The sequence below is a fragment of the Falco cherrug genome, chromosome 3 (assembly GCF_023634085.1).
Source record: "Falco cherrug isolate bFalChe1 chromosome 3, bFalChe1.pri, whole genome shotgun sequence".
Taxonomy (NCBI): domain Eukaryota; kingdom Metazoa; phylum Chordata; class Aves; order Falconiformes; family Falconidae; genus Falco; species Falco cherrug.
The window spans coordinates 66,348,093-66,420,181 of NC_073699.1; the positions used below are offsets into that span (position 1 = coordinate 66,348,093).

The 72,089-nt window shown below is 35.4% G+C and overlaps 1 protein-coding gene across 1 annotated transcript; it reads left to right on the forward strand.

Annotated features, from left to right (window-relative positions):
* Positions 1-6,380: 6,380 nt before the first annotated feature.
* On the forward strand, positions 6,381-42,425 carry CCDC102B (coiled-coil domain containing 102B). The gene is made up of 4 exons (XM_055705538.1): positions 6,381-6,989; positions 8,792-9,006; positions 14,366-14,474; positions 42,219-42,425. Exons 1-4 carry the CDS (start codon positions 6,384-6,386, stop codon positions 42,375-42,377), a joined length of 1,089 nt encoding a protein of 362 aa, XP_055561513.1. The 5' UTR covers positions 6,381-6,383; the 3' UTR covers positions 42,378-42,425.
* Positions 42,426-72,089: the final 29,664 nt, after the last annotated feature.

Here is a 72,089-nt window from a genome sequence, read left to right on the forward strand (position 1 = left end):
GTTATGACTGACCTGCAATACCTGAGTTGTTCCATGGGTGAATAAAAAAGCAGAATCTGTTAGAGATAAGTTTTGGGTATATGGTCTAGTTAACAGTGTTTCCATGGTGATGTGGTAAGGACACAGTTTCTGCAAGAAAGGACACTTCAGTCTTGGGTGTAATCCAAAGCTTAGTTATTGTTAACTTGTTCCCTTTATTGTCTACAGCATCCCATACTCCTTTTGTGTTGTAAAAGGAGAGTCAGGTAACCTCTGTGTTGGATGCTTAACTACAACCTAATTTTATGTATTTGGGGGTGGGGGGTGGGGTGTTACTTCTGGGTTTAACAGGAATTTGGGCAGCTACTGAGATGTATCCCTTATCTATGGTACTTCCCATGGGGATTTATCTCTTTTCTAGCCAACTCACAAGTTCTCACAGATAGGATCCCCACTTGGAGTATTTAATAGATTCACTCATGTAGCCGCTGGTTTAGTAGTCCATTCCATCTCTCTACTGTCCCATGACTCTGAGGTTGCTACAGTAGTTGGAAAATCCATTGCACAACATTTGAACCAGATCAGGCTTGTACTACTTTATTCTTAAAATGTTATCCATTATAAGATTGTATTTCTCTGGTGTCCTGAGTTTGGCTGGGATAGAGTTAATTTTCTTCCCAGTAGCTGATACAGTGCTGTGGTTTGGGTGTAGTATGAGAATAATGTTAATAACACACTGATGTTTCAGTTGTTGCTGAGTACTGCTTACTGTAAATCAAGGACTTTTCAAGTTTCCCATGTTCTGCCAGTGAGGAGGTGCACAAGAAGCTGTGAGGGAGAAGAGCCAGGACAGCTGACCCAAACTGGCCAAAGGGATATTCCATACCATAGAACATCATGCTTGTTATATAAACTGGGGGGAGCTGGCTGGGGCCTGTCGATCACTGCTCAGAGACTGGCTGGGCATCAGTCAGCAGATGATAAGCAATTGTAGTGTGCATCAATTCTTTTTCTTTTCCTTTTGGGTTTTAGTCCTCTCTCCTTCTCCTTTTCAATACAACTGTTATTATATTTTATATATTTCATATATATTTTATATATATTTTATTTCAATTTTTAAATTGTTCTTATCTCAACCCACAAGTTTCACCTTTTTCCTGATTCTCCTCCCCATCCTGCTGGGGGTAGGGTGGTGGGGGAGTGAGCGAGCAGCTACACAGTACTTATTTGCCATCTGGGGTTAAACCACGGCACTCTGGATACAGGGAAGTAGCAAACCACTCACTGGCTTAAAGCAGCAGTGGTTGCAATACCAGTGGTAGCTTAGTCAGGATGCACATTCCCTGTAAAGTTGTCTTGCCATCCCTCAGGTGTTTGTTCTAAGGGGTTATTATAATCTACATGTGAAGTTTCCTAAATTAGTTTACCTTCCCTGATCTTGGTAAAATGTTGATGGCATGAGCTATTCCATTGTTTGACAAAAATGGCACAAATCTAAAATTTGTTTTGCCAGAGCTTTTACCACTGCGCATTGTCTCCTCACAGCCTGTTTAAATAAATCATAAATCCCAGTGTGCCCAAGCTGTTATCTGTAACCAGGTACTCATTCTGCCTCAGTTTTGTGCTAAATTTATTCTAATGGAATGATCACACCCCTGACTCTGTGTTGCCTCAGGATTTTTTGGGTTTTGGTGACTAGATACATGTTCTATTGATAGATCTTAGATTGAGCTAGATCATAAATCACTTTCCAGTGTGGTAGAGTTTTTCACCCATACACTTCTATCATTTACTTGCCAACATTTTTTCACCCAGTGAATATTTTTTCACTCTAGCCAGTGGATGGAATCCCTAAGGGTAACAGCTTACTAGTTAAAATCAATTTTACAACAGGAATAGGCATACATAATTTGATCTCCTTTTCTTGAATTGAGAGCTTGGTAGTTAGCAGCCCTGTGTAAACAGCTAAGTTTTCAGATAGTGACAGTCAGTCACTCCCTGTATTTTTCCCATAACAAGCCCATCGCCCCTGCCCATCTTCTCTAAGCCTTCTTCCTTTGCAGGGGTTTGTTGGTTGAAGGGGCATCTGCAGCAGTATCATGGAATGTTCTGACTTACCAATAGCACTTACAAAAACACACATACAGTTTTAATGTTTCATTTTGTCCTACTGCATTTATAGATAAGAAAAAAAAAAATTAACTGGCTTAATCTGAAGCAGACATATTTTGTAAAGATGTAGAATCCCTTTTAAAAAAAGTTTGACTGATGTCTCCATAATTAAAAGGCATGTAACTAAGGATTAAGTCATGCAATTAGTAAAAGGGTGTTGAAATATTATCTTAAAGTTGCTGACCTAGCTACTGAAGTCACTGAAAAACCTGAGTTCAGTGAGCAGGTATTAACATGGGGGAAGTGTAAGAATTCTTTTCTTTCCTGGTGATTTTGTTAACTGTGCTGCCAAGGTTTATACATTTCTCTTTGCCTGTAACAATAATGGCCTGCAATCATGAATCAAGAGCTCTTCTTTTTTCTTACTGGTGTTTACGATCATTAGGTAAATAAGCAAAGGTTACAATATAATAAAATATGGTTTAGACGTATTCCTTGTACTGTTCACAAACCTCTGCACCTTCTTTTTTTTTCTCTTGAGAATGTATCAGCTCACTCCTTTATACTGTCCCCACGCCACTCACATGATTCCATGAATTCTGCTACCTATATTTTGTGCATGCCTGTTTTATTCTGTTAAGAAAAACTAAAAGGTAGTCTGTGTTCTTTTGTATCACTGAATTGTTAGGAGTGGAACTATCAGGGGGGTTTCACTGGACAGAAAATCCCCACTTTCATCCAGTGTTCTAGCTTTATCTTGTCTTTCCATCCAATTATCTCTTATTAAGTAATTGTGCTCACTGAGTTCCATATGCTGTGCTAGCTAGTCTGTTGGTGCAAACTCAGGCCAGCAACTTTTAAATTGTTTGCAGAGAGGTTTTTTGGGTTTGAGTTTTTTTTGGTCTATTTTCAGGGTTGTGAAATTTCTGATGTTTAGAGGTCTATGTCTAACAATATTACATGTAGCTTTTTTCCCCTTAGTTATCTTTAAGGTATGCTTTAGAAAATATTCTTGTCCCTCCCCTGGAAAAGATTGGTAATCTATAGATAAGAGTTTTCAAAGTTCAATGTAGATATGTGATGTTTTACAGTGAATTACTTTTCTATGAGGTGGTCATATATAAGTGAAGAGGACTTTATTTGAAAGTATCACTGTAACTACAAGGATTATTAAAAATTCAGTATCAACTGATTCAGTATTACAACAGTCTTCAATTAAATATTTTTCTTTTTTTGAATTATTATTATCTCATCAATGCAGTATTTTTGAGAACATGAAAGAACAGTTTGATGTGAAGTGTGAAAAAAACCTCCTAACCAAACCACAAAAAAAAAAAAAAAAAAACAACCAAAGAAACCCACCCTAAACACCCTCTGGAACTATGAGATTCTGACCATTTCAGGCACTTTTATAATAATCAACACATTTTAGTTATTTTTAAATCTTTGCTTCTTTTGAAGCCTAATATTTAGTCTAATTCTTTTAAAATAGATATAAGCACAAATCGTAATTGTTCACAGCTGAAATAGAATTCCTATTGCCATTTTTATCAGACTTGCTCTACAACTCTGTAGCTACAGAGTCGCTCTGTTTAACATGGTCATTTAGATATGTAGAGTATATTCATCCTTGATGCTACTAGTCTTGTGTTTTAATACTCACAGAAAGCTCTTAGGTTTTTGATAAAATGAAAATGTTCTTGAAAAATACCTGCAGAAAACTTAAACATTAAATTAAAATGTCTAATTCTAGGCATTCTAGGATTTTCATACAAAAATAACTTAAAAAAAAAATGTTTGAAAATGCCATTACAATGATGCATGGCAGTTGATTTTCTTTCATCACCCATGGTCTTAAAGGCTCACTAGCCTGACAAGAAAAGAAGTTTGTAGGCAAAACCTCACTTTAGACAAAAAGATGTTCCTGCACAAGCCTTTTCTCCATAGTAGGGTCAGTCTGCTCTCTAGTCGTCACTGAAATACGTTCTCCTCTTTCTGTTTCATACAGTATTCTCACAGAAGTCAAACACTGTGTTTTACATATAATCTTGTATCCGATATACTATTTGTTTTGTTTTGTTCACAGACTCTTGACTTGTTTCCTGCATATTGCTTATGTAATTCTAGAAATTATACAGATTGAATGCAGTTTGTGATACTGTGAAAAGGGACAGTCCTGCTTTCCATCTTGTATTTCCATATCATGTTTTGTGGAAGCATTAGATTTCATGCAGCCACTAGTCAAATAGATGAGGGCTCTAGTGAAACAAAAAACTGTCTAGCTGGGAATGTTGCATCTGTTCAATCTGATTATTTCACTAGTTTTACTAAGAGAAAAAGCTAACTAGTCAAGAATATGTAGATGGATGTGTGAGAGAGGCGGGGATGTCATTTTGGCAGCAGTGGATTTGTGCTGAGTTACACTGGTCATAGAAGTACAGCAACTGCACAAAGAAAATCCTACTTTCATTAATGCCAATGGGAAAATGCCCTTCTACTTCAGTTAAACCAGGGCTGTATGCAGGCAGCAGCTGATTATAAACAGAGTAATGAATGTCTGCAGGCATCTACTAGTCTGGGACAGAAACAAAAATGTAAGAAAAAGTTGTTGTGCTATTTAAAAAATCAAAAAGTTAAAATATTGTATTATGTATTAAAAGTTTACTGTGGTTTTGTTTTGGTTTTAGTTTAAGCTTTAGGAAACAAAAGCATTACCACAAACCAAAAGTTAAATTAACAGTTTACTGTGAAAGTTTAATATTTAGTTATTTTGACTCTACTGAGCCTCATACAAAATCATGGGTGGCAGTATCTTTGTGTTTTGAATAAGGCTTATTCAAAAGAAATTTCTGGAAGTAGGTCAGAAAATGAGAAAAAGACTCAACCTTGATCAAGCTTTGGCAGCAGCTGTGCTACATCTGTATAGTGGTATTGTGGGTGTTGATGGTGCCACACCAGACAGTGATGATGAGTCAGTTGGGAGTCCTCTTACCATCCTTTTCCTTCTCTCATATCCATACTTGACTATAACAGTTCTTCAGAAGCTTCTAAAAAATGGAAAATAAATGTCCTGGAAAGCACAGAAAAGTTGAAAACAGCAAGGAAACAGGAACCGAGACCTGAAAAAACTTCTGTTTAGCTGAAATGAAACACAAATTAATCATAATACCAAGACTATCTATTCTTCAGTATTTTGTTTGCTGCATTGGCCATCTACATTTTAAATACAGGTTTTAATGCTAATTGCTGTAACATATAAACATGATTGATTTTTACAGTTGGATGTTGGACTATAAGAGCATTTTTTTAAACTTTAAACAACAGTCCTACTAATAGCAAGATTTTTAGGTTTTGGTTTTGTTGGGGTTTGGGGTTTTTTTTGTTTGTTTTGTTGTTGTTGTTGTTTTTTTTTAAGATAAAAAAAAGGAAAAAATAAGGAGGTGTAAGTGACTAGTCCTAGTCTCTACAGACTGTCCAACACCAACATTTTCTCAGCACTGGGGTGAGAAAGCAATTTCTGAGACATTGATTTTCCTCTGGGCTGAATGAGCAATAGCAGATAAATAATGAAAAGGAATGCAACAAGGTTTGCTGGCAGAGTCATACCATCTTGAGGTAGACTATAGAGTACAGTATGATAGTGCTGACATTTCAAGAACAATGTAAAAATATACTTCCTGGACAGCTTCTGGAATGTAGACAGAAAATAAATCCCTCTATAAAAATTCTTTATTTTTCTCATGAAACAAAGAAAATCCAAAGGTCAGGGTTTTTTGTTTGGTTGTGTTTTGTTCGTTTTGGTTTTGGTTTTTTTACCCCTTAGGTATGCAAATTATAAGGCAAGTTTTGCCTAGTATGAAGTTCCAGAGTTCAGGAAAGAAAGCAAGTGAGTGTGATTGTAGTTCTAGACAAATACTTTCCTCTTACTAGACATTTAGAATGTATATTGATTCAATTTAATCTTGTTTTGAAGGAAGAAAGCTTTTGCCTGGTTTCTTTAGAGTCAAAAATATTTGAGAACATTATAATTATTTAATAACTTTTACTTTGCTAGCAATTCCTAGTAAAGTAATAGGTATATCTCTTTATGCTGTACTCAAAAAGTATTACATAAAATGTGTTTTAATAGCTATTTCTTGTAGATGAAGCATACTTCTAAAACATTGACAGCATTATTAAGATTTTCTCATTATTGTAGCAGGAAAATAAACTACTGTTTGAGGTTACTCACATAATTGAGGGAAGCTAAATTATTGTCTGTCTTTTTTTTTTTTTAGGAGTGAAATTAGATTATGAATCAAAACATGAATTTAAGCTCTGTTCAGAAACTGATGGAAGAGACAGAGGTTATTGGGACTGAACCAAGACAACCTTATAAATTAGCTGGAGGCTGCCAACCAGGTGGCCATCTCTCTAATTCAAATCTGCAACCTCAAAGTTTCTACCCATATTCATCTCATTATCCATATATGCATATGAATGACAGCATTGATTGGGAATTTTTTGAAGCAGTAAAAATTCAGGAACTGGAAGAAGTCAAAGCCAGAGCTGCTCAAATGGAGAAGACCATGCGCTGGTGGTCAGATTGTACCGCTAATTGGAGAGAGAAATGGAACAAAGTTAGAGGAGAAAGAAATAAAGCCCATGAGGAAGCAAGACAATTGAGAATAAAGTTAGACAATGTTGTAAAAGAACTGAGTATGCTTAAAAAAGTAAATCAAGATGGAGTAAGTGAGAAGGAAAACTTAGAAAATGCTACTGCTTGGAAAACTGAATTCAGTTGCACAGAAATACCTTATATTAAAAAAGACCTAAATCAGTTAATGTTTCTGGAACGAGAACCTGTGAAAGAACCAAGCAAAACCAACAAGATTCCTGGGGCAGAAGACAGAAAGAAGGTAAAGTATGGGGAAATTTTTTAGTCCATGAAGAAGAGGGAGGTTATGGATGTGTATGTAGAAATAGGATTTTTCAAGGATTTTGATGAAAATACTATCTGGGTCATTCAATAGCAAAACCACTTTTTTTTGCTCATCTAATATTCCTATTATGGGGGGAAAAAAATCATACCCTTCAACTATGGCTAAACATTTAAGTAATAGAGGCAGACATAATCAATAACTTCAAGTATTGTTCTGACTCCTGTGTTTTAAGGTAACAGATTACCTCTGATATCTGAATTCTGCATAGTTTGTGTGCTTTTTTTTCCTACCTCCAAAAAACAACGCAAGTTCTTGGCTTGTAAAATAAAATTATTTATTTCCTCCTTAACACAATCTCTAAAATGTTGGAAGAGGTGAGGCAAATTCTTCCGCAAAGTCACAAGATTGTTTTATAAAGAGAGCAATCGAGTTGTTACGCAAAATTAAACGATCATGTATGGGCAGAGTTTAATACAGCTCCTAGTTTTATACAGAAGAACCAGTTATATTAATCAAAATGGATCTATTTGGTCATGTTTTACAAGTTTTAATTCTGTGCCTTGACATGCATGATATAGTCTTCTTAGACAGCAGCATGTAAAAACTATACTTATTTGTCTGATAGATAGCAGTCATTGTAGATAAGGGAAATTTTTTTCCTACATAGTAGGAATTTTTTTTTTCTTACATAGTGGGACATAAGAAATTTTTTAATTCAGTTCACTGGAAATTGTCAGGATCTCAGGCCTGAATGTATTATGCTCAGAATTTTCATTCACTCTGAAATGCATATAAATTGCATTTATATTCCTGTGAATTCTGAAAAAAAAACCACCATAAGTGTTAGTATTGAGAATAAATTTGGCTAAAAGATGCATGCCTTTCACATTTTTGAGGAAACAAATGGGCCATAGGAAGGAAGTCACATAATATATATTTTAACTGTTTCTCTTTCTCCTTAGTATAAAATAATGGACTACTTGAAAACTGAAACTTTATAAAACAGTCTTATCTTTTCATCAGCTTCAAGTATTTTCTGATGTAGATTTGAGGCATTCTTCTAAAAACTCAAGAGTGGCATGAAATAGGACTGCTAATAATCTGCTAAAATGAATTTGGCTTTTAAACACAATTCATCAGAAGTGATAAAACTTAAATAAATTTTTAAGGGAAACTGTTGTTTATAAGAGATGTTAAATCTTCCTAAAAATAATATTTTTTATTTTTTTTAATTTTTACTAGTTTGTACGCAAAACATGTATCTTCAAAATAGACGTTATAGTGCTTTTAGTTTCTGAACGAGATCGGAATTGGTTTGTTATGCAGGTAACTTTGCTTCTTACATGAAACTTGTGTAAGTCCATCATGTACTTCAAGGTGATTTACATTACATGTTTAAGAGTTCTTAATGTAGAGTTTCTCAGTATATTATTTGTATGCATAAATTGCCTTCCTGGTTTTGTTACTTCCAGGATTCTGTCTTCTGTAGTTATAGCCAACTAATGATAACTGGAGTCTATTTCTTTAGTAAAAATGGATTAGAAATATTTTGGATATGAAGCTGGTCATAACAGAACGTGTGAGACATCATGAAACAGCAGTGATCTTTTTTTGCACATTTTATCCATATACATTGCAAGTGTAGAAGATGTTACTTATTCCCTTTTTTCTTCTACTTGAATTAAATGCCTAGAAGAGCCTTGGTAGGCCCTGCAGAAGTTGTTAGACTTTTGCCTTAATTTATGTTTTTCTTGGATGTCATTTTTTTGTTTTCTCAGGAAGTAGAGGTAATCAAAGACCAAAGCAATCACAATAAAAAAATCACTCCAAAGCCTCCCGATTCCTTTCCCAGTGGAGTTCCCAGCATCTGCTTGGAGAAACCTAAAAAAAGTTTGGACAGTACATCTAAGACAACAGAGAATGGTCTAATACATGTTTCAGTCTTGCATTTGCATTTGGCTGAGATGCAGAAAATCTTAAAAAAGGAAAAAGAGTAAGTGCAGTATATATCCTACCTCGGGAAATCACTATTAAAAGTAAAGATTTTTAAGGCACTTTCTAAAATATATATAATGATACTTGCATTTATAGTTCAGATGTTCTCATTTCTATATTTTATTAATTGCTATTTACAAGACTCTGATAAGAATACATAGAGAGAATTCAGCATAATGTATTTATTGTTTTCCTTGGCTTTTCTATCATTTAAAACTTAAGTGCTCCGTACAGAACTGTCAAGAATGTACATTTAATTAAAAATATATACTTCCTAGCAATTTGGTGTCGATGCAGTGGTTTCTAATATTATATTCAGTTATTGGAGTGCTTTGTGCATAGCAACAGATTTTCATATAGTCTACCAGCAGACACTGAAAGACTGCAACTGCAGGATGACTGTGGCTGGTTTTGAATTAAAAGTACATGAATACAGCTGCAAAATGCTGTCAATCTCACTTATAGTAAAGTATACGTCAAAAGCAACTAACAGAGAGAGAATAACACACTTACTGTATGCTTATTGTATCATATCAAATTTACCTCATATGTGCAAATGTGCATTTTGGTGGCCTAAAAGAAGTTATGTGTTGATTACACACTATATGATAGTATGTGATTCTCTGTGTTGGTAGGAATTCTTTGGTGTTTCGTATAGATGGTCAGTATTGAGCAAGGCTGAACTGCACCAAAAAGTCTTTCCAAGGAAACACGTATGTGTATGATGGATATAGTAGGAGACTTCAGGCACTACGTGGCTGTAACTTCAAAGTCAGCTGAAGTTAATTAGAAAATGAGAAGAAAATTCCCTCTCTATTGCAGACACATTCAAAAGTTTCAGTTCAGCAAGTCTGTAATGGTAAGCTATGATGAATAATCTCTTTCATGTCAGTTTTTTTTTTGCAATTGTCCTGTAGGTAGTACAAGTCTGAGAAAAAAAAAAAGTTTTTAAATCCTTTACACTCTTAACTAGGATTTACTGTCTTTTGTTATATGAGTTAGATGGCTGTAGAAAACATACAATATTTTTTTATTTGAATCATGCTTCAGCAGATGAATAGAAGAATGTTCTGTTTTATTAAAAAGGATTTATTTTTTGTGAAAGCAAAAATCCAAGAACGCCTACATTTTTGAGCTTAATATGATACTTGTATATGTGAGTTAAGAGGCTGATGCCTCACATACCCATTTTCCTCTGGCTGAAGTATTTAGAGTCCAAGGTACTTCATTTTTCAACAGCAATCACAGTATAGATACACGCATATGACAGCCAAACTTTCCTTTGAAAAAGGGGATAATTTTTCAACTCTTATTTTTTTAATCACTTTGACAAAATTTTAATAAACCCTGGTTCTGCCTCCTGGTTTTGGTTCACATTCCTTCCTAGCCAATTTGTAACTGTACTTCAGAGAAAGGTTTTGCAATTTACGCCTAGATATATACTGACTGTGGTATACATGGCACACGGAAACTGGGGCATGTCTACACCGTGCACCATATGGCAGTGCCAACTTCAGGCAGCAAATGGTGGCAGAGCAGTGATGGCCACAGAACGGTGGGCACTGGTATAACAGCTCCCTCTCCATGTCACTTAGAGCAACATTTCCCATGTGTGAAGATGTTCTGTAAGGAGAATACATGCGACCTAGAAGTCTGAAGCAATTATTTTTATCAAATTTTATCAAATAAATAGCTAGGAATAATGTTACTGGGATAAATATTAACATATTCACCAGCCTATTGAGACAGCCTACAAATCTTTGTTGGACAGACTGTTATCTGCCAGCTGAGAAAGGGTTGTCTCCACTGCTTAGTGGAATCAGCTGATTTTAATGAGCTTCCATCTTCAGATTCCCAGTTTTTCCTCTTAGGTTTTATACTTTTCATGTCAGTATTTTCACTTCTGAATCCTGGAGCTGCTAATAATGACTGTCTCAGCAATCTCACCCCTGTTTGCATTTTTGTTTTCTTATCTTGCATGGCTCTGGCTTAAGCACTATCTAGCAGCTTCTTTCTCACAACGGAGCACTTTTCTCAGTAACTTGAGCCAAGCACACACAGCTGTGCTGCGTCAAAAGCAAGCTTGGATCACAGACAGCTTGAACCCCAAGGCCAAAGTTTACCTTGGCAGTCAGTATGATCTTACTCATACAGCACAGGACTTCTCAGCAGTTTTCTGGTTTGCAAGTACTCCTGAACCACAGGTGCATTCTTTCCAGAGTCAAGTTAGCTCACGCATATCCAGTGTTTGGACTCGCCCCTAGTTACCTGACTAATCTCTCCATAAGTTGTTTTGCTGCTTCACCCTGAGAAGACCTATGCTTCTTGCATCCTGTTTAAAGCTATCTTCAGTAATGCCAATAAACCCTTAAAGCCACAGATTGGGTTTTGCAAAATATAAAAAGAAAGGAACTCGAAAAAAAACCCACAAAAAACCATCTCAAAGTTTATGTTGTGACTTTCAGAGAACTTCAGGGTTTCGTTTACAGTGTGAAATCACACACAAAATCCTCTCCCAGGCACTATGGCTCATGTCAAATACACATTTGAGGTCTTGTTGACATGAATGGGAAGTAAGACCTTATGAGCTGTTCAGCACTTTAAAGAATCATTTGCTTAAAACAGCTATCTTTAGTCATCTTTTGGATCAGTGTTCTCATCTAAATGTCCTCTAATTTCAAGATCTTAATTTGTTATATTCTGAACTTAAACGTGTTTCTTTGGTCTAAAACCAAAAGCCCACCAGCTACACTGGTGGTTGAAAATTTTGAAGAGGAATTGCTTACAGCTGGATCAGTAGACTTAAGCAATGGACACAGGAGGCTCTGTCTGAGCATCAAGATTTTTTTTTTTTTCCTGCAAGGGTGACTGAACACAGGCACAGGTTGCCCAGAGACATTGCTGAGTCTGCAGTCTTGGAGGCTTCAAAAGCCACCTGGACACAGTCCTGAGCAATCAGCTCTAGGTGACCTTGCTTGTGTAGTGGGGTGTGGACCAGATGACCTCCAGAGGTCCCTTCCAGTGTCAACCATTCTGTGTAATTCTCTGATGTGATTAGATAATGAGTTAAAATAGGTGGTTACTAGATCCATTAAAAATGTTCTGATCTTGATCTTTTGTTTTAGTAGTAGTAAGATGCTTCTCCAACCTCTTCTGTATTCTTTCTTCTACTCTTTGTTTTCCTTATTTTAATAACAAACTTTATGTGGACAGGATCATAGTAGCACCGGAGGGATCTGACCTCACTCAAGAGCTACTGTAGCACAAAATAAAAGTAGTATCTCCTAAGCAAGCACAACATAGTGGACACTCTTCTTTTACTTTTCAGATTAGATGATTTCTAAGGACTTTCAATGCATTCAGTACTGTCAATAGGCTATTATTCAAAGTATTAAAGAGTCATCTTTCATGCTTTTACCTCCTACTGTATTAAATGTCCCTCTTAATTCTCTTAGTTCCCCATGAAGTCATGGTATGATTCCAGTAAGAATATCCCCTTACCTCAGAAGAAAAAAAAACATTCAGCTGAAATGCATGTGTTAGGTACTTTTATATATGACAGAAGTCATCATGCTCCACTTTGCTTTCTGAGTGACGGTGTTTATTTTATTACTATAATGTTTTATGGGAGCTGTAGGTGTTTACTAAGATAAGCTGTGCTATGTGCTGTATCTATGCAGAAAAAGGAGATCCCTGGTTCAAGAGCATTAGGTTTAGTTGTAAAAAAAGAGAGAACAATAACATCACTCAAGTGGAATGCTACATTAATGTAGCTAACATTGCTTCCAGGACCGGAGCCAGACCAGTCAGTGTTAACTCTTGGTATCTCTGTGCAATCCTGCAGTATGCTGCATAGAAATGCCCCAGACAAATCTCATTAATAGACTTTGCTTTAATTCCTTAAAGTTAACAATGCTGTTGTGGAAGATAAATTTTAAACCAAATATTCTCAGAATGTAGTTATAGTCAGCTGATAATACTATCTTAAGTAAAAAAGTTGGCAAATTCCATTGACTTCAGAATAGAAAATAACTACTGCAACATACCACAGTTCCTTTAATTGCCAGTATTAGAATTCTCAACTATTTCAATATTTTTCTCTTTCCTGGTATAGCAGCCCTGCATCTCTCCATTTTCAAAAAAATTATATAATGTAAAGTTTTCATCTCCCAACATAATAGTACTTATGTGGTTTTACTGTTTCTTCAGATTTTAGATTTCTTCAGCGTCCTGACTTTATAGGCTTTATTCCTATATTGATACTTATAGATAATGAAATATTCCAGAATTTTAAACTGTGATTTGATTTCATAGAAATGCTAGAAATGAAAGCTTTTATTTGTAATTAAGAATTTTTTTCTTGCGATTTTAATTATGTTCCAAACTCTATTTTGTTGCAAAGTTGCAAAATGATGCATATGTATTGCACAAATGTAAAATGAAATTATGAAGGAAGGTCATAAAAATGAAATTATAAGAAGTTCATGCTTGTCTTTGGAACTTGTCCTGTGAACACAGGAATGAGTTTTTAATTGGTCTCAAAGACAAGAACATCTGTAGTGCCTCTGCTGCTTCATATTTCTTTCATTATTTCCTGAAAGACTGAAAGGTAGAGGAGGTGTAAAAGTAAATATCAAAGTTAATTGTTCCAGTAATACAGGACCTTTTTCCAAGGAACTGTTCTTCTTTCTTTGTGAAGTGTGCATCCTAAATAATTTTTCTGAATTTAGTAGTGGACTTTATGCTCAAATAACATTCCAGAGGAAGTGCTGAATGAGGGTGTAGTACCTCTGAGCTAAATAATAATTTTCCTAAAATTCTAGCGTTTTCTTTTAAGAAGTATTTTTAAAACATTAAATATACATATTTTAATATTTTTTAAGATCTAAAGTAGATCATCTTTTGTTTCAGTACTGTCTACATATAGTATATATTCCTCTGTGTATGTGTGTTTCAAATAATCTTCTGTCTGTAACCAAACAAAAATGATACAGTACCTTTTCTGAGGATCTTCACTAACTTGCTGTGTGTTAGGTGACCTGAATCACTAACAAGTCCATTTCCAAATTTTCTTCAGTTTATCACTAAATTTTATTTCATTTAAAATATTAATTCTATACTACTGGATTTCTATTTTATTTTAATTCTACTATTGGATTTCTTATTCTTAGCTATTAATTATGTTAAATCTCTTGGAATAATTATATGATAATAATATAGGTTTTTAATAAAAAAAAAGATATACAGTTGACAAAGACAGCAAAATACAACTCAAGCTATGAACAGGAAATTCAAAGTAATTTGTCTGTTGTCAACCACAAAGAGATGTAATGCTGACTTTTAAAATACTTTTTCAGAATGTACGTATTTATGGAAAAAGAAATGGAAAAGCTAGAGAGTGAATTATTTCTTTGGAAATGGAAATACGAAGAACTGAGACAAACGAAGCTGGAAAGCCTGAGACAGGTATGTTGGCAGCACATCGTTATCACATGCAGTAAGAAACAAAACTGAGACTTCCGATTTCCGGTGTTGTAACTAAGTAAAATTGTGTCTAGGGTTTATGAATGTGATAAATCAACCATTTATCAGCTATTTATCCCTATAGCCTGTTGGGGAGGGACCTGCCAAGGGTATGTGAGGAAGCCCAGCCCCAGCGCAAATACCATGTGCTGTCATGGAAGCACCAGTGCTGGGGAGCTGCGAGGGTGGCACCGGGGTAGCTCCGTAGCCTTGCAGGAAGGCTCAGTGCCCAGGTCCCAGGCTGTGCCTGTGGGGAAAGGTGGTTTGTCCAGCAGTTTGCGTGTGGGAGGGGGCTGGAAACATGCCAATGGCAGCACAAGACACATCAGCAATGGTGGTGGCACACCCTGGGGCAGGTATCCAGCATCAGCAGGGGCTTCTGCTGCTGGCACAGTAGAGACCTTGTCTCTGAGTTGCTGATGGAGGATGCAGGTCCCCAGGCCGTGGGCTGCAGGCAGTGCCTGACACCTTCCTGTGAGGCTGGGGCGGGGGAAAGAAGTGTCCATGCCTAAAAGAGGGGTACACTAGCTGAGGAAATGTGATGCCCCTTTGGAGCTGCAGGAGGACATGAGCAGGCTGGGCAGGCTCAGGGGAAGGCAAAGGGGAGATTAATACCATCATCACAGTCCCCAGAGGCAAGAGAGCCTGAACCACACAGGAGGGGCAGCCAGACACTGTGATCAGTTGTGAGGTAAATAGAGTCCCACAGTAGGCTGGAAACATGATCTCTGGAGAATGCTCTTTTTCCACAAGCAGTTCTGTGGTTGTGGAATAGGTTCAGAAGCCTGGTAGCAGAGTAGGAGAGGAAAGTATGATTGGAGAGGCATCAGAGCTGGCTTCAACCTGAACCTTGCAATAACATCAGGGGGAAGCAGCCAGTGGCAGTACCAGGAGACACTCTTCTGCAGGGAGAGAAATCCCTGTGTCTCCCACTTGCCTTTTTGAGGATTGTGTGGGTTGCTGTGGACTTGGGTCCAGAACACTGAAGAGAGATTGCCAAGGTTTGTCCTGTCCTTAGACTACCTCTGTTCTCTGCTGCTCATCCACATGGACACCAGATGGGGGCTTTTTGGGAATGACCACACAGCTCTGGGGATGAGGTCATGGAGTTGTTGCTTCCTTGATCCAACAAGCTGGCTAACTTAATGAGTAAAGCTTTGAACTAGGAATGGTAGGGTTGGGAGTTATGGACCACGGTAAAGTGAAGAAGTGGCATTCATTTCCACATATTCAGAATAAGTGGAAAGCTCAAAGTGCAGGATGATTGGAGCAAGAAAGACTTCAGGAATGATAAAACAAGGTGAAGGGACACCTGCCTCAAGTGCTGGTACAGAAATGCACAGAGCCTGGGAAACAAGCAGGAAGAGTTAGAGCTATATGTGGTTACATAACTACAATAGTGTTGGAGCAGTTAAGATAGTGTGCCAAATTCATGCAAATGTAGTACTCTGAAGGACTGCAGGAAAGACTGGCAGGGAAGGGCTGAGGGGATGGAAGTTGCTCTCAAATGCATAGCTCGATCTGCTGTTGACTAATATAAAGGAGGCTATGATGAATAATTTCTTTATCTGTAGCAACTTTGAAATTGTGGTGTTCATATTCCTGAAAGAAGTGAGAAAGGCAAGCAGCACACCCCCTGAACCTCAGGAAAGCAGGACGTTGGCTTAGTCAGGGAATTGTTGGGTAGGATCCCATGGGGAGGCAGCTCTGACTGGTAAACAAAGAGTTCACCAAAGGTAGCAGATCTTGAAGTACAGGATCTTCCAAGTGCAACAAAGTTTGTCCTCGTACTCGGGAGAACCAGTAGATGTGTCAGGAGACTGATTTAGCTTAGCAAGGAAATGTTGGTAGAGTTCTGATGCAAGAAAGCAGTGTGCTTCTATAAAGGAGACCAGCCTTCAAAGGAGTTACTTAAAAACATTGCCTGGTTATGTAGGAATGGTGTTAGGAAAGAAGGGTTCATTTCAATCCAGGTTCATGAGTAGAAGAGTAAGAAAAAATTGTGTTGCAGCTTGCAGGATTTAGCTTTCAGAACAATGGGTTAAGGACCTCTTAGATCCAAAAAAACTCAAAATGTCTAGGTAACTAAATATGGATGGGGATTTTAAAATTTCCTATAAATTTAACATCTCAGATTTGGAATAATTGTGAAAATTAATTAGCTTTCTTTTAATGTTTTTGAAAAGATTGCAAGCAGTCTATTAAATTCCAAGTTCTAGTTACAAGGTGGTGCATACATAAATGGAATTTCTTTCATAGATGAACATCCACAGCAACAGATTACCATCTACCTGTGATATTTGAGTTCCTTCAGATTTTAGGTTTTTTTAATTTTCTGCTTGCTCATTAAGTAGGATTTTAGCTTATCATACTTCTGTACAACAGAGGAAGTCTAGATTTAGTTAAATGTTTTTCTTAAGAGATGTAGTCTTTATGTTTTATGGCAGGAATAGAACAAGAAGTACTAAAAACTTGCTAAGAATTGGTAGGAGATTGATAGATACCAATTTTTATATCTGTACATGCATATACACATATATGTGTTGCTGTTTTTTTCGTGGGAACACGTGGAATTGCTTTAATTGCTAACAGGAGGTAATATTTTGAGCATTCTGGTTTGTCTTCTGAGATTTGTAAGACTTCTATAACTAGGTTATAAATGGCAGGAAAACACTGGTCTTGAATCTGACTAATGTGAATGAAATTACTTTATTTGTGGGGTTTTTTGTAAGTGAAAATTATTCCTTTATGGAAAAAATCCACAAATCTTGTGTGTTGATGTTGTGTGTGAATGTCTTTTACTATATGTTACTGTTGAGAAGTGGATGCTGGAGCACCATAAAAGGTTCTTGATGCTGAAAAAATTGAAAATTAAATAAAAGAAAGCACAGACATGTACTAGGCTAAGTATGGCATCTGATTTGTATACATGCTTGCATCATTATTAAATTACAAAGGAATTTCTAGATCAATAATGGATCATTCATTACCTCTTGATTATTTTCATGTCCCTGACTAATAGTTTTTGGTTTCAGTCATGCATAAATTAATCTGCTATTTCCTTTGGTAGATCACCTGACAGTCCCTCTGGGAATGTGAAAAAAATGCTTGGTTTGCCAGTGACAATGCCACTGCAAATTAAACTGTTTTTAAGCATAGTTATCTCTGCTAGCATTGTGGAATTTTGAGAGATTTTGTGTAATGTTAGAAGCTTCACAGCTGCCAAGACTTGCATATTAATGCTCCCAGTCACTCATTACTTTCTGTTAAAAGGCACTTACCTTGGAACAAACTAAATATGGAAAGCCCTGGTGATCTTGATAATAATCAATCTTAAAAAATTATGCATTCTGCATCAATTTGGAAACAGAGTAAGTTTTTAATGTATGAGTTAATTAATAAAAAAGTAGTAAAGTGACAATTTATGTTTGTAGTAACAACAAGCAGTATATATAGCTTTGTGTGACACGAGTATTGAACTTGTCCTGTTTGGGGTCATAAATTAGACCATTTTAACAGGCAAAACAGGAAATTGCATTTAGTGTTGAAACATCATTTCTTTTCCTGTTATAAAAATTCTGCTCTCCCATTAAACAGTAAAATAAAAAGTTAACACTAGGAAGCTTATGGTTCAAATCTTAATTGAAGTTTGACAGCACTCTTTCTTTATTTGAAAGCAGTCAAATGTCATCTGTTTTTACTACACACAATTTTGTCTGTTTCTCTAAGGACACTCAGAAATCCTCATTCATTGAGCTTTCTCTAGCCTTTCCTTAATTTCAAGTATTTTTAATTATAACAGTTTTAAACCAAGTCCTAATTGGCTGTTCTTCTTTAAAGATTACCTCCTCACTACAGATTAGGGTTTAAAATTTAGTTTACTTGACTGACTAAATAGACAAAATTGTCTTGGCTTTCTTTAGGGAGCTAGTGAATTAAGACTTCATGACCACCAAATATTTTTCCAGGGAGAAAGCAAGAACTGAAGTGGGATATCCCAAAAATCCCTTCCTTACACTTTGTGTTTATTGCAGGAAAAGTATATTGTGCTATATGGAGCCTGGTTTACAATTTTTTGTCAATATGTAACCTAACAATGCCATCAGTATTAAAGATCATTAGATATATTTGAAGCTTTTGAAAAGACCTATTTATGAGTTTGTTACACAATATTCAGCCCATAAGATCAAATCTTAAACTAAGACTTATGTGTCTACCTTTCTTAGCTGTCAAAAACATTTTGTATGTACTGTCTGTACTGTTAATAAGCTTCAGTTCTACTTCCAGAAGAGCTTGCAGCCCTTAGTGGGATACTAAAGCAATTAATATTTCATATGCCTTGATTTTTAAATATATTACAAATAACCTCTTAACAACAGTAATACACTTTATTATTCTTAAAAAGGGGAAAGCAGTTGCTCAGTATAAAATTATACTTGCATTATTGTTTTTTGTGAGAACCCACAGAAGGACAAAAATCAAGTCCATAAAACCACTGAATAAATAAAGGGTGTTGACATTAGATGTATTTGTTTTTAAAACAGTCTTTGTAGGAAAATCTAGGAATCTAAGTTCTCTGAAGAACAGAAAAAATTTGACATCAATGACATTGCTAGTTGAAAGTCCCTGAAAATGGGCTATCCAATTATGTCAGATACAGCTTAGTTTACAGATGAATTAACCGACCTTGTAGTTTACAGGCACAAAAAGTGTATCCAAGTCTGATTATTTAGGTCTTTGAGAACAGAGTAAATCCTTGATGTATTGCTGTGATGTTTGTAAACAAGGAGTTACAGTTAGAAAGACTATTAAAGTTTTAGGATTTAGAATGCTCATTTAGTCTTATGCACAATAAAACATGCATGTTTAAACACTTTGCAAGTCTTCCTCAACATTTTATAGCTGTTTCTATCATTTCTGAAGGACATGTTTTTATGGTGGTTTAAAAGTTAAATAAGATGGAATATTTATAAAGCAATTTTACATTATACTGAAAACAGTGACAAAATGCATATACTGCTGCATTCCACTAGTGTGCACTGTAGTCTTACAAATGCCACTACGGGCAGTGACTTCTGTGCTGTTTAAAAAAAAATTCTGCTAGTTGAGGTACAGAATGTGCCCTTACTCAACATTATCTAATGTGTTAGTAATTGATGAGGGAAATTTATATCCCGGTTTATGGGATATGAGGCAAATATTACACTAATTGGCACTTAAAGCCCATTGGAACATCAGTATCAAAGGAAATATCCTGAGAGAAAAGGAACACAGGCTAAATTAGCATTTTGTATCTTAGGCAGAGACATTTCTGTTCTTCCTCTTTTTTGCACAGAGTTGAAGGTAAGTCACAAGTGCTGTTGATTTTGTAGAGTAAAAAAATATCTTCAAACATCTTTTAAAATGTATGTTTTCTGTTCTCTCTCTCAATATATAGATGTTTTGCACTGTATGTTATAGCAATCTGTATTGTTACTTAGGTGCATTAATTTAAGGGAATGGTAATGGTTCCCTACCTGTTGTTTTCCAGGTGGAGGAAACTCCACTGAGGCAAGTGAAGCTTCTGGATAAATCAGGTCTTCTGCTCTCATTGTAGTTGTTTAAATGCTGTTCAAAATGGAACATAATTTTTGAAGACTCAGATTGTTAACAGCTAGTTCTTGTTAATGATTTTGCATTATTTCCACCTTTTCCAGAAATTTTTATCCTGAAATTACGTTATAGTGTGAAGGTGCTGCAAAGCTGCTTAGCTATAATGGCTATTTTCATTCACTTAGTATATACATGAAATTGAAACAGTAATGCTCTGATAATCTTACAGGAAATTTAGATACATGTAGTATCTAAATCTCCTCTGTCCCATACTCTGCCTGACTCCAGAAATGCCTTCTGATTTTCCCCTGAACCTTGCAGAAAATGTAATAATCAGATATAAAGCAGCAGCCTTAATGGCTGTGCTGGGTACTGTGAATTTTTCTGTTTAATTCTCACCTAAAATGCACAGAAATATTGCATACTATGCATAGCTATCATAGGAATAAAATGTTGTCTCCAAAATTAAATTTGTGATGATTTTATATACTACAGAATAGCCAGTAGTCTCTTTTAGTGTGCTAAAGGAGTCTTTATAAAGTTTAATAACAGAATCCAGAAGGCTGGGTTTCAAAATATCTTTAGGCAATTTTCTGAAAACAATATCTGAATTATTTGAGAACTCAATTGAATTTATAGAGTGGAAACTCAGTGCAGTTTTTTTCCTGTGGCAAAATGTCATTTTTTAGATTAGGTCTAGAATTTGGACTGTTCCTTACTGGGCTTAATCCTTCATTTGTTTGGGAGGCTGGTGAGATTTTCAGGCTGATTGAAATGGGATGATGATGCTACCACACATCTGACCCGTGGTTTGTTAAAAGTACTTTAAAAATTACTTTAGATAAACATGTTTATTTTTCTTGCCTAAATTACAATAGCTTATACGTAGTTTGAGAGCAAGGAAAAAATTCTGGAGTGTTCCTTAAGCAAGTACTCTTGCAGAGCATGAACTGTTCTTTCCACTGGTTTCATAAATCAGGTGCCGGTTCATATTTAGTGTTATCTCTAGAAATTGTGTACTTAATGTGAACATTTTTACTGTCCAGCATAAAGTATAATTTGTGATGGTGTGTAACATCAAGTACCATTTGACTGTGTATTTTCCTACAAATGTAATTTGGAAAGTGCTGGGAAAATCTAGGTTCACTGACTTTTTTTTTGCCATACTGGCTTCTAACAAGATATTTAAATTGTATTGAGTTGTACTTGTCAGTACTTCCTGGGTCTTCATTACATGTTTGGCAATGAAAATACAAACCAAGACTAGAATTTTTGTTTTGTTTTGTTTTGTTTTTTAAGAACATTCTTTTACAAATGAAAGATGAAAACTCATACTTATCCCTGTGAGGAAATATGTTTAGAAAAAACATGTGCGTGCATACTGAAACATAGCTGTGCATGCTGATTTTCCATGAAAGGAATACCATGCCAAGTCTGCATCATTAGTAGAGGTTATTTTTGCCTGTTGCTCTGCCACTGGAAGAAAGTATAATGTGGTGAGGTTTTGAAGACAAGAGAGGAATATGCACACATGCACACTTACACATATATGTGTCTAAATATGTGTTTATGTGTATATATACATTAAGTAACGTTGTCCTAGAGGTTAGCATTGCATTTTTAACAAAAACAGTTTTTCATAGCTTAGACTGAGAAGTGCAAAATGGTTACAGAGTTACATCATGATAACGTATTAGTGTGGTCATCTCAGCATACTGTATCGGGATTTTTTTGCAGTGTGTAGTTTAAAATATGACCCCCAAAAAAGCTTTATTAAATATGTTTAAATATCCTGAATTTGACTTTCAGGATTATATTTTAGTATTCACTTAGTTTCTTGTTTAAGTAAATATTTCTGCTAGTAGACTTACTTGTTATTCATTCACATAAAATCAATTTAGGCTAAATTAAGCAGTTTTTCTTTTAAAAAACTCACTGATGAATTAAATGTAACAACTGGTAGAATGGACAAAATTTAATCAAATTTCTGACTTATTAAAGACACTGAATTAGAGATATAAGTATTTTGTACTTCACTATGTAGTTGGTTTTTTTCTGTCCTTATCCAGATAAGGATAGCTTTGTGTTACTTAAAAAATAAAAATCTAATTTGGGGGGAGGTTTGATTGGAAATATAGCCTTAGATCATTCTCTCTTTTAGTTTTTAAATCTAAAATGCCTCTTTAGGCATGAAGAATATTTGGTCTGCCTACTAAAGAAAAAATGGGTTTTATTTCTTGGGGAAAAAAAACAAAACAAAACAAACAACATATCCCTCTCTCAGATTTTTTTTTATTTTTTTTTTCCTTTTTCCCCATGGAAACTAACCTTGTCATCTTGCAAGCCCTTACCATAATGTTAACAAGAAATGAGTAAGTGGCCCTTTATTTATCCAGGATAAATAAATACTAACCTTTGTACTTATGAACAGTTTCCATTGTAGATTCAGGTTAGCCTATACAAGACAGCTGTATTGCTTCTGGAACAAAGAAGTAGTACTTTCATGGGAGGTAGGAAAGGAAGATAACTAGCCCTGCATTATTTTTCTTTTTCCTGTTTAATGTATAATAGGAATTTTCCTTTTTGTCTTCATGCTTAAAGAGAACTGTCTGGCACCAAAGTGCCCCTGCACTGAAGCATTACATTTTCAGATTACTTTCAAAGGATCCAATCTTAGGAAAAATTAATGAGTGTTTTGTTTGGATATAGTCACAAAACTTTCCTTGTTTACATCAGTGGAGTACTGCTTATTTCTCTGAGCAACAGCATGAGTGATATTCTGAAGTCAATGACAAATCTGCTGATGTCAGTGAACTTTGGATCAGTTCCTAATTTAAATTATGTGGTAACAGGTGATTAAAAACTGTGCCAGAAGATTCTTCAGGAACCTTTGTAACTTCAAAATACCAAGATAATGTGCTATTTAGGTACAGTTCATATAAAACAGAAAAGGTGTCATATAAATCTTACTGAAAACAGTAGAACTATTTCTACAGGCACTTGCCACCAGACCATTGTGCTATAGAAATTACCTCACATAATTACTTATTTAGATTAAGTGACTAAAGCTGTGTGGAGACAATGTTGTATACCATATTTATCTGAAGTCTAAGCAACACAACACTAAAATTTCTTTGAAATAAACTCCTGTATTTCTTGAATTCTGTTGAACTTTCAGTTAAGAAGGGAAAACAAGCTTAAATACTGGTTTAATCTGTCCCTTTTAACATAGTCTGTTGTTCAAGGAGAAAGCTTAATGCACAGAACATAGCAATGTTTGGAATCTGGTGTATAGTGCAAATTACCTGCAACTTTTATGCAATCTTTATTTTCCTGAAAATTTAATATTATGTCCAATCAGACTTGCAAATTTTTATTAAGTATGTTGGTATGGATTGTTTTGTCTACAGGAAACTTAAGATTACAAATTCTGGTATAGTTTCACACTATTTAGTATTCTAGTAATCTAAGATGTATTTATTTCTAGACACCTACAATTACAGCATGCATCCCGTTCCCATCACCACCCACTACTAATCTGAAAAGTCAACAATCTTCGTCTGTAAGATAAGTGTTCTTGCACAGTTCCAAACTTAAATGTAGAGTGCTTTAACTGTCACTCTCCATTTTGACGTATTGTTGGTATGACTTGTTTGCAGTTACATCAAAAAATGTACTGTAAGCTGAGATAATTTTACTTAGTATTTTATTTTCCTGTCTAACAATTAGGATTCTTGTTACATCTTTAATATTATTAATTTAATAATTTCTAGTAAATTGGATTGAACAGTGTTCAGATCTGCAGCACATTGTACTGGTACAGTCTAGAAAGTTCCTGAGACTGAGGACAATTTTAGCTTGCTTTGAGTGCTTCCAATCATGCTAACCATTATTGATTTTCTGGGTTTTTTACAATTCCTTATTTATCTATACATTTGTCTTAATTCAGCAATATGAAATCAGGATGGAAGTTCAGCTTAGAAATCAGTTGGAAACAGAGAGGTCTTGACTTCCTATATGGCAAATAAAACTTCAAAAATTAAAAACCAAACAAGCAAAAAAAAAAACAACCCAACACAAAAAGGAAAGATTAACCATTGCACTGTTTACTTTTTTTTCCATGCCTACATTCATCTTCTTATGACAAATCCTTGTATTTTTTTTGAGTAAGGGTTATCATCTTCCTTTTACAGGGCTTATTAGAATGGCTTATGGCTCATTCTCATCACTGAATTCTTTACTGATAATGACTACTAGTGTTCCTAAACACACAGCAGTAGATAACTGCTTAAAGCAAAGTGAGGCAGGCTGATACAGTCTGGACTACAATTAAATTTGTATGCTGCTTATCTAAAAATCCCAAGTTTTTAAATTATCTTTGGTAAATTATATATTATCATTATTCTGAGAGTTAAGACTAAAAGTCATCCTTTTCCACAGAACAGAGTTCAATATAGTCTGTACATGTATTTCCACTCATAGGCATACAAACTGACAAATCTGTTCTTTATTTTGATATTGGAAAAGATTTGCATTACTCAGTCTCAGCTCTGTAGGGAGTAGTCTGTGTTCCTTATTTTGGGAAGAAGTTTGTTGTATTAGGTTTGAGGAGGAAAAAAACCCAAAAAGCCACATACCCCTCTAGTTCCCTCCCCCTGATAAAACCATTAGTAACAGAAGTATACTAACTTCAGGTCATAAAAACTGGGAAACTGTAGTATTGCAACAATACTTAGGTGAAAAGGAAAATAAGCAGAGATTAATAAAAGGTTTCAAGTGTCATTAAAAAATTCCCAAACAAACCCCAAATCTTCTCAGCAGAGATTTATTATACCTTCTTTTGAAATAAACCAAATTTCAAATATATTTGAAACAATTATATATTATAATATATAATTATATCTATAAATTATATATAAAATATATAATACTAAACCAAAATATCTAGTGTTGAACCTCTAAACACAGTGGGGAACTAATGTACAGCGTTTTTGTTTTGGTTTGGTTTTCCTTTTTCGTAAAACTAAGGTGTCACTGAGTCAAATTAAGAGATGAAAGCTCATGCTTTGCTTTATATCTTTTTGGTTAAGACTGCTTCAGACCAGCTGCCCTTTGAGATTTCAAATTAAATTAAGAGAAATAATTGCTATAATCCCTATGCTAAAACAATCTTTGCCATTTACTTAGTTTTTTAAACACAGTTTGTTTAATCTATTACCACTGTCACCCCTGCTGTGTTCTGTCATAGTATAATCAACTGCAAGAAAAGCATGCTACAGTTTGTAAAGCAAAGAAAACAAACCTTTTGGGTGTGAATGTCAGAGCTCCAATTTTCCCTTGCTTGGTAGTGAAACATAAAGATTAAGGTGTGATTTTTACTTTTTTTTTTTTTTTTTTTTTTTTTTTTTTTGTTAACTAGATCAGTTTACTCTTAGCTAATATGGGAATGTTTACTTATTCCCTGGATCAAAAATTCAACCTTTCTATGCGTAGTAGCAAAAGCAGCCATGAACTTGTTAACACACTGGAGTCTTCACTCTCCAGATGAGTGATGTCTTGTCAAGTTTTGAGAGTTTTGGTTGATGTATGTCCCTTATAAATCTCAGGCAGTATTCTCCAAGAGATTAGCTGAAATGTGATTTTTTTTCCTTGATTGAGATTATAGAACATTTTAAATTCATCTAAACCACTGTATAATGTTCAGTGAGATTAATCTTAGTTGCAATTATAGTTATTATGTTCAGTTCTAGGCAAAAAAGAAAATGCAGTTTTAAAATTAAGTCATATTAATCCAATCTCAAATACCCCTTGTATTTAAGAATATAGCATGCTGTACATGCCATTTTTTTGTAAGGTCATGTTTATCTAGACACCAATATTTTGCTAAATATAACAAAAAAATTGGTAATTTGAAGAGCTTGCAGTAAAATGATGCTACAAAAGATGTACATCCAAAGGAGTTTAGATTTAGTCTCTGTTTCTGATTATGGGAAGCACTTGAGTCTGGGGGGGTTTGTCATCACTAAAAAAATAACCTTCAAGTCAAAGGCTACTTAAATTTTGCCTAATATTAAAGTTCTGAGTATATAGTTACTGAATTCTGTTAGAACCAAGGCTTCAACTTTGGTTTCTGTAGTCAAGAATTATGGTGAGGGTCACTCTCTTCAGATTTATACAAGGAGCAATGGGAAGTGTTTGATTTATGAGAAATTTCAAGGAACTGGGAAACCTTTAGAAGTGGCTAGAGTGAAGAAGTAGGCTTGAATGGATCCCAGATAGAAGTATGATATTGGGTAGCCTGAAAGACCATAGCAAAAGGGGACTTTCTTAAGCCATATAGTAAATTTACAGAGTCAAATTACTGAAGCAAGTTAGTGTAGCATCTTTTTGGCACAGCCAAGTAAAGCTAATGTGACCTTTGATGTATTTATTGGTACATTTTATACCATGAGCATTACTTTTAAAATCCAGCAAAGCCATAAAAGTAGGAGGGCAATATATCTGAACAGCATCTAAAATAAGAAACAGAAAGTAGGCAAGGTTGCAAGCGATATTGACAGAAGTTCTGGAAGTGAGGTTCTTTGTCTCAGTCTGAGCCGGAAAGTCGGGTTAGGCTTGAGCAAAAGAGAAAGCTTAGAGGTGCTGTTGGAGTGGGGCTGGAATTGGAGGGCCCAAGGAAATTTAGGACAGCCAAGAGATCTGTACTGCAAGGACTTTTGTGGTGTGAGCCAGAGGTGAGGGTCTTAGTCACAGTCAGAGTTGGAAAATAAGGTTAGGGCTGAGCAAAAGAGAAAGCCTAGTGAAGTTATAAGTGTTCGGGAAGGAGTGAAGAAAAAAAAATAGAGAACATTAAATTTGAACGTGAGTCAGCAGTACACCCTTGTGGCTAAGACTCATCATGGTGTCCTGGGCAGCATTAGGAGTAGCATTGCCAGCAGGTTGAGGGAAGTGATCCCTCCCCTCTACTCAGCACTGGTGAGGCCACACCTGGAGTGCTGGGTCCATTTCTGGACTACAGCAGAGACATGAACCTGCTGGAGAGAGTCCAGCAGAGGACCACTATGATGATGAAGGGACTGGAGCATCTGTCACACAAGGAAAGGCTGAGAGAGCTGGGACTGCTCAGCCTGGAGAAAGGAAGGCTCGATGGTATCTTATGAATGTTTGTAAATACCTGAAGGGGAGGTGTAGAGAAGATGGAGTCAGGCTTTTTTCACTGGTGCCCAGTGATAGGATCAGTGGTCAGAAGCAATGGTGACAAACTGAAATACAGGAGGTTTTCTCTGAACATCAAGAAACACTTTAATACTGTGAGGTTGACCAAGCACTGACACAGGCTGCCCAGAAAAGCTGCTGAATCTTCCACCTTAGAGATACTCGAAAGCCACCTGGACATGGTCCTGGGCAGCTGTCTGTATGTGGTGCTGCTTGAGCCAGCGGTTTTGGACCAAATGACTTCCAGAGGTCCCTTCCAACCCCAACCCCTCTATGATTCTGGGATGCTGTTTGCAGAATGAAGAGGAGGAGATAAGGAATTGCCATTGGTAAGATATCCTCTACTTTTTCTTCCAAGTAACAAAATCTTTCAGTACATCTACTATTGCCCATAATATAATGTAGCTATAAGGTCAACTGACATGTCTACATAAAAATAAATATGCATGTATGGGTTGGATGTATATTAAATGAGAAAATATGAGTAGTTTCTTTTAAACAACAGTATAAGTTTTAAAGGAACTACTTGGTTATCATTTATTATTGTAGAGGTTTTTGGTTTTTTTTTTTCCAGTAAGTAAATAGATCTCACTTACTACATTCATCTTTTGGGAGAAGAGAGGAAAATTTCAGAATGTTTCCCAGGATCTTGATAGATGGCATGTTTGTAACTGAGACATATTATTAAACCAGCTTAACAAAAGTAAAAAATTACAACAAATTTGTCAAAATGTAGAAGGAAAAGAACTCAGATGTACTGTAGGGTTTTCTTATCTTTTCTCTAATTTAGAAATCTAGATTTTCATTTTTCTTGTGGAGTATTCATTCTACCTAAGAAGCAGCTAACCTCTCTCTGACAAGTCACATCATCAAATGGACGTCCCCATTCCTGACAGGAGGGAGTCTCCCATTGCTATTATTCACAGCTTCCTTCTAGTCATCCTGAGTGGCTCGGACTTGCCCACCAGAGATGCTTCTCATCAACTGCAAGGGCAGTGAACCTGTTCTGAAAGTGCAACCTATCAGGTGAGGCGTAAACTTTCTTCCTAGTGTGAGAAATCACCAGTTTCCAGCCTTCATCGTCATGGGAGTTTCCGCTTTCCAGTTTCATAAGCATAAGCTCTTCCTGACCCTCCAGTTGACAGTTTAAGCTCTTGAAGTTGCAAGGTCTAAGAAGATCTAGTCCATCTGTTTCTCATCCTCTGTGATGCTGTGCAGTCTGGTGGCTCTTCCCACAGATCTTTCACAAGGAAGCACAGCCCCTTGGCAACCACACAACTGCAAGCTAGGAGACCATGTGCCCAGTGAGAGGCTCGAGATTTCCTTTACACAAAGATTTTATATTGAGGTGTGCAAATATATGGCCTGCTACCTGCCTGACTGCAAATAACTGTAATATATGAGAGCTCCCCAACCAGGAATGGTAGTAAAATGTTGAAATATTTATATTAGCAAATATAAGACAAAGGTGCATTAAGAATAATGCTGAGATGAGGCTGATATTCTGTTTTATTTTGCAAGGTAAATGAAGATGTTAATATTTATTTTTTATTATTTTTATTATTTTTGCTAATCAAATTTGCATATAGGAGATGCATTAGTGCTCATAATAATTAAGTGTACTTCTTAGTATATTTGTATGACCAAGGAGTCTGGGTTTTTTTGTGATTCTCTTTACTGGTAAGAAAAGTGACAGGTGTTTGTGTGGACTGGTAATGTATGAGGTTTGCATCTTGAACTGCAGATTGCTGAGTTCTGTTCTGAAAGATAATAAAGTACATGATTCATTTTTCATGTGCATTAATAACTTAGTTGATCAAGCCATGTAGGCATGATTGATATATTGCCTGGCTATAAAAATGAATAAAGCACTTATGTATTTGTTCTTTTAGACTATGGGTGAAAGCCTCTCCGTTTCCAAGACAGCCTACAAATGGTTCACCATTTTGCTACATCTCAATAGAACTGTTTTCTTATGTAAGAAGACTTTGTTCTTCAGTATTCTTGTCTGGAAAAATCTTTTAATATTATGCAGCTATTTAGGCCCCTCACTTCAAGGAGGGATGTTGAAGTGCTAGATTGCACGCAGAGAAAGGCAACAAAGCTGGTGAAGGGTCTGGAGCACCAGTCTTATAAGGAGCAGCTGACAAAACGAACTGTTCAGTCTGGAGAGGAAAAGACTCGGGGAACCTTATTGCTCTGTACAACTACCTGACAGGAGGCTGTAAGCAGGTGGGTATCGATCCCGTCTCCCAGATAACAAGTGATAGGACAGGGGAAAATGGCCTCAAGTTGCACCAGAAGAGGTTTAGATTGGATATTAGGAAAAAATTCTTCGCTGAAAGGATGGTCAAGCACTGGAACAGGCTGCTCAGGGAAGTGATGGAATCACCATCCCTGGAAGTGTTTAAAAAACACATAGGTGCGGTGCTTAGGGATGTGTTTACTGGTGGACTTGACAGTCCTGGGTTAATGGTTGGATTTGATGATCTCAAAAGTCTTTTCCAACCTAAATGGAAAAAATATTTCTATTATATTAGAATGCTACGGGATGTCATCACCTGTTTTGCCTGGATACATTCACTAATATAAAGGACATGAGACGTGTGATTTTTCCATGTAGTGTGAGTATGAATGTTGATTTCAGTATTTCAAGAATATGTCTTATATCAGATTGTTTCTTTAATATATATATATATCTCTGTGAGAAAGCAAGTAAAACAAAAACAAGAAATGGGATGTTTTGGGTTTGTTTTGTTTTAAATATAATTAATGATTGATATCTCCTTTTGATACCACTTGGTCTTCTGGAAAGCTGATTTTCCTATTAGTTTATGGGTAAGTACACAGGTGTTTGTATAAATTCTTTGTTAGTCTGTAGATTCTGATTACATACACTAGAGAATTGGTAACAGCAGTTCATAAAGCTTATTTATTACAGAAAAAAAGTATATTATTGTTACATTTGAAAAATGCCTTCTGTTGATACCACACTGTTTCACGTAGTTTATTGCTATACTGATCACTAGCTATTAGAGAAAGACTTAAGAGAGACAATCAGAATTACAAGGACTCTGAATCATTGTGGCAGAATTTATTTATTTATGAATTTATTTATTTATTGCTAAAAAGAAAGAATACATTTCAGGATACTTTCTTTCAGACTCTATAAGTAGGGTTGTAGAATTAAGGACCACAGCTTTATGGGGCTCCTGTGTCTTGAAGAGACTGTAGATACTTTTCAGTGGATCTAGTTTTGTTAAGGCTTATTGGGTGTAGTTGCAAAATGAAATATACTTGTAGCAAGTCTCTCAATCATTAATTGTAATTATTTAAATACTGCAGTGTATTGCCCATGTAAGATGTATTTTTGGTTTCTTACAGGACAACCTTTCAGTCAGTCTGGTTACCACTATGTTTTGGCACTGGCAAGTATTGTTACTTTAGTCCTTTTTTTGTCCTGAAGATAGTACAAGCGCAGACTTCTTTCTCCTGCAGGTGTAACTAAGGCAGATTAACTGTCTTTTAGTTTCATTTGGTGGACACAGATTTAAGAAGGAAACCAACTACTTTCCTTCAGTTTTAAATCCTAACTAATTATCAGCTAGGTCATAGTTTACCTGACAGATTTACTGTTTGTTCCTTTCCATCAACAGCAAAATCTATTTTGGGGGCCAGTGGGGATAAATAATTTTTCATTTACTTAATGTTCTACTAAATCAGGGGAAATCTGTGATAGTAGGGCTCTAAGGGGCGTCAGATAATTATGTAAATACAAAAATAGATGTTATGTGGGGGAAGAGACAGCTAAAATAGCACAAGATGTATCTCGGAAAAAAAATCATGCTCTTACTTGTTTTCTGGCAAACCTACAAGAATGTCTTACATCTTACAGCTATCAGATATTTTATTTATAGCATGTGTTTGTATATCTGTATTCTAACAGTCCTTTCTAGTTCTAACTGTTTTCCTAGATATTTTTTTGCAATAACTTGTTATTCACATATGAAAATGTGAAATAAGTAAGCAGTACTGCACAACTTGATAGACACTGACGGTTTTGATATTCCTGTAGTCTGTCTTTTTATGAATTTTGATAGTGTAGAAGGCTAGCATACAACAAGATTTCAGTATTTGTTTCATCATCTTCCTTAATGTAATGTAAATATCTCTTTTTTAAAAATAAGATAAAACATAAAAACACTTCAGAATTTTTAGCTTGAATGCATAGTAGATACTCCTGAACAGCAGGTGCTTGGTGATAAAAATTTCTTCACGGTAATTCATTGTTTTGAGTAGGGCTCCACCAGGTACATTATGATCCATGAAGATGCTACATTTTAGACCTCAATGCAGCAAACAACATCTGAAATGTCAGAACTATCATTTCCTGATATGCACGTTAATGTGGACTCTTAAAGCTGCATTAAATAATATTTAAGATGGACACCGTTCCTAGTTTTTTGGTGAAAGTGTTAATGTTTATTTTAATGTGATAGGTAGTCCATATCAACTTGAACTTAAAACAAATTAATAAAAGCATGCCAGAATCAACATGGAAATCAAGTTCTGTGAGATCAGGGGTGATTTTCCCCATATTGCTCCCAGCATTTTCCTTTTCTTGAACTTATTTTTTCCTCTCTACATTTGTGATTGTTGTAAAGTTTCAGACTTTAAATTTTTTATGTACCTATGGACAACTTCTATTCCTGCATAAATCACTTGTGGTAAATTAGTCATTCACACAAAAGAGTTTTCTCTGTGTGCAGATGGGGAAGAGAAAAATAAATGGTGGTAAATCAGTAACTTTTCTTTTAATGTCAACATAGTGCAATGATATCAGCTTGCAACAGACTTAAACATTTGAGTAGTACCAGAGGGAAGAAATATTTAATTACTAAACGTGCTGGTGCTCAGATACATGCTTTGTTATGAATATACGCATTCATTTAAAAGTTCAATTTGTTGCAAGGCTTGGTGTCTGAAGATATTGTCAGGCACAATAACATTTATCATGCTTTCAGTATAGTTTCTGATTGACTAAATGGCGTTCTTGGCAGACTTCCTCACAATATGAGAAAAAGCAAAGTAAATTTATTTTTTCATATATTGAATATTGAAGTACTTGTCAAATAAAACAGTAACCAGCATTTGTCTTCCCTTTCCTGTAGAAGGAATGCTATGAATTCTGGTAGTCTTTGATTACTTTTTTTAGATGAAAAAGGAAAAGAATTCTTGAAACAGTCACACACACTAAATAATCATTGCAAAACTGCCTGGTGTCACACATGGTAAGTAATAGTTTTGCTTGCCAGCAAATATCACACCTGTGCACAGCAGTGCTGAGCTTTAAAGCAGGCAAGCTGATGGGTTTCTTTTCAGACCTTAGGAGCTTTTGCAGTTGTCATCAAGCCCTTACAGACTTCTAGCAGTAGAAATCGGAAAACAAATAAATAAAAAACCCCAACCACCCCCAAATAAAATAAAAGCTATATTGTAGGTAATGAAGATTCTTGAAAGTTTTTGCTATCCACTTGGACATGTGAAGTGTCTTGTTTACGTGAAGCCTTCTTCCTCTTATGCCTTTCCCAAAGGGATGTGTGCAGTGGCAGTCGAATGGAACCATTGTCATCTTCCATGTTCTGTAGACACTCCTGGCCTAAAACCAGACAGGATTTCAGAGAATCAGATTCAGCAATCTAACTGATCTCTTCACCTTGCATATAGTATCTCTTTGAAGATGCTTCTGCCTGGATCAGGCTTTTCCGGATATTCCAGTACAAACATTTTTTTCTCTTAGTTGTGCTGAGAGAGTATCTTTAACAGATTGATACCATTCCTTTTAGACCATTGATAAAAGATCTGCAGATCCAGTATTATAACTATGTTATGAATTGTAACAATGTTTTACAACACTTTTAATGAAGAAACGTGATGCTTCTGCTTGATGGTAGACTCCTCAGGCAGAGCTTGTTTTTTAATTAATTTAATCCAATCTACCTAGGTGCTATATTTAAGGAAATTGCACTTTTTACATACCTGCTAGCAGCTGCAATGCATAAAGATGTACCTTAGAAGCTGACAACATCTCATAAATAAACTAACCTACCACTGTGAAATGGCAGATTCTCTGTCCTTGCATTTCTTGTCAATAGTTTGGAAGATTGTTTGTAAAGCTGCACAATTGTGGAGTTCGTGTCTCTGGCTTTGAAAGGTCATTGCACATGACTTCTTTTTGTGAGATAGTATTCCTGTCTGAGTTATAGAAAAGGAACAAGTCCTTCAGAAACAATGAGCTTTCTTGTGCTGAGTTTTATGAGTAACTGTGGGGAAAAGATCTGTAAGAGTCAAGTTCACTAATTTCTTTATGAAGCTTCATAGTTATTTCAGTAGGTTTTCTTTTTTAGGAAGGTGACATGATCCTTAATTCATAATGAATCTGTGGCTTTTAAAGTTTCAGTTCAGTGTGTCTCTTGCTTTAAGTTTGTGGAATAATTTGTATTGTAGGTGAATGGAAATGACCTCCATGCACAATATAGTGAGGATATCGAGAATCTTGAAAATGTGTCTTTATTCATCCTGCTTTAAAACCCAAAAAACCTCTGTGCAGTCTTTTCAAGCACAAAAAGCATACTGATTTTAAATTTTTGGGTTTGATCTATGCAAGCTGAAACAGATGTTTTACAGGTATTTAAGTGAGGCTGCCAGAGTTTTTATTAGTTTAAACAGGAATTCTTACCTCTCTGGGCCACAACTCTGTAGGCCCTATATGGCTTGCCTGTAGGTATTTGGTGTGAAGAAAGATAGGATTAGAAGTTAAATGTTTCGGTGTGGTTGAGTAGGGTTCACTTTGTAAATAAATAAATGAAACTCAAAGTTTTCTGTCAATTCTGCTGTGTAAAAGACCTTGCATGTAATGTATCTTGTATGGACAACATTTATTTAAGATATTTGGAGAATCTTTCTCAAAAAATGCTGTTAAAAAGTACCAGTTTTGTAAAAGAAAAACCTTTTGCAGAGAGAATTTCTGCTTGACTTGGCATTTTTTTTTGGTTCTGATATCATTGTCACTCATATCAGTTTCTGATATCATTGTCAGTCAGATCAAATCAAAACTACAGCTTTTTTTACCATAATGCTTGTGTTCTGTCTATCTCTATTTTAAATGCTTCCTTTGGAAAGCTGAAAATCATAACTCTCCAAGCACTTTCCTAGATTTTCCCAAGTTTTATAGGAAGCTAACAAAACTTGGTACTAAAACCAAACAAAAACTTCTGCTTTCCTAACCTCGCTTTCACCCGAGGGATGTGTGGGAAATTTTCCATTTTCCATCTGAAATCGTATTGACTATAACATCTATTCTTTGTCATCCTTCTTTTTGCTGTCAGTAAGCCTATTAAAAATGGGTAGGCAGCTTAATTGTTGTCCTCCATTCTACTCCTTCCCTATGTCTTCTCTTGACTAAAGGGAAGGAGGAAAATCTTGTTTCAATAAAACCTTTTGAGCCTGAACTACTGTTATGATGCCTTAAACTAAAGTAGAGCATTAAGATTTTCCCACTAATGAACTGTACCAGGAGGAGTTCCTTTTTCTGTGTCTGTTTTTCTCAGGGCTCTGTCTTTCATTTAGTCATAAAATGGTGCAGGTTAGCTCTAAGATGTAATTATCCAGTTTCAAAAGGTCAGTACACTGTACTTCATCTCCACCATTCACCTTAGCAATTATCCACTTCACTGACGGTACCTTGACCTCACTCTATGCTTCCACTATTATTCTGTTCTTCCATTGAAAAGTAAAATTCATTGCAAGTTGCTGGAGACATTTTCTGGAGAGAAAATATTCATATTTTAAAGGAAAATGAAACAAGTCAAGTTTTTTTCACGTGTTGCAAGTTGTTACTTAAGCTTTCAACTCCTTTATAAACTGGAATCTGTAGTTCCACCCAGGAGCATCTAAAATAGTTATTCTCTGTGTTCGTATGACAATATATATTTTATGTGGAAAAACCCACCTGAACTGCTATTCAATTAATTTACATTTTTTAATTGAAGTTTCAGTAATAAATTTAAAAATTAAAAATAAGGATTACAGTTCCTGTGAAATGTTTTTGTGTGGAAAGTGAAAGAAGATTGTAGACTTTAAGGCAGAAATAGATTAAGTTTAAGGATGTATGTTTTTCATATAATGAAAAGTGGATTTTTTTTTTTAAAATGCCACGTTCCTTTTAAAAAAACACAGGGTTGTGGTTATGTGTATATACATATACATACATGTATGTATTTTATATGCACATATATACCCACAAGAATTTAATTATGTCAGTTCAAAACAGATGACACTTTTTGAATGTTTGCCTTGTGTTGCTTTTTCAGTAGCATCTGGCTTGACTTCACTTTTGAGAAACGTTCATCTAGCTGCTTTCCTCATCTTGCTGTATTAGGTCTACAACTCTTGTTTTTGCTGTGTAGTGTAAAGGAAAGCAGGTCTGCACAAGTTACTTTCACAGCAGATGGAGTGGGTTTCAGCCTTTTGAAACTGTGTGATATGGAGTAGATCAAAAGATCCCAGGGATGTGTTCAAGCCCAGTGAGGGGGAGTAGGTCCGTCTCAGAGTAGCTCCAGTTGGACAGTTATGCAAGTCTACAGAGTCCATCAGTGTATGTAACTGCTGGGTTTGGGTTTCTTTTCCCCTTAAGTGAAAAAGTTACTTTCTCTAAAGGCAGGGAGCTCATAATTGGAGAACAAGGTCGGTGAGTTTTTTTCAGTTGAAAAACAAGCAACATTCCAAACCTTGTTTCTAGAAGATAACAGATTCCTGAAGCTTTTTTTGGTTTCTTTTGTTTGGCGTCGTTTTAGTGAGAGGAATATGTTCTCAAAAACCTGAATTTACGCTAGCATTGTCTTTAGTCATTACATTTAATCTTTTCTGGAAGTTAAAGCACCAACTTATATAAAGACCCTTCTTACAACATCTCATAGAGGACTGAGCATACTTGGGTGTGTTCTGAAAGACAACAAGCCTGCAAGATTTTTTGCACAAAATTACATTAAAAAGATCATTAAATATTTTTTTTCTCATTCTTCCTAACTTAATTCTAGATCTGATTTTTCACTTCTTCCTCATTTTGTAAGAATAACATGGATGATAAAGAAGCAACTTTCCAAAGTGTTTAAGTTTGTATGTTTTATATGAATGTACCTTCATCTCTTACATAAAAATACAGCTGCAATAGCAGTGCAATTTTTGAATGGGACATTACTGCTGTGAATATCTGCATTTCATCTTTGAAGTAAGGTGTAATTTTGTAATTTTTAACTCACTTTTTTTTTTTAAAAAAAAGGTATAATTAACTAACTCTCTATTTTTATGGATTTAGATGCACCACTAAAAGCTGTAATAATGCTGTACATTCACAGGTTTTCTGAGGCCTTTGTAGTGAACATAGTGTTGCTTCTATCATAAGCAATCATTAAGTCATTAAGATGTTTTAGTTCCTAGTTAAAGTAAGAGAGTGAAGTTGATTCATGGAACAAGTGGCTGAGCTTGCACAGGAAGTATTTCTCATACCTGATACATACAGTACCCATACTGCTTAATGAGTTAAGAGTTGCTTAAAATGTTTTGAAAATATGACCGAGTAACAATTGATAAGTAAAATTGGATTCATGTACGTAATTGAAGAAATATTGTAAGCAGCAAATATTTTTTATTTGTTTGAAATTTTGTTCTACAAATATGAACATGTATCTTTACACATGCTAATTATTCTGCATGCCAGAAGTATCCTGCTTAAAGATTGTAAGGACTTGATTAGATTACCTAGTATTATAGAATATAAAATCTAGAAAAAATTAATGTAAAATAATATTATTAGTCTCATTTAAAATAAATGTGTGCATCCTTCTTTACTTTAGGAAGATTAATTAGCAAAGATGTTACCAACAAATACTTGGTCAGTAATTTTCAGTTATTTTCATACTTAACAAAACCAATAAAATCTCCTTCATGACCTTTCTAATAGCAATATTTCAGTTTTCCACTAAATGAGTTAAATACATATAATTTCAGACATAATTATTTTTATTTGATTCAAGATAAAACATGATGAAAAATTCGTCTAGAAAGATATGACTAGTCAGCTCAGGATCACCTGTGTTCCTCGTAAAACAATAGTTTTCTGCAATCTATATTATTTTCATATGAATCTCTCCTCTTTTAAATGCAAATATGTTAAAAAATTGCAACATAACTCCCCTGTCAAGGATAGGGTCTGGGGTATTCAGATTAAAAGCAGCCCTGAGGCAAAGAGAGACTTCCCTCTGCTGAACCTTCTTCCAGCTCTTTACAACAGCTCACATCAGCTAACTGGCCTCAAGTGCAGCCAGCTGAACTCATGGAGCTGGAAGGGCCCTGGCAGGGGTTTTTGGGTGTGAGTAGTGCTGGGAATGCATTGTACAGGTTTTGGAGACATATTCCGTCTACTCAAGAGAAGGCTAATCTTTTTAACTGCAAAAGTAGTGATGCACAATGCAATGGCTCACCATCTGCTGACCCTGAGCAGCAGGCCACCACCCCCATCCCCCTGAGCCACCTACCTCCAGTTTTATTGTTCATCATGACGTTATATGGCTAGTTTGGTTCAGCTGTCCTTGATGTGTTCCCTCCCAGCTTCTTGTGCACCCATTGGAAGGGCAGTATGAGAAGCTGGAAAGTCCTTGACTTAGTGTAAGCACTGCTCAGCAACACCTAAAACATCAGTATGTTATCAAAATTATTCTCATCCTAAATCCAAAACACAGCACTGTACCAGCTACTAGGAAGAAAATTAACTCTATCCCAGCTGGAAACAGGATAATTAAATATTTAAATTTATCATTATTGGAGCTTGTAGACATCTTGGGTGCAATGAATTGAAATATTACAAGACAATCATAAGTCAATTTATCTTTGACATCAGATCTTGGCTTGGTAGTCATCTTGCACTTAATTGCCTGACTGAAATTCAACCTTGGATGGGTTTGTGATTTCTCTCTACTTGAAGTCTGCCAGATATGAACTGGTATTTATTAGTGTCATCTCTGCGAAAAGGTGAATTTTCAGGCTGAGAATTTGAGTAGTGTTTTTTGGCAGAAGCTTTGCATGAACATAGGGCTTTCTCATGCTTCAGATCTTTCATGGGTACCTGTAAAATATTATGCCTGCATATTCATTTAGAAAAAAACACAGTTTCTGTGATTGTAGTCCAGTCAATGGTATTTGAACAACTATAAATCTGCACAGCTGGGGGTGGGGGTGGTGGTGATAAAAAAGATTTGGTGCTAAATAGAGGTATGTGATCACTTTATTTCCAGTTACTGTACAAAAATTCAGTGGATAGATATCAAAGACCTAATTGGAAACATTTTAGCATCTAACATTATCTTGTGCATTAGAGCTGACAACTTGTACTCTGTCACTAGTGGGTATACCGTGCCAAAAATCCCCAAACCCAAGGTTACAAAATTTTCCTTCCATGATTCCCTGTTTAATCTCAGTACAGATGTTTATCACATTCTAAGGAATTTAGCTTGGTAAATAACTTCTACAGACCATGAGATAACATAAATATAAAATGCATAGACATTTTAATCTGTTGTATTTTAGCCAGATGGACCACCCCACAAAACTAGTAGTTTTGTAGCTGTATAAAGTCTTTTCATACAAGAGTAAGTCCATAATGTAAAGACAACTGCTGATTAGCATAATTGTTTTAAAAGTTAAAATTAGTTCCTGGTTTGTCTGCCAGTGTGATACAGAGTAGGAAAGGAATATGTTATTTTCTTTCTTACTTGCTAGTTTGCCTAATCTTTCTGAACTGTTTCAGCCTCCTCTCCAGATAGTACCCAATCCAACAGTGTATCATGATGTTAAGACTGGCCAAGGTTTTAGGAGTTCTGTTGGGGTGTGTGTGGAGGGTTGCTCAGCTCATTTCTTCTTGTTTTTATTAAGGGGAACAAACAGACCATGATGAGAAGGAACAGGCTAAGGAAGTGTCTTTTGTTGGTAGAATAAAATGTGTTTAAACATAATCCATTCAGTTTGTAATTATTTGATAATTGACTTTTCTAAGTGAAGTAGTTGGTACTCATCCTCTGTATTTAGAATCACAGAATATCTCAATTTGAAAAGTACCCATAAGGATCACTGAGTCTAACTCCCTGCTCCTTGCCAGACTACCTAAAACTAAATAATGTGACTAAGAGCATTGTCCAGATATACCTTGAACTCTGACAGGCTTGATGCCATGACAACTGCCCTGGGGAGCCTGTTCCAGTGACTGACGACCCTCTCAGTGAAGAACTTTTTCCTAATGTCCAATCTGAACTTGCCCTGATGCAGCTTCATTCCATTTGCTCAAGTCCTGTCACTGGTAACTAGAGAGGGGAGATCAACACCTGCCCCTTGAGGAAGTTGTAGCCTGTGATGAGGTCACCCCTCAGCCTTCCCTTTTCCAAGCTGAACAAGCCAAATGGCCTCACCTGCTCCTCATATGTCTTTCCCTTGAGATCTTTCACCATCTTGGTTACCCTCCTCTGTACACACTGTTAGATGTCACTCTTATATTGAGGTGCCCAAACTGCACACCATACTCGAGGTGGGGCCACACCAGTGCAGTGTAGAGTGGGACAGTCACCTCCCTTGACCAGCCAGTTATGCTATGCTTGATGCACCCCAGGACACGGTTAGCTCTTTTTGCTGCCAAGGCACATTGTTGACTCTTATTTGACTTGTGAACAGCCCAAACCCTCAGATCTCTTTGTGTGGGCTGCTCTACAGCCTGTCATCCCCTGTTTGTACACATAACCAGGACTACCCCCATCCCAGGTGGAGAATTCGGCGCTTGCTCTTGTTAAGTTTCATACTGTTGGTGATTGCCACACAGGATGTGAATTGGCTTAGAAATGGAATTTGGAGAGGGCTGTAATTAATTTGTAATGAAGTATTTTTTTGTAATGTCATAGTTCTTTTGTCTTTGTTTTCCTATTTATTTCAAGGATTATACTTCAGTATTTAGATGCAACTTTAGTTCATAAAGTGCCCATACCTAAATTTGTGTAAGTCTTTGTACATTATGGACCTCATTTTCAAATGGATAAACTTAAGTTTGGGGTCTGCTTCCTACATGGAAGCTTTTTGAAACATCAGTGCTGCTGTTTGTCTTTTATTGTTCTTCATCAAGACAAGCTGAAGCCTGTGGAGAAAAAAAGCACCTTGTCTTTGTGGTTTGGGTTTTTTTTTCCCTTCCCCCTACACTAATCAGCCTTTTGGGGAATTGTCTGATTTATCATATATAGAATACTAGCTAGAGTAATATATAGGAAAATATTATAACTGTTAGTAAACAATTGTTATTTTCCATCAAATATGATTTCTGTCCTTACTGGAGAGACAAAAAGCATTTCTACTTTCCTCTGAAAACCTGAATGAACCTCTTTGAGTTTATAGTTTCTAATTGTTTTTATTTGCTCAGAAATAAGGTGGGAGCAGATTAGTTTGGTGTTTTATTTAGCTAGATAATCATGTTGTTACAATTCACAGGGTTTGAATTGTGTTTCTCTGATGCTGTAACACTTCATTCTCTTTGCTTCATATTCAGTAGCTTTTCATTATTTACCAGAAATTGATTTTGAAATAAAAGTAACACATATCTGAAGAAATACACCCCTCTGGCTCTTTCTAAAGACTTGGGCACAGATATCCTGTTTCTTCAATGTGCCTTGCATGGTTGTCAGTCTTTACTTTTATCAAATCAATTTTAGTTCTCGTACTGAAAATAGTAAAGTTCTCAAAATGTTGACTTCAATTTATTAGCATTTCTCTTCTTTATTTTTTTTTCATCCCAGTTGAAAGAACTGGAACCTTTCGTTTTCATAGTGATTTATCTATCTTAACCTCTTTCAGTCTTCTTATAAGTACCATTTAATAACAACTTGTTAATAGTAAGTACTTGTCAATAAGAATCTTCTGATAAATACCTGTTAGTACCTGATAAGTACCTGGTTTGTGCTATAAAAATAAATTCATTTTACCAATTTTTCTTTTGAAACCTGAGGAACATTTCATACATTCTTGACAAGACTTCTGCCTAGTTTTCTCTGAAGAATAAATATAATCATTTGCTAGATAACTATTTTATATGACAGTAACATGGCTTTTTGTTGATATATGTAATACCTCATATATGTGGATTAGATAAATGAATTCAGAAAGCATGGTTAACCTAAGGTAAGGTTACACATTCACCATAAAAGATTATATTTCCCTTAAGACTATTAATTGTGGCCTTAAGAAACACTCTGAAAACTTAAAAATTCTTCCTCTGGTTATTAGAATAGCTGTTTCTAGTACTGAAGACATACTTCAGAACTTCTTCAGGTTAATGAATCTTCATTATAGTCCTTCTGAAATGTAAACAGCAAATAACTAAAAGCATGCTGATTTTTTATATTTTGGGGAATAAAAATTGAACTTTGACACAGTCGGACCAAAATCAGTCTCAATGTCATTTAAAACATTTTTTTAAATACTCTTTTTCCATAAATAGTAGGGGAGGAAATCAAATTTGGTTACAAGTTACTATATTAAAACGTTACCCATTCTTTGCTTTTGTAAAGGGTACAATTAATGAAAAATTTACTTTCTTGTTTTTTTCTTTTCAAATTCAAGTATTTAACTTTATGAAACATGGAAAACTTGTATCTTTCACTGATTTCAAAGATGCCCACCTTACTCTGAGGTGAGGCCATTAGCCTCATCCAGTAAATAACATGAGTTTTAAATCATATTATTCCTCTCCTTGTGTCTTTCTGTTGTTCTTCCTCCCACCCCAACCCTTCCCAGCTGGAAAGACTACAGTCTGAGAATACGTCTGAATGGGGAAAGAGAGAGACACCTGAAGCAGAAAAACAATGTTTGGAAGGAGAGAACAGAAGACTGAAATTGCAGGTAAAAGAAATTCTGGGACTTCTGGAGATAAAAAATAAAACAACACTAAATTGAGTTGTGATTATCCAAATGCACAAAGTAAGCTGCTGGTTAAAAATAAGGTATGGGCGTTGCTTAATTTGATTACTTGGGGAGCATTCCCCAAAAGAATTACTAATTTGTAATGTCAAAATGTGTCCCTAAAACAAAGGCTGTGCAAGACAGAACAGCCTGTCTGTATCTCAGACCTGGATAGTTAGAACTCAGTGACTTTGAATTTCTGTAGGGTACAGAAACAACTTTTCATTTTTAAGAGGAGTGGGGGAAATGACAAGTCTGAAAAGGCTAGGGAGCAAAAGTGAAGACTGGGAGGAACAGAAGAGATTAAGTAAGCTTTGGTAGTTATAGAGTCCTGGTGAAGGTTAAAGCAAAAAAAGCTGTGAGATAAATAATTTCTCTGTCTTCTGTCTTGCTGAATATTGAATCTCTTCTTAGGGAAGAAAGAACTAAAGGAAGAGCCTTATTTCTTATTCCCCTAAAGTTATGTTAACTTTTAAACCTTTTTATAGTACTAAAAATGATGTATTAAATTATTCAGAGACTCTTAACTGTGAGTACTTCCTTTACTGTGTGACTGTCTATGCCAATAATTAAGTAGTAGTCCAGAAGGCTTACACTTTGAGACTCTTAAAACTCTGTAAGAGAAAGCAAAGAAAAACCAAACCAAAAAACCTAACTGATCAGTAACATTCTTATTTGCCTAAATAGCAAATACTTTAATACAATTTATGTGTATTTACTATTGAATAATGGCAGGCTGAGTAACTAAGACCAGATTTAGGGTATAGTTACAAGATGTAATTTAACTTGGGAACAATTAAGAGAGAGAGGTTCTGTACTTGAGGTCTGCTTTTAGGTGGAATCATATGATTTTTCTCAATTTCTGTGATGGCTCAGAAGCAGCAAATTGCAATTCATATGTATAACTTACCTTTATAAAATATCTTACATAACAAACAGCTGTTTTGGATTTTCCATTACTGATATTTATTTTATCTTGTCATATCACATTGTATCATACCATACCAGTATATTAATTATTTCCTTGTAATGCAACTGATTTGAGGTTGGAGATGTGGCCAGAAAGATGCTCATCTGCTATGCATCTTACTGTATTTCAAATACATTTTAATTATATGGCTGTGTGCGGCGAATGAAGAGACGGGATGTAGCTTGATGCAAGCAAGATGTCGATATATTAGTGATTCTTTTACATTAATATACGTTTCTACCTTCTACATGTTAGACACTGATTGGTTAAATCTTAAGCGTGAACTACACAGATTGGCTATCTTCTAAGATGCATCATTTAAACAATAGGTACTGATTAGTCTATCTTATCTTAGCATCAATCTTTATTCTAAGATTAGGGGGTTTCTTTCTACTTGACTTTCGTAAATAACAAATTTCCTTATCAGCACTATTCCTTCCCTTATCTTGCTGTATGTCCCTCTTTTGTCCATAGGGTTGGCATCTCAACTGCTATGGCTCAAGAGTCTGCTGTTAACTTGTTCCTTTGTTCCCAGGACTTGTGCCCTACAAGTCCTAACACATCTCCGTTCATCAGGCTAACAGTGCTCAGACTCTCATCCTTGAGGCCTTGCCCTACAGCTCTGCTGGGTTTTTTTGTTTGTTTGTTTATTAAGTGTTACTTACATAGAATATTAGACATCTGTGATCATCCCTGTCTGTTAGTATCAGCTCTGTCTATTAGTATCACACCTCTTACTGACACAACTTCACAAACTTTTATTGAGGTCAAAAGGCAGAGATGGACCTCAGTCATCTGTTTCCTTATAAAAGTGAACATCCCTGCAGTGTTTGCCTTTTCATAGCTGATGATTTTAGGATAAGATTGTCTTCAAAACTATTGGTTGTGGGTTTAAAGCAGAAAATTAAAAACTGTATTTTTCGTGTCAGCTGAAACTATGTAATCTATCAGCTGGCAGGTTGGTAACAGGTCTCATCCAAAGACTAGGGTGAGAACTGATCTGTTTGTAGCTGTTTCTATCTCTGATTTACAAGAACTGCAAATCATGGAATCACAGAACGAGTCAAGCTAGAATGGACCTCAGGAGATCTTCAGTCCAACCTCCTCCTCAAAGCAAGGTCAGCTCTGAGGTCAGACCAGGTTGCTCAAGGCTTTGTCCGGTGGTGTCTCAAAAGTCTTCAGGACTGCACCACCTCTGTGGGCAGCATTTTTGTGATGGGTTGACCCCAGCTGTCAGCAAAGCTCCCACCCAGTCCTCATTCACTCCCCAGCAGCAAGGTGGGGGGAAGAAAAGGGAAAAGAAAAGGGAAAAGGCAAAACTGAGGAAAAACTTGTGGGTTGAGATAGAGATAGTTTAATAAATGAAGGGGGGGGGGGGGGGGGAAGGAGGGGGGAAAAAAAAAAAAGTGATGCCAGCTAAAGCAATCACACACCACCAGCAGACTGATTCCCAGCCAGTCTTCAAGCAACAACTACTCTTGAAAAACCACCACCTCTCTGTTGTTGCAATGGACTCTTCCTTCCCAGGTGCAGGATTTTGTCATTGTTGAATTTCATAATTCAAAAGGGTTACTGTTCACCCCTTCCTTCAGCTTGCTGATAGAACTTCTTGATTGGAGCATGCCATCTGCAGGCAAGGATATTGCCTCTGCCTGCCCCAGCTTCAGGGGGAGATGGAATGACTGTGATGGGAGCATTTTCCTGATATAATCAAAAATTAAAGAATCACTGACAGGGGCTGAAACTAAAGAAATTATTAACTTGACCTATTGAATAAGCTCATTAAGATGTAGCAAGCTTTCTGAGACACCTGTGATATAAAAATATATAAAAACTTTGGGAAGTTCCTGAAATGAGTCATGAGGAGAGGTCCTGTGCATTAAGGAACTGTGGTAAAAGAAAGATTTGTGCACAACTGTGGTTTTAGTTTGTATTATAGGTCCAGGGGTGCCTGAAATTGGGATTTTTGGTTACTTACCAGTATTTTGATCTTGGAATGACTTTGGATACTGAGACCTGGATTATATTTTAAGATGAAAATTTTGTAAGAACGTGTGTGTGAGTGAATTGTCTTGGATTTTTGTATTGTCCTGCCTAAGGTGTTTTGTCATTTCTTAGAATTGGTGTATATTGTCATGGGAGCAGTTCAGTCTTTTGGAGGAGGAGTTCTTAAAAAAATCACCTTTGGGATGTATATTGAAACATTAGAAGGATATTGCAGGATCATCTGTGTCCAGGGATACTTTAATTAATGGTGGCTGTTGTATAGATTGGAGAATGGGGGAAAGTGGCTGACATATGGCACTCTGAATTATAATACGCTTTTACATCTAATGTTGTTCTTATGGAGGGAAAAGAAATGGGATGAAGTTGCATATTCTGACATGTCCTTTACTTCAAGAAATCATCCAGAACAGCAAAAAGAATATGGTATGGTTCCAACAGATCTTTTTGTTCTAGCATTAGAAAAGGACAAAAATTCTAATGGTTTAAAAATATGTTGTTCTGCTTGTAGTATAGGACAGAGATGTCTTATGCTGAATATTGTTGACAAATGGAAGAGTATATTAAATTGATGGTTGCCCTGGTCACTGTGCACACCCAAGAGAACATATACAGGAATGTGAGGAGGTTTGTCAAAATCAGGAGGTACAGTTGTTGGGAGCTGAAGGTTTTAGTCCTGTTGCTGGACAGACATGAAATTGCCAGTGAGAAGTGATACAGGCACCCCTACACCAAGCAGTAGGGACAAAGGGACCAGTAACAATGAAAGTTCTGTTTTCAATCATTGATTTAAATAATTGGAAAGCTGTGGCAGGAAACTATAGGGATGATCCCTATAAGGTCACCAGGGCCTTTGAAATGATGATTAAAACTCAAGATCCTGACTGAAAGGATATAGAGGCATTAATGCAAGTGTTCTTTGATGGTACTGCAAAAGAGGTGGCCCACAAGGCAACCAGAACACATGTAGCTCACGTAGCAGCAGATATGCTAAAAGGAACAGTGGAGCAAAAATTTCCATCTGTGAACATTAACTGGGACCCCAATATCCACAGATCTAGACAATTATTAAATAAATAACAAAGATGGATCCTGTTCAGAATTAGAAATGGTATACCAAAAGCTATAAATTTGTCTAAATTGTATGAAGTAAAATAAGATTGCAAGGAATCACCCACAGATTTTATGAATAGGTTAAAAGAGGCTGTTCGAAAATACACAACAATTAATCAGAATTGACCATCACTCTGCTAAATTTCCTGGGAGTTAGCAGGTATCAGGTGTCCAAAGAAAAGGCACAGATAGCTAAGGAGACTGTAAGTTATCTTGGGTTTGAGATTCTGAGGACAAAGATGATTAAGTACAAACAGGAAAGAAGCGATTTGTCAACTCCTTGAGCCTCAAGTTGCAAGAGAATTGATAGCCTTTCTAGGAACGGTGGGTGGTGCTAATTGTGGATTGCAAACAATGGACTTCTGGTAGAACCATAGTATGGCTTACTAAAATTCGTCTGAAAGGATTATGTCATCTGCACTGAGGAGGTGTGAGCTGCATTTAAGCAGCTGAAGCAAGCATTAGTGAAAGTTCCAGCCCTGGGATTACCAGATTTCTCAAAGACCTTTGAACTGCTTGCCCACGAGAGGTGCAACGTGGCATTGGGAGCCTTGGCGCAGTTTGTGAGCAGTCAGTGGGGGCTGGCCTGCCATAGTATCCCAGGCACGTTTGCTCACTGCATCTGGGGCTCCTGGTGTCTGGCTGCAGGCAGAGCAAATGGTACTACCGTAAACAGTCTTCTGTGACACCAGACACCAACTGACAACATAAGTAACATAAAAGGTCAATAGTATTACAGGAAAGAATGACTGTGGTGATCACTTAATGCCACCGTGAACTCTATTCACAGCAGCAAAGAGTTAATAAGATAGAAAAAAATTTACAAGAAAAATTACTCTGGAAATGAGTTCATCTCCAAATCAGTCATGCTGTTGGAGACCTGGCCAGCCATGCGTAGTGAAGACAATGGTTTGTGGCGTTAGTTAGCATGTTTTTTTAACCTTGCTGCTGCCAGTAAATGAAAAACAGGAGTTAGGAAAGGAGAGTAGTTTTTTCAAGGATTCCATCCTAACTCAAGTTATATCTTAGATGGAACCGATCAATTCCTATGTAGGAACATCCTGTCACTGTTGAACCTTTTATAAATTCTGAAACTGTCGCTATCTAATTTGCTGTAATGCTATCAATAACCTGAAAAGAATGGCTTTGCCTTCTGATTTAGGAGCCTTTTTTTCTGGGATGGTAGCTTGAGTTCAAATATAATAAGATGTTTTATGCAGGGTTAGAAGAGTACAGAAGGATAATTTCCGTAAAGTATAGGTGATGGTTAGGCATTTAGGTTAGCCAAGGGTTATACAAGATTGAAATCACAGCTGTCTGAAGACCTTTGTGCATCTTAATCTGAATGAATAGGGCTTTCTTTAGCAAATAGACATAAGGGATATGGATAAGTGTTACTGAATGAATTCCAGAGCAAAACACAGTTGCCTAACACCCTAGTTTCTCCAAAACCTGTATTTGTGAGATGACTTGGGAGATCCATTGTAGTTGTTTAGAACAATATACAGTGTTACTAATTGAGGTACAGCTGATTCAAATTTTTAAAGGTTATAATCTATGGTTATATTTTTTCTTTCATAACAGTTTTAGTAAGATTAAACATGGTATCAAAATACAGAAGGGAAGACCTTACATCCTTGTCTAAATTATTTCATGTTGACAAATTCCTTACTCTTTAATATGTATACCTCCACAGAATATACTTTTGTGCAGTTTTGTGCAATCTCTTTTTCTGCAATCTCTCGCCACTGAATGGTAGTAAATCATGCAGATTGAAGTTCTGAACAGAAAAGTTAATATTATGTTTTGCACAAAATGTGAGTCCTCAATATTATTCTTAGCTGGCAGTATGTTGGTTATAAATGTTTCCACATGCAGTTTTTGAAAGGGTAACTTCTGTTGCACAAGATGAGGGGAATTGATGAAACAATTGAGATCAGACGATTGTATATCGATTGTACTTCTTGGAGTGGAAAATACCATTTAAATTAATAGCTGTATTGTTTGACAAATAGCATGGCAACAAATATTTAATGCATCTAACTGGTTTATTTAGGAAGGGGTAAAATGAAGTAAAAAACCCCTTGTTGATGGTATAGCTCAATATGCAAAACATGCTGTTTATGGAAAGAAAATTTTTATTTCATCTGTGAAATAACCTTGAAACAGACTTATAAATAAATTTGGGGGAATAATAACTTTGTAATATCTCTAATAATTATCTGGTTATTATGGTTTTGATTCATTGAATATATTTTGTAGTGGACTTGTACAGAATTTAAGTGCACAGGGCTGAACTATGGAGCTTGTAGATGCATAGATGAATTTTTTAAGCTTAATTTCCATCTTTAATATGGTAAGTTTATAATGTTGTTAGGAAAAAATTCCATAGCTTTTAAGTATGGATTGATGAACAACATATATTTTTAAGATTAAACCATTTTAGCTTAGTGTTATCTAGCAAGATGGTTTTTAAATCATCAAAATTTAGGCTTGATTTTTCAAAAGTAGGAAACACTCAAATTGTTATGCAAATAATTTGCAAAATTGTCTGTATTGGGTTTACATGGCAAGGTTTTGGTAGCAGGGGGGTTGCAGGGATGGCCTCTGTGAGAAGACATCAGGAGCTGCCCCGTACCAGGCACAACTGATTCCAACTGGCTCCAAAAGGAACCCACCACTGGCCAAAGCTGAGCCCATCAGTTGTGCTGGCGGCACCTCTATGAAAACACATTTAAGATACAGTAAAAACACTGAGCAGGGGTGTGAAGGATGGGAAAGGGTGAGGAAAAAATGTGAAACAGCTCTGCAGACACCAAGGCCAGAGAAGGAAGGATGGAGGTGCTCCAGGCACTGGGGCATCCATGGGCTGATGACCCCACTCCAGAGCAAGTGTACATGCACTGAAGGAAGGTGCAGCCTGTGGAGAGCACATGCAGGACCAGGGTCCTGGCAGGAGTTGCAGCCCCTGGGAGAGCCATGCCTGAGCAGTCTGTTCCTGAAAGACTTGCCCCATGGAAAGGACCCTTTGGCCTGTGGGAAGGACCCACTCTGGAACAGTTCATGGAGGACTATATCCTGTGGGTGGGACGCCCTTGCTGGAGCAGAGGAACAGTGTGACAAGAAAGGAGAAGCAGAGAGGAACTGTTATGGACTGACCCATAACCCGCTGTTCCCCATCTGTGCATAGAGGGAGAAGGTAGAGAGTAAGGAGTAAAGGAATGAGGTTGAGCCTGTGAAGAAGGTTGAGAAGGAAGTAAGATATTTTTAGTTTCATCTTCGGTTCTCACCATCATACTCTATTTTTAATTGGCAATAAATCCAATTTTACTCAAATCAAGACTATTTTTCTTATGAGGGTAATTTATCTCAGCCCATGAGCCCTTCCATCTTATTTTGTCCCCCCTAACCTGTAGAGAAGAGGAGATGAGAGAGTAGCTGGGTGGACATTTGAAATCTAGATAAGATCATCCCACAACGATGTCCGAGGTGGGTGTGTTCCTCACATTTCATAGACAAAAATACATTTTTACAATAGTAGCCTCAGTGAGATTGGTTTTCTTCATATTTTTAAAATAGAGGAACGATATCCACTCTTGCCTTTTCCTTATACAAAAGATGTGAAAAGGGTATTTCTTTTAATTACAAAATAAGATATTTTATGATGGTTTACTTATATGGCAGAAACTAGTTACCCTACTGTAGTTATAGTCTTTGTAATTTCATAGTATCACTGTGTAAACACAAATTTTTATGGATACAAAATTTGATATAAGAATAGCTACAATGTGATTGACATGCTTCCTAACTTTAACTAAAAAACACCAGTAAAGGCTGTGAGTCTAAATTACTGCTCCCTAAATCTATTTTTTTTAGTTGAATAAGAAATTGATGTCCAATCATTAATTCTTTAAGATCTAGAAAAATCAAATTAACAAAAATTTCAAACCAAAAATTCTCCTCTCTGTACATCTCTAAGGAAGATGTTAGAACACAGTTGTACTGACTTCCACATTTATTTTCAAGATAGTATCTTTTTCTTCATTTATAGATTAAGCAACTGTTTCAAACACACTACCAAAGAACAAATACTGTGATCTGTTCTGGTATGCAATTGCATGGCAAAGATTTCAGAGTGATTGAAGTATTGAGTGTATTAATTAAAGAGAAAAACCACCGTCAATTCATGGAAATATTAGCTACATACTCGATTCTCAAGAAAGGGAACTGCAAATACTACAGTTTTTAAATTTGCAGCATCATAAGTTTCTGTTCTTTCATGATCCAGGGAAAAATATTACCAGCTAATTTTCATCTCTAGTTAGGAACAGACTTTTTTAAAGATTACTGTATATATCAGACCCTTTGTTACTAGTGTTTGCTGTGTTTTAATGGATTATAACTACTTGCATCTAAACCCTTAGGATAAGAAGCTATTGGATCAGATCACATTTTAGTAACACACGTTTTATGCAGTATATCAAACATACATTTTTTTATGAAAGCAAAATATCAGTTGCAGATTTGGCAACTGAAGTATTAAATGCTTTTCTCTTTTGTTAAAAAAAAATAATATAAAATAATCAATACAGGCAGCTAAAAAGGTTGTTCATATTGTATTTTTTTCTTCCCAGAAATATTTTGATCATTTTAAAGTTTATTAATTTTCATTCGTTCCAGCTGTTTACTATTTACTTGAATGTAGATGTACCAGGTCTGGCTGGGAATGGGTTAACTTTCCTCATCGCAGCCTGTGCAGTGCTGTGCCTTGCACTTGTGTTTGCAGCAGGTCGATTTACACACTGGTGTGGTGTTTTGGCTGTTGCTGAGTGGTGCTTGCATGGCATCAAGGCTGTCCCTCTGACCTCCCTCGCAAAGTAAGTACGTTTGGATGGGGAACACCCAGAGCAGCTGACCCAAACTGACCAAAGGGAAAGGGGTGTTCCTTGTTAAGGTGTTTGTCTTCCAAAGCAACTTCTGTGTGTACTGAGGCCCTGCTTCCCAGGAAGTGGCTGGACTTCACCTGCTGGTAGGAAGTATAGAGTGCATCTCCATTTATGGGTTGGAGGTTTTGGGGTTTTTTTTGGTTTTTTGCTTTGCTTCCACATGCAGCCTTTGGGTTTGTTTTTTTTTTTATTAAACTGCCTTTATCTTGACCCATGATGTTTCTCATGTTATTTTCTCCCTGTATCCTGCTGAGATGGGAAGAGTAAGAGCAGCTTGATGGGCGCCTGGCAGCCAGACAAGGTTAACCCACCACAGTAGAACACTTTTAATGAGAGACAGCCTTATTACTCTAAGCTCCACAGAAACTTACCACAAATTATTAACTAGAACAGTATTTACAAGTACAGTTGTGAAATAAAATTTAAGAAGTGGTTGAGAAAAATTAATGGTGTAAGGTGACAAATGTGGCAGCTGCATTAACATATCTTAACATTTTGGTTCAAAGAAGTAATGTGGCTTTAAGGCAGATCCCCTCCCATCATCCTACCTTGAACTGGTATTGCTTTAGTTCAGAGTTGTGCAGGCTCAATTCCTTCTGGAGGAAACTATGTGGGAAGCTCTGCTTCGGATATTCATGGTCCTTGCTCCAAGCCCTGCTGGAGTGGACGGGGCTGGACCAATGATGTTTTTTTGGGATGGCCTTCTACTGCATTTGTATTAAGGGCTGCAGAAGCAGGCAAAACACAGGCTCTTGTGTTTGTGCCTGAGCCTCAACATCTGCTTGCTGTAGTCTACTTACCATCTTCTGCTGTGCTGACTTACTGGTGTGAACAGAGCCAAATACAAAAGTAGATGCAAATTGCTTCTGTGTCAGCAGAGATCACAGTAGACATTCATCTCTCTACCTGCTATCTGAATGCATGTGATCTGCCAGAGCTGTTTTGAGGATGCACCACAGTACAGAGGAGGAATTTTATAATTTACCCAGATGGTGCAAAAGAAGTTTAAATAGTAAGGACTTATATTATTGCCATGTGTTTCTCTCCTGGTTTTGTGTCACAAATCTCTTAGACTATGCTTTTAATATATTTTTTACTCTTCATCAGAACAAAACTCAAAAGAAGACATAATTATGGTATTATTGTTAACAACTTTGATACTTCAGCTAGCACTGTTCATCTAATGGAGAGTTATCTTTGTTTCAATGCAAACCTCTGGGGCTTGTTATTGTGATGGGAAAGAAGTACTGGTGGCTCAGTTTTCTCCCTTAACAGATTTTTTAAAACAATTTTTTGTCAGAATTACCGTTTGGGATACAGTTGGCTTTATATGCTTTTTTTCCTAAATATTTTTTCTGGTGAAACAGTCTTCAATTCCTTAGAAAATCCACTAAAGTGTAGGGCTAAAAACAAAGAAAAAGACAGTTTTACAGATGTGTTCATTTCCTCTAGCAAATTATGCTGATGTTTAATAATAGCAAGAAAAAAAATTACTGGATTACAAACTGACATGGATCAACACTCAGCACTGTACTTCCCTCACCAAATTGCTTCCAGTTTCAAAAATATTTAATTCAGAATTCCTGACAAGAAGCTGAATGTCAAAGACTAGATTTTAAAATTAATCTGTCATTTGCATGTGACTAGTGGCATAATTTTAAGAGTATTAGTATGCTTCAATTTTTTCATTAAACTTTAGTATTTTATCTCCTATTTTCTAACTTCTTGAAGGGGCCTGTAAATTGTAGTAATAAAATTTTAAAAGTTTGCATAAAAATTTTGAATTACACATTTTATAGTGATGATAAAAACCAGAAAAACAATACGTTTTGCTGATGTGTATGTATAATCATGTATTCTGTACTGTATTTTTTCTTAATTAGGATAAGATTTTTATTTCACTTAAGGGTAGATATTCAGTATTGTCCTGTAGCATTTGTAAAATAGGTTTAATCACATTAATATCTTAATATGATAATTTACTAGGGGATGTACTCTATTAATAAAGTAATAGAAGGACTATTTGGAGATCTCTGTAGTCATTCAACATCAACCTCAGCAATGAGAGCAAAGTGATGAAACCTGTAATTCTTCATGGGAATGTATAAAGTATTAACTATATGAGTTAAAATATTTCCTTCTTTTTACACTGAATTTCTCTGTTGTTTTCTGGAGGCTGTTCATGGAAGACTGAATATCTTGAAGTGCATATGGCAGTTTAACACCTATTTGTCTATCACGCTTGCAGTTATAGATATGTACAAAATACAATGTCTTCAGCTTTTCATTAAGCAGCAAATTACATATTTATAATAATGAAAAAGTTTTTACAGTTCAGAAAAAATATTTTATTTTGTCTCTTCTTTCTTATGAAATATATGAAGCCAGTATTGTCTTCTTTTTTCTCCTCATTTTTGTATATGTATCTATCAAAGGTTAGAATGCTGAAATGAACAATTAAGGAAAAAAAGAAGAAAATTTTAACTTCTCAACTTTATTGTATGGCCTCACTCTCTTTTTTTCCCAGCCAGTTGGGGAAGCTTTCTTTTAAATGCCAGTTACCTTTTCGATTTTGGCAGAGTAACATGAGAGTACTTGCATGCCATCAGAACAAAAGTATCTAGCCCTGTATCCTATTTCTGACATTGACCAAAAATTGGTATGTAGGGAAGACTTACTAAAGGCAGCTCAAGAATACTTTCCCTGAGCACTGTCATGGTTTCTTAGCAAATTATGGCTTAGAAAGTTGCAGAAGGAGAATGGTGTTTTTCAACTGTAATAATTCTTACTGAATGTTCTTTCTGTGAATATTTTCAAGTATTTTTTGAATACATGTAAATATTTAACATTCACTGTGGCCTGCCATGAAAAATTACAAATTTAGCTGTACATTGGGTGAAGCATTTATGTTGCTTGCTTTAAAGCTACATCTGCAATTTCATGATGTTGAAATAGAACATTACTTCAGTTCCCTCTTCCTTCACTACATCCACCCCAGGGTCTTAGATGCCCATTCAGTTTGCTTTTTTCCCCCTCCGACTCAGCAAATCTTTACCATCAACCACTTATTATTATTCCTCTGACTTTCCAGTTCCAAAATTATCTAATTGGGGTGTGGGGCAGGGTGGGCACAATAATAAACAGAAATACACTATTGAAGAAATTAATGTATGACTGAAATAATTATATTTTCTGTTATGCTTAATATGCTTTTCCTAATGACACTTAATCTGTTTTAATTTTTTTACTGCTGTTGCACAGTATTTTTTAAAAATAAAAACCTGGTATTTTTAAATAAGGGTACCTTTGATAATTGTAAGATCTCATTTTGAGTGATAGTAGTAAACTTAAAGCTGCACCTCTACCAGTAGAACCAGAACTGTGTTTTGATTTTCGTTACTATCTTTTCATCACTAAGTATTGAAAGCCTTTGCTATTTTTAATCCCCCATATCTTTCTTTGTGTTTGTATTCACCTAGATTCCTAAATAATTTTGACTTTTTTTTTTTTTCTGTGGCAAAATCCAAACATGGTTCTCTTTGGGTGTCTACTGCTATGATCTTCCTGCAGCATGAAAACGGGTCAATTATTCCTCTGTTCTTGTCCCTTCTGCTTTATTTTTTCCTAATTTAAAAGCTAGTTATTCTGGTATGTGAGGGCCTTTTCTTTTACCAAGTCAGCAAAGTTCCTATAGGAAACATTGTGGAAGGCCTTTGTTAAATGCCTTTTGAAGGCCTGCCATGATCCCTGACCCAGCAAAGCCAATTTATTGACTCACTCAGAAAACTGAAATAAATTTGTAAGACCTAAGTCTTCTTGCACAAAAATTGTTTTGATTCTTCTTCAATATATCATATTTATCCATATAATCTGATTTGTAGTTAAGAATGTCAGTTTTCCTGTTACAGTCATTAGAACTTCTTTGTTTTTTAAATCCCTTCTTCAATCATTTTAAAAATATTTACCATGCTAGCTGTTTTCTAGGCCTTCTGAATTCTTTAATGACTGGTATCTAGTCCCATGGGTTTTTAACTACTCATTTTGTCTGCTTGTTTCATGACATTATTCAATTTGAGACAGATCTTGTGATGTAGCCCATATATAAAATACGTGCACAAGATTATTTGTATGCTTTTCCTATGTGAATGTAGGGGAAATTCAAGTAGCTCTCATTTCCTTCATTTTTCATATTCCTTGTGTAATGTTCAGCAGGCCATCAGGTTTCTTGCTGTTGATTAGTTGCAAAAAGGATTAATAGTTTTTATAGCTTCTGCAAGTTGTTCCTCACATCCTGCTTGGCCTGCTTATTACATCTTTACAAAAAGACTACCAGATTTTAAGATCTTTTCTATTTCTCCACTTTGTAAGCAGATAGTTATAATGTATCATGTGATACAATATTTTATATAGACAATATTTTATATAGTTCCCTTTATAAAATAAACACAGTAGACTCCACTCCAGAATATATATATTTATATGTGAAACTCATTTAACTTTTTTCTTCTCTATTATTAGATTTGAATGTGTTTTCAGACTATTCCCCAAAATCTCTAATAAAAATAAAATCCAGATCTTCTTTAATTCTGTTTTTTTCCAAAGCCACTATTTTATTAATTCCTGAAATATGTTCTTTATGTTATTGCAGTTGATAGAAGGATAGGAATTTTCCCTTTTTTTATTGTCTCATAATTAAGTTGTCAGTTGGTAAAGGTGGATGTATGCATCAAAGTGTGTTGATGCTTTTCTCAAGTTTCATCCCTTTAAATTCAGCCTGTCCAATCTGACAGTTTCAGTGATTAATCTTTCCAGTTAGGTAGAAACTTTGGCCCTATGTGGAATATCTGTAAGCTTGTCTTAGTTGCCAAGGTACTTCTTACAGTTACTGAATATTTTAAATTAGTTCTGATTAACTTCTGACTTTGAAGCAGCAGACTATCAAATTCACTTGTTGACAGATTACTTTTTAAGAAAAAAAATATATATATAAAAGAGAGTCTAATTCAGCCTTCATTTTGTGCATCTTTTAACAGTGTTTGAAAAAGAGCAGAAGGGATTATTCTTCAGCAGTGTCCCTCTTAAAAATGTGTACTGATGGATTTGAACTGTATTTTGTGATATTTCTTATCAACTTTGCAAATTTTATTTCTTTAAACAGCCAGCAGTGGATGCTTGGAATATCTTGTGCTTTGTCTCCCTGTGCTGCGCATACCTTATTGCTTTCAGGACAGCTGTCTTGGGTTATGATCACTGAGGAGACTATAGGCTCAGTTTGGCCTGAACTACCCTCTCACTTTCTCACCCTTTTAGCTAAGTTTGCGTAGAAGGTAAAGCTTCGTAACGTTTCTTTTCTTTTCTTTTCTTTTGGTTTGGTTTTGTTTATTTATCCCAGTATGTGGAAGGAGTAATCTAGGAGGAAATAGCCTGGGTTTGGTCCAACACTTGCCTTTTGTGCTCATCAGAGTTAATGCCGGAGTCACTTAGTTCATGTAATTCTGGTTAAGCTGCTAGTTACAGAGGTTTGTCTTTTCGTTATACTACCATTTTTATTTCCATGCTCTTCAGAGGATATATTTCTTTACTGAATCCTTATTAAAAAACAAGTAAACCGACAACACCCCAAGGCTAAAGAAGTGCGTAAAAAATTGTCTTATGCCAAAGGAGATAACAGAAATAACAGCTTTTATTTTTAGATGGCCATTTTGTTAAGATATTGTTTTAAACCAGCCATTTTCATTAGTGTACCTTGGAACCAGATGGTCCCCAAATGGCATAAACACTGATTTATAGAACTGAACACCTTTTGTCTGACCCTGCCACTTTCTGTATGCTTTCCTTTTCTCAGTATAGTGGATTTTGACGTCTGTCTTTCCCTGTTTCAGAAAATTTGTGAAGAAGAAAAATAATGGTTGGTGTAAGTTAACCAAAGGTATTTGTCTATCTGAAGTAAAAAATGATGCTTTGACCAGAAATTTATTTAAGACCTGATAATGTAGGTGGTTCCTTAAAAAACAATGTTGTACCCTACAACTGCCCTTAATGCAGAAACATTGTGGAAGAAATTACTCTATATATTAAGTGAAAAATATTTAATATTTCTAGTCTCTTTGTTTATTTATAGTTTTAAAAGTTATGTTAAAAGGATATGTTAAAAAAGGAATTTCATTACTTTCTTAATCTCTTCTGTCCTATAATTGCAAAAGAAAATAAAAAATCTTCATCATTATTTTTCCTTTTGTCTACAGTCAGAAATACCAATCAAGAAGTCATTTAGCAAGAATCCTTAGAGACCAAAATAAGTACTGTTTTATCCAGTTTCTAATTGGGATATTTGGGGTGACTGCTGTATTGTATAGCTCTGAGCCCATGTTAGACACATTTTCTCACTTACTGATTCACTCCATTTTGCTTTCACTTTCCTTTTTGCACCTTTTTTCTGTGCTTCTTTCAGATAGTTGACATTGTTTGGTTATTATTTCAAGCCATGTATCTCACCAAGGAGATTTATTTTCATATTGTCAAATGTGTAATACAAATGAGTGGCAACCATGTTGGAACAAGATTTAATTTCTTTAGTACCAAATAGCACACCATATTTAATACACTATTGTAAACCCTGCCAGAGCAAGGTTGTAGAAACCTATCCAAAGCTGTCTAGAAAATATTTTTCTGTCATTGTAGAGTCTTTGTAACTCAGCAGATGATTAGCCCATGGAGACTGCTTTTTTTGCCAGTGTTGTATAGATATGTTGTGTCTATAAGTACTTGGAATCCAGAACTCTTCTTACGTTGTACTACTGTAATTTTGGTATCAATGTCAAAATCAGTATGTTGATCTCTACCCCAATATGTTAAAGAAGCACCCAGTCCCTAAGGGAAGGGAAGCCAGGAGCTCAGCAAGGAACCAAGGCCAGGAGAGGCAGAGATCTTACCCAGACCCACAGCACCTGATGAAGCAAAGCAGAGTAGGTCTGGAGGTGGCATCCAGGGTTAGCTGAAAGTCCAGATCAGGCAGGTCCATAGTTGCTCTGATGCAGCTGAGGCTGGAGCTCAAGCAAGGCTCGTTGGAGAGCCTCAGCATAAAAGATCCAAAGGTAAGAAGGAGCAGCCCTTGCTTTGGTTTCCAGCAAAGCTTTCTGGAAAAGCTTTACTTAAGGTCCTTTCTAAAAGGGAAGCAGGGCATGCCTTCAGCTACACTGTCTCTAAATTGGCCCTGAGCCCAGGCAGCCAAATGTCAGGAGGAGGAGGATCCTCTTAGAAGCCTGATGTCCCTCACTTAGTATCAAGTGACTGTATCAGCATTAGAGTGTTGCTAAGTGGCTACGAAGCAGTAGAACAGGGAAAGGTTCAACACAGTCTAATCTAATTCACTAAAATGCTATGTTCCTTTTGTCTTCATGTGGATTAAAATAGGATCTGTATTTTAGTATTGTGTTGTGATTGTTGATTGTTCTGATAAATCCATCGATGAACAACTTTTATGTTCTGTTGAAGGTCAACACTGGTGATTACTGACCTTCAAATGGAAACAACTGTAATAGGCTTCTGTATAGCTGAGTGGAAATACCTTTTACCAAGTCTAATGACCTAGAACTGAATAAGTTTAAATTGGTTACTCTACATTCACACTCTTATGGTTTTATGATTACTAGGTACCTGCAGTTTTGAATTGTCCTAGACATTTACATCTCATCAGATGACATACAAAAGCCACATATCATGACTGAAGAAGCTGCTTTTTTGTAAGAAGGTATATTTCCAGCTAACTAAGTGGAAGTGAATGTTTTTGGCAGTTCTGCATCCCTGGCTCCAGTAGTATAAGGTGGATCAATGTACATGAAGAATATTATTGGTAAAATCTGAAAGGTCATGTACTCACACATACATAATAGTCTGCCTTCTGAAAAATCAATCTGGCTGCAGTGATTAGGTGAAGAATGCTATTGATGCTTCTATTTGTTTCAGAATCTGATGGTTCAGTTGAGAGTAAACTTTTTCTTCCATTGGCCTTTGGGACTTTTAAATCTAATAAAGTAGTTTTCTTGTTTCTACATAAAAGAATAATATTTATGATTTATAAAATATAAAATCCATACATCCGAAGTTTTGAGGAAAATATGCTATGAAGAGTAAAAGAAAAAACATAAGATCATAGAGTTAAATAACTTGAGAAACAAGAAATCTAAGCTATTATCTAGTCTGGGGTAGATCCTCCTAAGACTATTTCAGTGTTGCTCTTCCACATGTAGTAAATCACTGCAGATGGGATTGAAGTGTTCAGTTCTTATCCAACCTGAACAGTCCAACATTTAAGCTACTATGAAGACCACGTGTATCTTATTTTTTTTCATCTTTCATTTTATAGCTTTTCTCACTGGGAAACACATAAGCAACATCCCACTCAAGTCGTTCGACTTATTCCAACATAAGATGGCAAATTTTTGTCATTCAGTTTCATGGATAGAAAGGCTCTTGATACTTAATTCCAATGCTGCCAAGCCCCTCAAAGGAAATACTTTAATCCTACAGATTTGATAACAACATCAACCCAAAACATAATGAATAATTTGTGAAAAGGAGCAGCCAGTATTTGAAATTAAGGAGGTTTATTTCCATTCTCTATGCTTACTTCATTTAGTGGACTCTCTTTTTTCTATTTTGAACTCTTCAGATAATAACGGTTTAGATTCTTGCTGGACATTGCATTGCAAGTTGGAGATTAGTTTTTTGCATTAAAGATGTACTTTTAAGTTTTGGCAGTAAAGGTTTGAAACTGGATTAAGGTGTAAATTAGTTTGTAGTGGTGATAATACACTTTTGCCTTCCACATTTAGGTTTGGTTGTATTTTTTTTAATATAATTGAAGAAGATAAAGTGATTGTTAAGTCCAAAAGCTGGGCTCTTAAGGACAATAGCTGGATGGCCTCAAGTGTTGCTGGTAGAATAAAGGAAAGTTTTTTAGCAATACTTGGAACCTAAGCTTAGTGTTACAGTTCATTCAGGCCTTTTTGTTACTTTATACTGCATGAAGACGCTTCAGTGCTTTATTTCAGTTCTATTCTGATGTCAGTGTATATAACAGTGGAACATTTTCAAATTTATTAGTCACACCAAAATTTAATTAGCAGGTTATTTTTCATCTCATTGAGATTTTGTAAATTTGCATAATTGCTGTCTTGGTTACTAGTTACTAGATATCCTGTGTGTAATAGTTGGTATCCCAACTTTCATACTTTGTCTTAAACAAAATGGCTTCAAAACTTTTATCATATTAACATACCCAAATCCACCAGTATGGCCTTAGAGTGCACTTACTAAAAAAATTAGAAATTATTTGGTTATGCTATCACCTTCTTCAAGCTGAAGAAAATAAGAAGGTCTTTGCTAACTGTGTCTCAGACTATCAACTTTTGTATGATAGAGGCTGTACCTCCTCTCTTTATTTGGAAGACATGTATTTGAAAAATTGGTGTGGATTCATATGGATACAAATGATTACAACAATACTATAATCAGCTCTGTTAGATGAAGCCTTAATCATATCAGGTCTCTGAATAAGGTCTAACCCCAACTTCTAACATAGCTACTACCTCTGTGCATCACTAAAGTTTGAGTAGAAAAACATATACAAAAAAGTCTACAAACAGTTTTATTGTTCCTGTAGCACACTACTAAAAATTTACAGTGTTCTGTTGCAATAATATTCTTTGGCACTGTAAAAGAGCATAAAACCCACCTGAACACTTCAGTTTTGATGGTGTGATCATCAATAGTTTCATGATTCCCTTTATTTGAAATAATTTATTGATTATTTGACAAGTTCTGTGGATACTCTGAGACCCTGCTGGAATTCTCAGTATTGCCCTTTTTGTTGATACAAGCTGTAAGAATAGGCTATAAGAAGGCTATATTTTAAAATATATTTTCCCAATGTCTCAGCATCTATGCCGGCTTCATTTCTTCAAGTTTGTGTGTTATTAATAATCCCACTTTCAAATACAATTCTTATCATTACATGCTTTAAATAGCAATATGTAGATATGTGTAATTTTCTACACATACTGTGTGTTTCTGTTTTATCTGTATATTCATATAGAACTATGGGCCATATATTATCACTTTCCTTTAAACCATAATTCATATATAGCTCTAATTTGCCTGGAAGGGAGGCAGTACAGCATTTTATACATTGTTCACATGGAAAGAATTTCTCATTTTCCTTACCACATGACTACAGTGAAAGCAGATCTGAAAAATAAAGAAAAAAAATAAAGAGAGAGAGAGAGGCAATAGTCAGATATATTCTAATTAAAAGTTTATAGGGTTATAATATGTCTTAATCTAATCTTGAGTTGTGGACAGTCTTTTTTCTTCATTTTCCTTTATGAACGAGGTAGCGAGGCATTAGATGCTTTGAATTATATATTTTTTTCAGAAGCAACACCATGAAAGTTACACTTCAGTCTTACCATACTAGAATATGACTGAAGTAACACTAGTGAGATGCTGTGCTGTGGAATAAAATATTTCAAATAATCCTTATCAGAAATAGTTCATCATATATGAGTAAAATCCAGTGATTTGTTGGTGTAAGAAAAAAAATGTACTGAAGTTATAATTATAATTATGCATGTGTTTTAAGAAAAAAAGTAAAATATTTACACTTGAAATTGAAAATTGAGCTCTTGCTGTTTAGTAAAGCAAAAGGAATCATATTGTCAAAAGTAGAGTATTTTGTCACCATAGAAATTTACAATTTAAATTGGGATGAAAAATAAATTTTCTTTCATTGTTTTATACATCTTCAACTTTTAAACTCGCCTTAGCATCTTTTTCCTCATCCTTTATTCAATATTATATTCTGAGGTAGCTCAGCTGAATATTTCATTTAGATGGTTATGTCATTAATTTTCTTTTCATTAGTAAATCTAATTAAAAAGTAAATCCCTAATGTGTATCTATGTGGCAAAAGTTGTGCTGGCTTCATTGTAGTATTTTGTTGAACAATTAATAAAATTATCATATAAAAATTATATAGGTAAAAAATAACTAGGCTAATTTAAAAAAAATTAGAATTAGATATTTTAGCATGTTTGCATATGTGTTGGTGCAATTCTCTTTGGAAAAAAAAAAGAAAAAAGGAAAGAAAACAAAAAATAGACTGATGTTAAAAAATAAAAAATGAGTACTCTTGAAGAGTACTCTGACAAAAGAAGTGGCATAAATTACTGTACTGAAAAGTACTGAAATCTGTTCCAGTGGTGTAGCAATCTATGAAGATACAAATACTGTAGTATAGAACATTTTTCAAATTTCATCATAGGAAGGACAGAGGGATGACAGTGAATTCACACTTTTTGAGATACATGCCCCATTTTATTAAACTTTTGAACTTCATTCGCCATAACTCTTTTTTCCTGTCCAGGTATTAAGGTTTAATTTAGGAAAATTTAGGAAGAGTGCCAGGTATTAAAAATGTTTTTGTGTATTTTTCTGAAGTGTAAAAAAAAAAATAAAAAATATATGAAGTATTAATTCAAAAGAAGTTTGATTTACCATATCTGTAATGTGATTCTGGACAAATGCAGTAGCTGTAGCAGTTACACATTATGCGTTTTATTCAGTAAGAATAAGATGTGTTATTTTGATACAACAAAGAGAAAATCATACAATGTGAGTAGATAATGTGTAGTGTTGATGATGTAAGTCTTGCAGATATTCAAAGTTGTTTATAATACTGCCATTGGTTCCTAGTAGATAACGGACAGCAGGTGATATTTTATAATGTGGGTTACTGTAACCTCAAGGTATTTGTCATAATGTTGTGGAAACTTGTAGAAAAATGAGGAGAAAATATTTTGTCCATGTTTATCTTTGAGGAATTTCCACAGTTAGGGTTTATATAGCAGTGTCCTTTTGTCGTCTGTACATTTGTGGCTACATGTGGCTGTTTCTTTGTCCTGAAACAATAAACCTGTGTTTCCACACTGCTTTCTTCCTAGTTAAGACAAATGTAGCTCTGTATGTATACAAATTCACTTCAGTCATGTATATTCATAAATACTGTAGAAAAAAAATGGCAATAATTTTTGCATCAGAATTTATTCAAATTCAGTTGAAGTAGTGGTGGTGATATTCAAGAAACTGATAAATCACCATGCTCTCACTCTAATGGAAACACCTCAAAATCACTAGACTATAACAGAACTCAAGATATCAATCCAAGGAGGGGAAGTATGTAATTTGGAGGTTCGGGGAGGGTTGTTTATTTGTTTCTTTAAACAAATACATTGTAAAGAAATTGTAAATCTCAAAACTATCTGGGGCCACGTCCTTTAGTATAAAAATAAAAAAGTGTGAGACAACAAACTCATAAATCATATCTGCCATATGCAAAGCCAATGGATGTTAGGGTCAATGATATCCCAAATACTGTTAATTAATGAAAAATATTCATTTTTTCAATAGCAAAGAGTCTGCTTTACTAGTGTTTCTATAACTATGTTATCCTCAGTTACTTCATTACTGTAACACTATGGCCTTCAGTTGCTCAAGAAAGAAGATATCCTAAAGAATGAGGATTTATTGTTGTTATAATGAAGGAATAAAGAAGTATGGCCCAGATGTAAGGCAAACAGCATTAACTAGTCTGTGCTATTAGATATAATTTAACAGTGGAACTGTAATTTTGTAAGGACTTCTGTGGATCTGTTACTACTCTGCACGAGAGGTGAAAATCTGAAGTTGTGACCACAATGCTTTGGAAACGGTTGTTTTTGGATCAGGAGACTTTAATTTGAAAAATAGTGAGTTAAAGAGAAGATGCTATGTTTTTTTAAAAGTGGGGGGAAAAAATTCCCACAGTTCTCAGGAAAACTTAATTTAACCGTACTTGTCTTTCCTGTTTTCAAAACATTCCACAAAAACTTCTACCTTAAAAACTGTTAAGTTTGTTTCCATAAAAAATTAATGAATACTTCAATAAGGTCAAAAAATGTGTATTAACACTAAGAGATGAAGTATATTGAAGACAATTAAAAGCCTTGAATGCTTACTTTTTTTTTGATTAATTTATGCATTATCTGAAATAGGGAGAAACAAATGTTAATGAAGTGATACGTCCTGACACTATTGTGACTGCAATTTACTGATCTGTTAATAATTCATTAGGTAACAAAATAATAGAAATCATATTTTTTTTTAATTTTGAGGCCCATTTTTCACTATACTCGTTATTTCTTATCCAGGAATAATTTGTTTTCATTTTTTTTCCCAAGTGCTTCCTTTCTGAAATTTTACAGACCACTAGCGACCCAAATATATGATGACAAGGTTTCCAAGGAGATCTTTCAGAGTGTGTGGTGCTTACTAGCTTCTAAACACAGACAAGTTAATTTCCTTGAACAGCGGATGCAACACACAGAAATGTTAAATTAAATGCTCCAGGATATTCCTATATTCAATTTCCTAAGAACAAATCAGCCTCGTGCAGGAACGCTGAAGGTCATATGCTAATAAAACACAAGTTGTGAAAACTGGAGCTTATGGGAAGCAATGACTACAAATGTTTCAAAGCCCATGTATTCCTCCTGTGGAGAAAAAGATATTTTTTCTTCTTAATGAAAACAAGATTTTTCTCTGAACCTTGGATATGATTCCCTAACTTGCATGTAGTAGTGTGGAATATTAAAATATGTTCTATATCACCTTCTATAATTTTCTGAATAGGTCTATTCATCCCATGCATTTCTGTTTTCTCTATTATAAAGACATGTTCACACATCGAAGCAATAAAATACTTTCAATTGATGAAATTGATGAAAAAAACCCAGCACATCTATAATCAAAAAATGCAATACTAAATTATTTGAAAAAGTTTACACTACTGAACAATATTTTTAAACCTCTAAGATTTAACTTGTTCTTTATGTTCTCTAAATTATTAAATGTTTAATACAGATCATTAATGGGTTTTCATTAATCTGAAAAGGATAGAAAGAAACGAAGCAATTATGTTAGCATCATTTGTAACTACAAAACTTCAACAAATGGTCATACAAAGCTAGACAGAGTAAAAATGCTGTTTGATTGATTTGAGGCTTCTTGCTTTGTTCCAAGCATAAGAAAATGGAATTATGCTTTAACATCATGACACCTAACTGAAAGAGTTAGCTGATACATTAGAAATGTACTTTGTATTTCAAGTATACTTTTCCTTTTTTTTTTTTTTTTCTCTTAGGATTGTTCCTAAACATAAGGTAAAAAATAGCCAAATAGCTTTTCTGAGCATGAATGAGAAATGGGAAGTACAAAACTTTGGGATTTTTTTTACCTAGAACACTTGATATGAATGACAGAGAAAGCAATCAGTAAAATATAGCCTTGTTACATAGTCCTAAATAGTATATATAGGGGTTTTTATATAAGTATATAAATATAAATATAAATATAACAAGCATGTATTATAGTCACGGATAATCATGGGAAAAATGTAAATCATCCAATTCATGGCATGTTCCAAACCCAGGTGTAAAAAATGTGAATTCACTTTCTTATAGCTCCAGGCAGTAAATCAGCATAATCACAGAATCATTCAACAGAAATACTTGACAGATACTGTTTATGAACTCTGAAATAGATACTGTGTAACCTCTTATTCTACATTGTGTGTATTTCTTTTAATACAAGAATTATTATAAATTCTGATATTCAATATGCGAAATGAAATGAGCGCTCTGTGTATAGACCACTAAGCTGTATGTTTGGATTAGTGAGGGTAGGTTGATAAAGTCCAACCTGGATGTCTATGTAGGTCAGAGTATTTCCTACCATCTCTGAACTGTGGACAAAATGATAAGGCTTTGTATTTTTCTTATTCTTAAACAGTGCTGCCAGGCTTAGGGATTTCTCTTGTGCTACAGTGTTTGTTCAGTTTGGCTCTAGAGAAATAGAAGCTGTGTTTCATAAAGTCAGCTAAATTGATATTTAGAAATGTCACCCATGATATGATGGCATTTTCTAATATATCCCAAGGTAAATATAACCTTTCATTCAAATTTTTTGTTGTTGAAATTATGTGGCCTGTTTCTTATTAGGAGTCTTTGTTATTTAAATGATACTTAAAAAATCATTGGTTTTGCAAGCAGACTTACCTTTTTAGAGATATTTTATGCAATAGTTACCCATTAATTATCTTTCATTATGCCAGATTATAATAGGTAATATAAAGTATTTGAATATAAATATGCTGTACACAGTCTCCAGAGAAAGAAAAACTGATTTATCAGTGTTACTTTCAGGATACTTTGTGTTAAGGTCATCAGCACCTGTACGCTATAATTATACTTCATTTCAGACAAAAGATTTGTCAACATTCCTTACTTAAAACATAAGAAACATCATTAAAATTATTCTCTTTCTAAAATAAAAGTGATTTTCCAACATGCCTACTGAACAAGGCTTTGGTAACACCATACTTGTTGCTAGTGGCTTGGTTTTAAAGTAGCCTGGAGAATACAAAGAATGGAGAATGCTCCATTTTTATACATTTAGCTGATACCTAACCACTGTGCCTTCTCAAGAAATAAAGAATGCAGAGTAGTCTGCTGTCTTGCATGACCTGAAATAGCCACCTGAATTGTTGATGCTGAGTTTCAAGATTATCCAATGTTCTGCATACCTTTAAGAAATCTCATTTACACAAACAAAATACATTGTTTATTGTTAATTAATTTTTTTAAAAAAATAATTATTCTACATCTGTTTTGGCTGTCACTGGATTAGCATATTTCCATATTTATTGGGCCAGTGGTTACCATAACATTATGTCAGTCACTTTATCCAGACTTTAAACGTATTTTTATCTTTTTGCCTATCAAGATCACCAATTTCCACTATTTATACATATGATAGAAAACATGTCATTAGCATGGTAGGAAGTGGTTGAGCAGAAGTTGAATGGTTGATTAAAGAATTCTCACTGAGAAGGGGAAAAAATGACCTTGTTAAACCAGGCAAAGAATCTTTGGTATGAGAAACATATATGGAAAATGGTGGGAAAGCATAAATACCAACTAGAAACTGTTGTGAAACAGTGCTATCTTCCTATGCACAGAAACAAAGAATACCAACTTTAAACTGTTTTACTTTTTCCATGTATTGTGTCCTCTTTAATCTTTTACCCTAGCTTGCTGCTAAACTAGGCGTAATTCCCTGGATGACACCAGCAATAGTTGCCAGGAAAATTATGCTGCTTTAGAATATACTCAGGTAAATTGCTCGAGAGAACTGTCAGAAGTGCCTTGCTGGTTTCATAGCATGCACACACAGTAGAGGTACCTTTTAGGTGATCTGAGGGAAGAATAATGCCTCATACTTTCTCAAGATTAGAAATAACAATTTTATCCTGCAAGAAGGCTTTAGACATGCTCTGAAAATTGCTTACTGTGAATTCTTTTCCCCACACTGTGCTAACTCAATGGCTTTTAGGAACATATAAAAATTATACAGGTTTGTTTTTTTTAATCCTTTGAGACAGGTAGCATTCCTGTGTAGTTACTTCGGAGATCTGTTGTTCACAAAAAAAAAAAAAAAAACCCACAAAAAAACCAAACCCAAAACAAACATCCATCCACCCCACCAAGGTTATTATATTGCTGTGAGGTGGACAGCTCTCAATTTTCAAATATGGTCAAATACAGTGGATCATTAAGACAGAAAAGTTTAACTAGAAAGTATGAATAAAAAAATATAGTGTGCTAATATAATGTGCTAATGTGTATTTAGGACAACTGTATGATATTGCCTATACAAGTCAGTAAGGTAATCTGGATGGGAAGGGTGTTTTTAACTTTTCTGTATGTGTTAAATATGCAGAAGCTGTGTGGAATTAGTAAATTGAACTAGATTAAGGTATGCAATGGGTATATAAATTAATGCATACTACAGAATAACTGTAATTATATAAATATACACTGGCAAAACTAATAGTTTTGTCAATGTGATAGCATCCAGCTCAAGATGTAGCACAAGGTTGCATTAAAAAACAAGCAAACAGAATTACCTTGCTGTTTTAGGCTAAGGTGTTCATCTCTTTTCTCCTCCACCCTTGCCCCCAGAAAATGTATTGAAGTGGCATTCAAAAGTCTTGTTTGTAGGTGTTTCCAAGTGGTCTTGTTCAAAATGCAAGTTTTGAATGGATTATATATAATGATTTCCTAACCAAAAATCTGGGAACATTGGACATGTCCATTATGCAGATCAGCTTCATAATACTTGTGCAGTAATGCCCTGATTTCAGGAAATGCAGAAGGTGTATTGCAGATGCTCTGCATCATCACACATGGCAAATTTGGTATGAGAAAAATGTGTTTGCTTTCCTGAATGTGTTCATAGCATCTGTGCAGATCATATCCAATAGATCTGACTTCTTGGAAATGGTGGTTCACTGTATTCCTGTGATAATTAAGACACATATAAATGTTGCTGAACACCAGAGCAGTGTGACTACCTAGGAAAGGTAAATAGTGATAAAAACAAATGTTTCTTATGTAGTTTTCCTACATATTCAAGGTGTGATACAGAGGATTATTTGAATTATTTCTGAAGCATGATTTGTTACCTTAAATATGTGTAGCTCTTTGTTAATGGCACCAAATCACGTTTCAAGGAACAGAGCTTGACTAACAAACAAATGCAGTTGATTTCATGACATGCCCAAGAAGTACTTACAATGGTGTGGTGCATGGATGCTTGTTAAAGCAGTTTTGAATTTTTTTCTCCCTTTCTTTTTATGCTGTGCATTGAGATTATAACTGTTATATTCCTTCATTTTCTGTGCAGTCTTGCTTATCGATACTATGGTTAGAACCTAAAAAATACCTTAGTAATCCAATTAGGGTTCATATTCAATATATATATCGTTCGATTATAGTTCATATTCTGTTGTTGTGATTTAACCCGTGGGCAGCTCAGCCCCATGCAGCTGCTCACTTACTCCCCCACTCGGTGGGATGGGGAGAGAATCAGAAGGGTAAAAGTGAGAAAACCCATGGGTTGTAACAGATAAAGCAAAGCTGCCCACACAAGCAAAGCAAAATATTAAATCAATTCACTACTTCCCATTGGCAGCCAGGTGTTTAGAGCCATCTCCAGGAAAGCAGGGTGCCATCACGTATGGTGGTTACTGGGGAAGACAAATGCTGTAACTCTGAACGTCCCCCACTTCCTTCCTCTTCTGCCAGCTTTAAATGCTGACCATGCCATCATATGGTATGGAATATCCCTTCAGTCAGTTGGGGCCAGCTGTCCCAGCTGTGTCTTCTCCCAGCTTCTTGCCCACCCACAGCCTGCTCGCTGGCAGGGCAGAGCGCGTAACAGAAACGGCCGTGATGCGGTGCAGGCACTGCTCAACAACAGCTAAAACACTGGTGTGTGTTGTTAACACTTTTTGGTCAGAAATCCAAACCACAGCAGCATCTGAGCTACTATGAAGAAAATTAACTCCATTCCAACCAAAACCACTAAATTTATGAAAGATACCTTCAGGTTAGATTCTTCTCTTTCTAAAAGACGATTTAAGGTAGTATTACTTTACTTAAAACGAGATATTACTTGTCTATGATATCTACCTCAATAATTTATTTTATGTTGATAGATTCTTTATGTTGATAGATTCTAGGCAATGAGCAAGGAGACTGGATAAAACTAAACAACGTGAATAGCATATACTTATGTAATTATTTTATGGAAAAACTTACACATTTCTAATTGGACTTTTGCTTATAATAGCATATCTTTGTCAGATATAGATTGACAGGCTTTAGAACAAAAGCTTTTATTTATGATCTGGAGGTAGACAGGATTCCTTTATTCATTTTTATTAATAAATAAACGTTCCATTTGCCCTTTTTTACGTGTAATGTATAGGGACAAAAGCAAAGTAGTCATTCCTAGGAAGAAAAGTACCATTTCTCTGTGCAATTAAGGATGACTGTGTAATAGTGTGGGTTTCTGTTGTTATTGTTCTATTATAACATATTTCAGAGACAAAAAGTATATGTTATTGGTCCAAATCTATGATGTTTGTTGTAACATTATGGTAATGTTGAAGTAACATGAGAAGTTTTTTGGTTTAGACAGGACTGCATTAGAAAATACCTGGTATAATAATTCTAGCTAGTTGAATGTTAACAAAGCCAAACTAAAGGAAACAGAGGCCAGTAAATCCATATGTTACAATTTAAATAGTAAAATGTACATGAAACTTTATTCATTTTTTTTTAAAAATGTATTTAAAGATAATTCTATCACATGGTTCCTGACTCACCCAAAAGACTTTTTCTCCCATGTCAGAAATTCCATGCTCCTAATAAATAAAAATATGAAGCATCTCAGTTGCCACTTCAGTTTAAATAATTTTTATGTTTATGATCTGGAATAATAAAAGTTTAAAATATTGATGAAATGAGCCTGATACTGTAGGGGGGAGCATTGCTGAAATTCTGCTTGAGTATCAGTAAAAAATACAGGTTCTTCTTTTTCTCTATAAAATCAGCCTTAGAGTGGTAAAGATGGAATTTACAATGTAAGTTAAAATACCTCTTTGTTAGTTCTTAATTGGCTTATTTTCCTATATAGCAGTTCTTCTGTGATAAAATTTGTCTTTTCAAAATCATTATTGTCTCTAATTACTTGACGATATTTGAAGATTCACTTTTTCAAAATAATTCCTTCTTTGTTGCCATAGTTCAGTCTTAGCTGCAATGTCAGCATTTCATTACAGGCGCTTAGTTCCTAAACCCATCTCTTCTGTTGGTAAGGTTAAGGACAGAAAAAGAAAACTACTGCCAATTATTGTCCCCTTGCAGTATTTTAGATTATTCTTTAAAAATTTCTTACTCTTTGCCTGTGCACCATCAATGTAAAACGATCATATAAAATACCTGTACTTAAAGTTCAGCTCTGTTATTTCAATCGCTACTTCATTATATATCAAAAGCATTCAGAATACTTAACAGGATTTTTTTCTTATCAACTGAGCTCTGGAAAGGCATTAAATAGTATCTCTTCCTGTTCTTTGAGGGACAGGCAGTTGTCATTCAATGCATTTTTTTTATAGGGGCACAAAGTTCTTCACATCTCAAAATAAGAAGACTGGAATAGAGTAGAAAACATGTGATTAAGTCTGCTCTATCTGTCAGTTTGTCAAATTTTTGGCTTAATAAATAGAATTTCCATCCAAAGTAAAGGGGAAAAAAAGGTAGGGGTTTTTTTCTGGTGCACCATAAATGGGCATTTTTGTTAAAACCAATGAGGACACTCATTTTCAGTTGTCATTTGCTTCTTGATCCAGAGCAATAAATGTTGCACAGGAATTTTTCTAGCTTCTCTGTTTTTCTCTTCTGCTAAGAGCGACTAGAAGCAGAGTAAAGAATGTTTACTTCTGGTAGTGGTTTTTTACTTTGAATTTTGTCAGTAAGCAATAGATTAGGTAAAGTGATAATTATGTGTCTAGATAGCATTCACATGCTCCAGAATCTCAGGAATACCTGTCCTGTTAAAGGAAAGAAAAAAATCCAAGAAAAAAAAAACCCACAACCAAACAAATTAGTCATTTCATAATGCTGATCCCTTTTTTGGTTGGTTGTTTTTTGTTTTACTGGTGTAGTGGAA

Coding starts and splice junctions, on each gene's coding strand:
- CCDC102B (XM_055705538.1), top strand. CDS start 6,384: ATGAATCAAAACATGAATTTAAGCTCTGTTCAGAAACTGATGGAAGAG. Junction 6,990..8,791: donor GGGCAGAAGACAGAAAGAAG/GTAAAGTATGGG, acceptor TTGTTTTCTCAG/GAAGTAGAGGTAATCAAAGA. Junction 14,475..42,218: donor AGCTGGAAAGCCTGAGACAG/GTATGTTGGCAG, acceptor AACCCTTCCCAG/CTGGAAAGACTACAGTCTGA.